The 72,089-nt window shown below is 40.8% G+C and overlaps 1 long non-coding RNA gene across 1 annotated transcript; it reads right to left on the bottom strand.

Moving 5' to 3' along the window:
- Window positions 1–21,297: 21,297 nt before the first annotated feature.
- Window positions 21,298–35,191, bottom strand: LOC135982332 (uncharacterized). Its single transcript, XR_010599615.1, has 3 exons — window positions 35,095–35,191; window positions 31,997–32,074; window positions 21,298–25,577 (listed from the first exon to the last, which is right to left on the bottom strand). It is a non-coding gene; the product is annotated as an uncharacterized LOC135982332 (long non-coding RNA).
- Between the last annotated feature and the right edge of the window lie 36,898 nt (window positions 35,192–72,089).

Below are 72,089 nucleotides of genomic sequence, written 5' to 3'. Positions count from 1 at the left end.
AGACCAAAAAAGAAAAGCAGGCTCCCACCTAAGCAAGAGAAAGGGTATCATCCATGAGAGGTGGGTGCCCACCCCGTGAAAAAAAAAAACTGTGATTGCAGATGTATTGGCCAGAGACAAATGGGCACTTGCGAGAGGTGGGTGCTGACCCTATTACAGGAGAGATGGAAAGTATAGCTAGTAGCTGGAGCACTTATCTGTGGAGACCCAGTTTCAAGTCCCCGTTCTGAATTAAGGAGAACAGGGACTTGAAACTGGATTGTTCATACCCTAGGTGTAAGGCATAACCACCAGGCTATTGCCTGTTCTAACATATGTAACTAATGCTCCCTCCCTCCCTCCAGACCTGAGTCACCTTTTACCAGAATCTGATATATTTCTGCAGAGTTTGTGTTTCAACAAATCATCATTTTTGGATAAAAAACTGCATTACTGGAAAATTCCTTACCTACCATCTGTAATGTTTAACACCTTTGCACCAAATAGGACTGAAGTCTCCTTTACTCACGAGCTCAGCTCCTTCCAGGCACTAGGCCCTTCTCTTGCATTGATGTATGTAGAAATTAGCTGAAATAATAGGGGGATGCTGAACAGTTGCTGCTCCTATTAAATTGTGAGTGTTGTAATAATTGGGCCTACTCATGTATCCTAAATTGTGATCTCAGCTGTGGGGATGTGGATAAAAATTTACAAAATGTGTTCCAAATGATACATAACAATAAATGTTGATTGGGGAAAAGGTGCAAAGAGGGAGATGGACTGAACTAGTCTAAACAACAAGGCCTTCTAAGATAACTCAAGGACCGTGTTAAGATTATGCCTGATAAACAAGACAATTGTGGAACCATCAGTGAACCAAAAGTGGTGTGCCAAAATTAGGCCAATTGATGGACGAGATAATGAGGAGATGGTTTATTCCACCCATCACTGCCTTGGAGATCCTTAAAAGAAAAGACTTTGGAGAGGTGAATTAGTGAAAGAGATGGACGGATGAAAGTGCTGACTGACTGAAATGGGGGAAAGGAGCAAGCTTTACTTTAATGGTTCTTATCCCCAGTGTCTCCTGGGACTCTGGGATCTACCATAACACCATCAGACCTTCTGTTTGTACCACAAGGTGGAATTTTCATTTGAGCCTTGGACAAACTGTTAAGCAGGGCAGAGAAACTCTGATCAAACTCTGTAAAAGTGTGGTGAAATTCTAGCAGATTGGGATGTTCAATCTCTCTCCTCAGCTAAGGGTTTTCGGACCATACTTGATGACTTTCGGGTTGTTTCTCCTTTGCCTCTACAGTGACATATCTGAAGTGACAGAAGTGTTGTTTGATGTTCTTCAAACCAATATGTGTGATATTGGGTTTAGTATTCAGAAGATTCTTCAGACAGTAGAGCAAATTTGCTGAAAGTGAAACTTTCGATGAGTTTTGGGAAGAGGTGCCAGAACTAGATGCACATGCACATTGGGTATAAAAAAAGAAAGAGAAGGCCAAGCAACACCAGTGTCTCTTCTTTGAAGATATATGACATCAAGCCTCCAAAGCACGTGTAACCCCGAGGTTCGTATCATCTGCAAACTCTATAAGTGTACTTTCTATGCAATTATCCTATTAAATTATGAAGATATTGAATAGAACTGGAACCATTACCAATCCCTTAGGGACTCCATTCAATATGTCCTTCCAGTCAAACATTGATAACTACTCTCATAGTATGGATTTCCAATTAATTGTGCACCCACCCAATAGTATGTTCATCTAGGCAGTATTTCCCTACTTTGCCTATGTCATGTGAGACAGTATCAGAAGCCTTACTAAAGTTGAGAGATATCACATCTCCTGCTTCCCCCCATCCACAACACTTGTTACCATATCCAAGGAGGATATTAGGTTGGTTTGATGTGATTTGTTCATCACAAATCCATGCTGACGGTCATTTATCACCTTATTTTCTAGGTGCTTACCAACTGATTGTTTGATTATTTGCGCCATTATCTTTCCAGGTACTGAAGTTAAACTGACCAGTCTATAATTTCCTGGGTTGTCCTTATTCTCCTTTTTATAGATAGGTACTATGTTTGCTCTTTTCCAATACTCTGGAATTTCTCCTGTCCTCCATGAGCTCTCACAGATAATTGCTACTGGCTCAAGGAATGGGCTGAAGAGAGCTCTAAGTATTTCAGGATGTAGTCAGTCAGTCTTGTAGACATGTAACTTGTCTAAGTAATTCTTCACTTATTTTACCTCAGATCGTACCCTATTTACATTTCTGTTCACTATATTAGTCATCCGATTACTGCTAATCTTTCTGAAACAAAAAAGGCAGTCAAAGCTTTGGCCACTACAGCATTTTCTGTTACTGCCTTTCCCCCCTCGTTGAGTAATGAATGGGCTTACCCTGTCCTTGGTCTTCCTCTTGTTTCTAATGTATTTGTAAAATGTTTTCTTGTTAACCTTTATGTCCCTAGCTAGTTAAAACTTGTTTTGTGTATTGACCTTTCTAATTTCATCCCTACGTGCTTGTGTTTTGTTTTGTTTTTTAATAAATTCATCCTGTGTAATTTGACCTAGTTTCGACTTTTTGTATGACTACTTTTTTTTTTTTTTTTTTTTTTTGAGTTTCAGGTCACTGAAAATCTCCTGGCTAAGACCAGGTGATCTCTTACCATACTTTCTATCTTTCCTATTAATTGGGATAGTTTGGTCTCATGCCCTTAATAATGTCTCTTTAAAAAAACTGCCCACTCTCCTGAACTAGTTTTTCATATAGACTTGCTTCCCACGGGACCTTACCTGCCAATTCTATGAATTTGCTAAAGTCTGTCGTCTTGTAGTCCATTGTCTTTATCTTGCTGTTTTTTTTCCCTTCTGCCATTCCTTAGAATCATGAACACCATCATTTCATGATCATTTTCATCCAGGCTGCCTTCCACCTTCAAATTCTCAACCAGTTCCTCCTTATTTGTCAGAATCAAATATTTAACAGCCTCTCCCCCAGTCACTTTCTCCCTTTGCTGTTTTCTCTCCCCTCTTCTGTGTGTTTGTCTTCTTTAGTCTTTTTGAAAATGGGATTGGATTATAACAGCACAGCAATAACAGCTCCAGACCAGCTCAGCTAAATTTTTCTCTTTTCCCAAAAAGGACAGTTACCTGTAATGCCATCTAAAAGACTGTCAAACGAGAGGGGGGAGGTGTCTTCTAAAGACTTTCTACAGCTAAAGGGAAAGTAGATATTTAAAGTTTTAACTAATACTTCACATTTCAAGTGCTTTAACTCTTTTTCCCCCTGGAACTTTAATAAAAGGTTAAAAAAATGGAATGGTGTGTTTGTCATGGTACTAAGCAGTGTAAGGTCTCTATATACCAAATCCAACTGTATTTAACAATGTTTATTGCACAGTTTCAGGATCATGCCAACACCTTTGACTTTTGGGGCCCATTTATTCCATCAAAATGAATGCAGTATTCAGAATCTCTCAGGATTTAGCCCAGAGTAAAAAAACAAACATACACATACTTTCCAGACAATATTATTTGGTTATCTTATAGAGCTGCTGTTTGACTGGGTTTTGACAAGATTAAAAGTTTATCATCAGTCTGCATCCAGTCCTTCATTCTTTTCAATCTTACCATCAGGCTCCCCTGCTCTATCTTGTCAACATTATGTTGACTCTGAGCCTCTCCCTTGTTTTAATTTCATGCCACACTGCCACCTGTTGATTATCGGATCATCTCATGACATCAGCGAAACGCAGTCTATGTGAAAGTCAAAAAACAGGAAAGCTCAACAGTAAGTTATATTTTGCATTGTAACAGAACACATTTGTTGAGAGGCAGGTGGAATTTGTTGAGGGGAAGGAATCACATTTTTGAACCTTTTTTCAATCAGTACAGAACCCTAGCAAATAATAGACCACATCTTACATAGCATGCTGCCTCAGACTTTGTGACACTGGATTGTTCACCTGTTTTCCTAAGAATGGAGCACTGAGCATCAGGTCCTGTACTTGTGAAGTCAGTGCCTGCCATCAACAAGGACTAAAGAGCAAGTAGATGAAACTATATCAGTAGCATTTGCCTCCTGGCTTTGAATCTGAAAATGACCACATTGCTTTACATAATTCACCCTTATTTTTAAATGACTCAGAATGACATAGATTGTTTTGCCCTCCAAGTCACAAGGCCCTTGCCTGCATGTTTTTGTTTTTAAAATACGGTTTCTATGGTATCATTTAAATGTTCCTTTCCCCCATGCTTTTCATTCCAATTTCCTTTATCAACACTGGGGGGAAATATGAAATTCCCCAAAACTTGAGTTTTTCACCATTGACAAGCCCAGATCTGCAAAGGTAATTGGGTGCCTAAACCCCAGGTTTAGTTGCCTAAGTTCCAGTTTTAGAAACCACTGTGTTTCACAAAAATCTCACTTGGCTGCCACTTAATTCTGTAGGTGCCTAAATTCACTCAGCATCTATGTTTTCAGGGTAAAAGTTCTCTAGGCACGTGAGGCTATGTCTATGCTGCAATTAGAAACCTGTGGCTGGTCTGTGCCAGCTGACTCAGGCTCAGCCCAGGGGGTCCTAGAGCTTGAGTTCAAACATCTACACCACAAATAAACAGGTCTTTAGCCCAAGCCACAGGAGCCTGCAAACCAGGGGGCTGAAATGGGAGAACCACAGGTTTTTAATTGCTATGTAGATGTACCCACAGTTTCTGCCTCTGAGCATGCACACTGCTGCTTCACTCTAGGCATCTGGATGCCTATCTCCCACCTAAGCCCCTGTGTGAGCGGCAAACGAGGGGGAAGGTACATGATCCTCTGTCTAACTCACATGTCGGGCCTGAACCAATAAGTGTAGTCAGAGGCCACCTACCTGGTTGAACCTCATTCAGAATTAAGGCGGACATGCCCACCTTTTAGCCTAGTGGTTCAAGCACTCACTTGGCATATGGGAGACCTAGGTTCAATTTTCCCCTCTGCCTGAGGGGGAGAAAGGATTTGAACAGAAGTTTCCCACCTCTCAGGAGAGAGCTCTAACAGAGCTATGGGATATTTAGATGTGGGAGGTCCCTTCACAGCTCCTGTTGAAGTTGTTGCACTTTGGATAAATACATAAATGTCATTAGTCCAAAGATAGGGGGTGTGAGAAGAGTGCTCTAATCCCCACGCTAGAGCATCGACTTGGAAGGTGAAAGATCCAGTGTCCAGTCCCCCTACTCCAATCACTCTTTAGTTATTTATCCACAGTGGAACAGCTTTAACAGGAGAAATTAAGGGAGCCCCACATCAGATTATTCCATAGCCCAGCGTTTAGGGAACTTTTCTAATGTAAGAGATGCTGGTTGTGATGTCCCCATGCCACAAAGCAGGGTTATGTGTTTTCCTTTAACCTTTCCTATTTTTTTCCTTTTTTTTTAAATTGGTTGCTGTTTAATAAATTGTATTTGCTTTGAACTGTATGTAATGATCAGTGGGACAGGGAAGCATCCAGTGTAGAGAGAGCACCCCAGAGTGAGGACACCCTAGCCCCTGCCCTAGTGACCTCAACACCATTGGGGGTTGAGACCCGCCCCCTGGAATCCTGGGCCCAGCCTTGTTGGGGTTACGAGGACTCTGCCACACGGGAGAATGAAAGGGGAGCCTTGAGGTCAGGCAGGTAAAGGAAGTGGGAGTGAGGACTCAGATCCTTTCGCTAGCCCATTTCACTGGGGTAGTGGATAAGCCAGGAAAGATCCCCACAATAGCGGGACCATTCCCCCGCTTACACTAAGAAGGAGACCCTTGTGTAAATCCTTTCTCCTCCTCGGGTGGAGGAGAATTGAACTTGTGCCTCCCACATCCAAGGTGGGTGCCCTAAATACTGGGACAAAATTTAAAAGGTGGGTGGTACTACCACCACCACCACATTTTAAGAATGTGGATTACCTCAGTACAGTTATTAATCTCTATCAGCTAATCATTACCACACAGTGGAAATAAGAAAATGCATCCCAGAAATGTGCATTTGTTGTCACAAAATCCAGGGTTACTTGTCAGAGAAATATATGGATAAACTGTTATAAAATTTTACAGGTCATGCCTATGAGTAATTAATGTAGCATGGCAGAAACCCATTATTGTGCTTGTCCATTTTACAAATTCATGACATCAGCATGTGTCTGGGGATTATCTGTTGCAGTGCACCCCTGTTTAGTATCTTTTTATGACAGTAATAATAGTCTAGATATAATCTAGATAATTTGGCTTTCCTTCGAATTTACTCATGATCAGACTCAGGCCATCACTAAGGGCTTATTCATGGCTCTCAAACACTGAAACACACAGGGGGGCAGTTTAGAATGCAATGCCTCTCTAAGCTCCACAGTGCACAGAAGGAATGCAGCTATTGTTACATCGCTTTAAGGCCATGCAACACGTGAACCTGTCTGGTGGCCAGTAGCAAAAAAGTGGGGGATCTATAGCCAAATTTCCTTCATGCCTCTTCTGGCATAAAGTGCCTGCAAAAATGCTAGCATGGAGCAGTCATTGCTCTCAGGAGATTGCACAGGCTAACTCTGTAAATGGCCGTGGTTCTCAGAATGTCAAGCACAGGGTAAGTTGGAGGGTCTTTTAACCATCTCGCCACCAAAAGAGTCTGGCCCCAGTCTTGCCAAACAACTATTTGAACCAAACTATGGAAGAACCAGATATACCATATGAAAAAAATAGATTTGTTTTTATTTTGTATACTGTAACATGAACACGGGGGGTGGGGAAGAGTGACTATTCCTAGCTTTCATTCCCACAATCCTGTGCATTTCAAGAATAAGGATGAAGTATGGAATGAATGAGAAACTAATGGTGATCTTTCCATATACATTTTTTAAATCTTCATATGAAGTCATACTTACACTTACAACTAGAGAAAAAAAAACTGCTGCAGCTTTGGTAACTAAAAAAAAAAAATCTGATGCTCTGTCAGGTCATGAAATAGCAAAGTGGGGATAAGCCTATGTGGAAATCATAGGAAATTGACTCATACATTTCTAGGGCAGAAAAAGAACATATGTTCATTAAATAACTTATTTACTGTGAGTTATTTTCTAGCGCTATTGAATAGTATTGCCTGTATTTTCAGACTAGTGCACAGGTTATTTAACTATATGACACTTTAAATGAGTTTTGAGGCTATTAAAACAGCACTAAGGAAAAAAGTTAAAATGAAAGTGTGAGATTTACTAGTAGTATATACAGTAATTTAATGAAGAGTAGGAAAGTTGATTATGTTTCACTCACCACCCATCCAACACATTCAAACCATACTACTCCAAGAAATAACTCTGTCCATTTTGCCATGATGGAAAACTGAGCATCTTCTCTTCCGTTGATTCCTTATCTGCACCCAGCAATTCATCCTCTAGATTAACAACATTTGTATTCATATTTTCAGAGCAACTAGCAATTTTTTTCAGTTACTAGTAAGAGCAAATCATGTATTTTTCAGTGTAAATGACTATTTCAGATTGAGGAAAAGAGTAACTCACACTCTGTATCTGAACTTGAAACACAAAATGGCAGTCACCTCATAGCTGTCCTTGCAGCAGAAATGAAGGCAATGCCTTGTCATATAAAGGTGCAGTACACAGAAAACTGAATGACAGTATCTCTGTTCAGTCACCTATACCAACAATTGTTCTACAATTATTCTGTATAATTTTAGTCTCATGGGAGGTCTGTGTTTAATTTTATGGCCAGCTATTCCTATGAGAACATGCAACTGGCACCTGCTCTTCCTCATTTATACCTTTAGATCCACCATATGGCAATGGTATAGAGTCACAGAAAAAGTCATTTTTATTCAAACATTTAACAAGGAGTTTAATTAGAATAAGGAAAAGAGTATTAACCCTAAATCTACTCTGTGCCTTTCTCTGCTTCACTGCAGAAATTCTGCATAGAACATTTACAGCCTCTCTCTTGCCTAGCTTTTTATTACAGATGTAAAGAAACAGTATGCAACTTTTTCATATCCTCCAGAAAACAATTTACATCCTCTTCAGGCTGATAAAAAGAGTAATCATTTTCTTTTCTAGTAATCACATTGCCATTATCTGCAATTTCAGAGCTGTTTCCCCTTTCTGGGTCTTTATCTTTCAACAGTTTATCAATCAACAGGTTTCTTCATTATTTCTCCTTTTATTTCTACCAAGTATGTTATTATTCCCAATGCCTTTCTCCTCACTTCCTACCTCCTGTGTAATTTCATATAAGCCTAGCATTAAATCCTAAGATTTTTTTTTTAATTATTCTTTACTCTGTTCTTTTCCTCCATGCAATACTTTTACTAAATCTGGTCCAGCAAATCAAATGTAGTTCATAACTGACATTTTAGAAATGATGCACTGGCACTTTCAGAGAGATGTTAGGAACCAGGAAATTTGCAGTGTTTCAGGGTACTATATTGATGTTTACTTGATAGTCTTTTCAAGTCTCTTCACAAAGCATTCTGCCAACCCATTTGATGCTGGCAGATAAGCAGCAAACTTAGCACTCAATTCTACTCCCATTGAAGTCAATGACAGCTGGAGCAGAATCAAGTCCTTAGTGTGCTTTACTGAATTGCTTCTGAGAAATTAAGGACCATTATCTGAAATGATCTCTTCAGGTAATCCATATGCAGAAAACATTACAGAATGCCTTGATAGTCATAGCAAGAGTAAAAAGAAGAACAGGAGGACTTGTGGCACCTTAGAGACTAACAAATTTATTAGAGCATAAGCTTTCGTGGACTATAGCCCACTTCTTCGGATGCAAGAGTGTTCATCATGTACACTACTTCTGGCCATCTGAAATGAGTATCAACCTAACCTACTTACATTTGTTTATTTTTTTCTGCAAAAATCAACATATAGTCTTTCCTACGGCTTATGTGAACCATTTTCAGTGATGACACTGTAACCCTCCTGCTGCTGTGCTATTTCAAAACTATTCAAGTGAACATTCTGGGTGTATTATCAGGAGTGTGCTGTATAAGACACAGGAGTTAATTGTCCCACTCTATTCACCACTGGTGAGGTATCAGCTGGAATACGGTGTTCAATTCTGGGTGCAACACTTTAGGAAAGATCTGGACAAATTGGATAGAATCCAGAGGAGACCTACCAAAAATGATAAAATGGTCAGAACATGTGACCTCTGAGGAAAGGTTAAAAATATGGTGCATATTTAGTCTTGAGAGAAGCCAACCGAGGAGGGAAATGACAGCAGTCTTAAATATAATAAGGGCTGTTCCAAAGAGGATGGTGTTCAATTGTTCTTCATGTCTACTGAAGGCAGGACAAGAACTAATGGGCTTAATCTGCAGCAAGGGAGATTTAGGTTAGATATTAAAAAAAAAACCCTTGTAACTATAAGGATAGTTAAGGACTGGAATAGGCTCCCAAGGGAGGTTGTGGAATCCCCATCACTGACATTTTTAAGAATAGGTTAGACAAACACCTGTCAGGGATTGTCCAGGTAAACTTGGTCCTTCCTCAGTACAGCGGGCTGGACAAGATGACATCTCAAGGTTCCTTCCAGCCTTACATTTCTCTGATTACTCGCTAATTTGAATGGAATGGCAAAGATAATACATAAGTGGTCTCTCTTGGAAACATGTAGAGCAGAAACAAAAGGACATTAATAATAGAGTAGCCTAATTGGAAAAAAAGTGAAATTACAAGACAGAGTACAACCAGAATAAAAGGCTTTTGACAGGGTTGAATGGAATTACATGACCCAATTAATGCCCTGGAAATAGGTCTTCATCTTCTGAGATGCACAGAAATATACTGAAGCAGCTCCTCAGCTAGTGTAAATTGATCCAGTTCCAATGACTTCAATAGAACTATGGCAATTTATACCAGCTCTGGATCTGGGCCTGTAGTTCAAACCCCAAGCAACAGTTTGTTTAATGGATGTGGATTTAATACCTTTTGCCTCCAAAGCAAGCAAGAGAGCTCTTTATCACAGTTATGTGCCATAGAAATAGAACCATTTGCTTATCACATATTAAAATAATGAAAAAGGTGCTACTATTGTCAGAGAAAACGTGCCTATATGTAGATTATGCAGCTTATTTGCTTCTAACCAGCAAAAAACTTTCCCAGCACTTTTGGAGTAAATTAAATATTTGAAGGAGTCTCTAACTTTAAAGGAATTATAGTAAATCAGAAATGTTAGGGATAAACCCGTGTTGTATAAATGAGCAAAATCAGAGGAAAAAAGTTTGATGGGGTAACATTAAATAAGGAATTTAGGGTTGCAATTTTCAAATAATTTGAAACAATTTTATCACCAAAATTTGACATCCTCATTAATAAGTCATATTGTGAAATACTAAATTATAAGAAATATACAATATCCTGTTTAGACAAGATAGCTAATGTCAAAATGAATATCTTTCAGGGATTATATTTTTTCCCAAAAACTTTGCCAAAATTCATATCAAATAAAAATTACAAGAAATGCATTACATATTAGTGAATTGTATATGGGATAAAAAACAGCACAGGGTAAAAGCTACATAGACACAACAATAAGGGAGGCGTGATTTTCCAAACAAAAAGGCCTATTGCTAGGTATGTCATCTTGAAACTATTTTTGATTTGTCACAAAGATGACCAAATAAACATCAGATTGAAATGGACCACACAGAATGATGCATCTAAAATGGAGATCAAGCCAGTACAAATTAAAAAGACAGGCCCCACAGTCTATCTAGCCATCCCTGGATCTAAACAACTTTAATAACTGGAAACAGGGGCGGCTCCAGCCACCAGCGCACCAAGCGCATGCCTGGGGCAGCAAGCCGGGGGGGGGGGGCGGCCTGCCAATCGCCATGAGGGCGGCAGTCAGGCTGCCTTCGGCGGCATGCCTGCGGGAGGTCCGCCAGTCCTGCGGCTTCGGCGGACCTACCGCAGGCATGCCGCCGAAGGCTGCCTCACTGCCGTGCTTGGGGCACCAAAATACATAGAGCCGCCCCTGTAAGAGAGAACGCTTTTTGGGGCATAGATCGCTGACTGGAAAGGCAGGTTTGGAACAGCAAGTAAAGGAATTGTTTTCTGCTGTTTGATTCTTACTATGTTCAAGTACACAAGACTTTGGAAAAAACCAAGATTGCATCAAAGAAATATCTGACTCCATCACTAGTTTCTCCTCCTAACTGGAATAATCTAAAATAGTGGTTGTCTACCTTTTTGGGTTCAGGGTCCATTTTTAAAAGTTTATGGCCTGTCACAACCCAGTAAATAGTCTGGGGATGGTTTTGGTCGGATCCTGCCCAGCACTCACCCCACAGTAGCAGCTCCTGTGCTGTGAGGCTGGCTGGGCTTGGATCTCTGCTCCAGGCATTGTAACCTCTGGGGTTGCAGTCAGCGGCAGCTCCAGGCATCAGTGCTCCAAGTGCATGCCTGGGGCAGCAAGCCACAGGGGGCACCCTGCCGGTCCCTGCGAGGGCAGCAGTCAGGCAGCCTTTGGCGGCTTGCCTGTGGGAGGTCCGCGGATTCAGCGGCAATTCGGCGGCGGGTGTGCCGAATCCGCGGGACCGGCAGACCTCCCACAGGCATGCCGCCGAAGGCAGCCTGCCTGCCGTGCTTGGGGCGGCAAAAAAGCTAGAGCCGCCCCTGACTGGAAAAAGCATTCAGTAAGCTCATCTTTCTCTGTCTTCTAGGACTTCAACAGAGGGATATTTAGGTTTTAATGCAGCAGCCAGCACATCTGAGCCAGCACAAGGAAGGAGTGCTGAAATTTGCTGCTGATATAGATCAACTGGAAATTACTATGCTGCAGAGAAGCGGGGACTCAGGGTGGGAATGGTACTCAGATGGTTGTATCTGAGGCACACCACTTCCAAACTTGGTGCTGTACTTAGAAGCACAAGCTAGACTTTAGAAATCTGGAATCCCTTTCAGATTATTTTATTTATAGTTTATTTTATAATCTAAAATACAGAATGTTACCTGTGACCAAACAGAAGCACCTACAGTTACACAGGTTTTTTTTGTATATTAACCAATTTGAATAAGTACCAGAAAGGGAAGAGATTTTGAGGTTTGGGATCAGTGCGGAAGAAGTGAACTACTGGAAGACTTACCAAAAAGACAGAAGAAAAGGAAAGAATCTAACATTTGGATTTGAATATTAAGATTCAGATGTACAAAATGGATGCTGAACTGAATGAGAATGACATCTATTGCATATTCGATTTATAATGTTTTACCCTAGGAGATATCACCACATTGTGAGGTAGGGAAGGGTGAGAGGGATTGTAAACTATTTCTGTTATTTGTTAGTTTTATTATTGTGCATATATATGAAAAGACAAATGAAAGGTTTTGGGGTTTTAATTTTTAAAGAAGTGAAATTCAGACAACAGGGACTGGAATACCAGGAAGCCACCACACCTCCAACCAAATCTCAAAGAAAGTCTAACTAAAAAAATAGCACATTTCCAACCTAACTTTAATGTCCTCATTTCCTTTTCTGTAACTTCAAATGAACAGATTCTGATTTTCAGAGTGAGCCTTTTTTTCATTTAGAGTTCCACTAGAGAGCAAGATACCTGCTGAGTTTCCGTCTTACTAACAATGTAGCTCTGATTCACCTTTGCCTTATTTAATTGCATGATGCTCCAAAGGCAGATTAAATTAACACCCAAACTCTTCTAAGGTTTGAATCAGTGCAGATTCACTACTGTATAGTTCATTAGACAAATCATTTTCTGTATGGGGGAAACTAAATAATGCATCAACCTATGAGCTGAAAATGTGTGAGATTAATGAGCCACAGTGTACATAAGAGCCACAACAGCTCCTTTATGCAATACATAAGCTAGCACAATTTATATATTTATTTAGATTTCACCTTTGCAAGTATTCCAAATGAATTTCTAAAGCCATTTTGAAGGTCAGTTGGATTTAGTATACTGTTTTGTGTTACTGAATTATTTTTTAGAGTTTATACCCGTAGGGAATGATTTTCAAATTAGTTCATGAGCTTTACTGAAATAGATCAGTTAGCAAAAATATTTTTCTCCTCAAATCCTATCAAATATACAGAGAGTGTCCTCTCTTTTGTGAAAGGTTGTGAAAGATCCTGTCTTGTAAATCTTTCAGTACAAAGACCAACCCCTCCCTCAACCACTTACTCTGTATTGTTTTCTATTCCCAGGGGTTGTATTAGGCTCCATACCAAGACATACATACCTTTTGATAGAGAAGTTCTTTAGATGCTTAGATGTATGCCATGTGACTGATGCAGTCAATGATTCTGCATCATCAATGGAGTGTGCAGTGCAAATACACTATATTTTTGGAATTAACCATCCCTATTCCAGTTTCAATACAGCAAGCACATCTTTCTACAATGACTCTTCCTTCCCTTTGACATTGCTATCAAGACAAGACTGCATAATTTTGCAGAAAATACAACGTGCCAAATTATGAAATGCTGAGCATTAGTAAAGCTGTGGGTTTGTCACCGAGGTCATGGATTCTGTGACTTTCCATGACCTTCATGACTTCTGCAGCAGCCAGTGCACCTGGCTCAGGGGCAGCTCAGGCAGCCCCTGCACCAGTCGCACAGGCCGCTGCTGATGCTATCTCAGGCCACCGTGCCCCCGCAGCAGCAGAGTTTGGGTGTGGGAGAGGTCAAAGGGTTGGGGCACCATATGGGGTGAGGTGGGCTCTGAGCGGTGCTTACCTGGGCGGGGGAGGTCTCCGGAAGTGGTGAGATCCCCCTTACTTAGCTGCTAGGCGGCAGCGTGGCCAGTCAGCTCTGCACCCTGCCTCCACCCAGAGAGCTGGCTTTGCAGCTCCCATTGGCCAGGAACCATAGGCAATGGGAGCTGCAGGGGCGGAAACTGCAGGTGAAAGCAGACACGCATCTGCCTAGCAGCTGAGCGAGGGGGATGTTGCTGCTTCCGGAGAGCCCCCACAGGTAAGCACCGCCCAGAGCCCGCCTCACCCCATCCCGTTCCCCAACTCCCTGCCCCCTCCCACACCCAAACTCTGCTACTGCTGTGGGGAGGGGGGGGGGGGGAGGCGCAGAGAAAGTTGGGAGCTTGCCGGCCCTGCAAACACCCCTCCCCCCCCAGCACCCAGGGGTATATAGTAAAAGTTATGGACAGGTCATGGGCCGTGAATTTTTGTTTACTGCCAGTGACCTGTCTATGACTTTTACTATATACCCCCGACTAAAATGTAGCCTTAGGTATTAGCAATTCCCACTGACATAAGTATCAACAAGAGTTGCTGGCACTCAACACCTCTCAGGATTTGCCCTATTATGTATTGCAAAATTTAATGTATTGGAAATGTAGTTTTACCTCACTGTAAAACAGGGGATACGGGGGGAAGGACCATACAAGTGGAAGGAAAGAACATAGGCTTTAGAAAATCCCAAAGTCATTTTAATGACAATGATTTTAAATAATTAAACATAAGAAAAATGGATTTACTTACCTGGAACATCCAAGAGAGACTTCCTGGACAGTGTGATTCCTTCTAGCGACCTCACCAAGAACATTTTATTTCCTGCTCAAATAATCTTCATATTTGTGCACACTGTATCAGAAGAACGAAGTTAACAGCAGCAATCATTGTCCCAGAACATGAGGTGATTGATTTAGGTATCCTGGCTCCATAGAATTAAGGGCCTTAAAAATAAGAACAGACTCCTTGAACATGGCATGGTAAACTGATAAGGCATTTAAAAATCTCACAGGTACACTTAAAAAAAAATACCTCACTGTATGGAAGGAGGTGAATCTTACAAAGAGGCCATCTGACTACAACAGCCAACACATCTGAAAAAGAATATTGTTTTGAGTGGTTTTTTTTAAATTGGGAAGACAGATCCATTTGTCCAGGGAAGGAAGAAGTCCCATACCCTAGGGGCTGACACAAAAGCTCAGTCACTTTTCTATCTAAATCACATCACAAAAATATCTAAGTAGTGTGTAGTGTCAGAGCACAGATAACCATGAGGACAAGGCACACAGAGGTGGTCTTGAATCTTGGTAGTTCCTTCACCATTAAAGGTCTGAAAACTAACAGGCAACAGAGGGTCCTGTGGCACCTTTAAGACTAACAGAAGTATTGGGAGCATAAGCTTTCGTGGGTAAGAACCTCACTTCTTCAGATGCAAGTAATGGAAATCTCCAGAGGCAGGTATAAATCAGTATGGAGATAACGAGGTTAGTTCAATCAGGGAGGGTGAGGTGCTCTGCTAGCAGTTGAGGTGTGAACACCAAGGGAGGAGAAACTGCTTCTGTAGTTGGATAGCCATTCACAGTCTTTGTTTAATCCTGATCTGATGGTGTCAAATTTGCAAATGAACTGGAGCTCAGCAGTTTCTCTTTGGAGTCTGGTCCTGAAGTTTTTTTGCTGTAAGATGGCTACCTTTACATCTGCTATTGTGTGGCCAGGGAGGTTGAAGTGTTCTCCTACAGGTTTTAGTATATTGCCATTCCTGATATCTGACTTGTGTCCATTTATCCTCTTGCGTAGTGACTGTCCAGTTTGGCCAATGTACATAGCAGAGGGGCATTGCTGGCATATGATGGCATATATAACATTGGTGGATGTGCAGGTGAATGAGCCGGTGATGTTGCTTTTTACAGATTCAGACTAACACAGCTACCCCTCTGATACAAAACTAACAGGGTTAGCTTTAAAAAAAATCAATCCAAGAAAAATAAGATCCTACTATATCATTTCATGTTCAAAGATGACACAATAGACAAGTTCAGGATATGGTTTAAGGAGGAGAAAGTGTTAATCTATAACAACTATCTGAAAGATTTTTCAGAAATTGTCCATGAACTAATACAATTAGGCTTCATTTATCTAAATGAGATGGGGACATGAACTTAACTTTGATGGGGTTTTGGATAAGTGGAGGACTTTTCAATGTCTTGCTACCCAGTGATGGTATGGCAGAGCCAGGTTCTGTACAGCTAGAAGGAAATTTTGCAGAAGCCCCAGGCTGAATAAGAAAGATGCCCTCTGAAGTTGCAGGTTGATCTTATAGGTTTTTTTGTGCAAGCATAAGAAAATGCCCATCATTCCTCTGGCCAAATTCCCTGGATGCTGTTGAAATGATTAATCAGCAAAAATCCAGAGCCCTCTACATGTAGCAACCAATGGCCTCTTTTTAAGGTCTTGAGCCTAAAACTAGGGACAGCTATACTAGATTGCCTCAGTTCTAGGATCTCAGAAGTTGTAAATTCACTCATAAAAATTTCAAGACATTCCTTGGCACAGCAAGCCCTTGCATCTATAGAGGGCTCTGGGAGCACCACTGGCCTGCTCTGGGACCTTTTACAGGGTTATCACATCACCACCAAGCTTCTCACTTGCAAATTTCACCTCATGTAACTCCTTGCTTTGCTCCCTTATTCCAAGGATTCTTCTAAGGTCAATGTTGAACTACCCAATCACCACAGCTCTGCTCCAGATTTGATGACATTCTTCTTTACAGGTAAACCCATGATAAGCTAATTTAGAGTTCTTTGTTGGAACCTTCAGCCAGGACCTAGAACAACCCCTACTACTAAGTAAAACAACTCCCTCTTCCATCGGTCTTTGAGCAACAGCTAGAATTTGAACAAACATTCCGTGGAAGCTCCTAGGTACCAAAAGGGCCTTTACAGGGTCATTTTAATTACAGTTAACTAACTTTATGCCAGAAAAATAATTCATATATTTTTTCCTTCGTGTGGCTTTTTCATGAGATCATTTCAATTGTCTGTAGATTAATCTTTAGAGCTGGTGGGAACAGTTTGTTATAAATTATTTCTTATGGATTTAGTCCTTCTTCTGATTAGCGAACATCAGAGTGTACACTTGCAAATGTAAGACCTGCCTGCCCAGGATTTGGAAACTTTTCAATTTCATGAGCAGGTATTACTGCACAGAAAGTGAGATGTGAGTATGTAGTCATACAAAAGTGCAAATACACAAAGTAAGGCCACATTTACCATCACTGAAAATCAGGCCCCCCAAAAATTCAAAAATTTTGTAAAATAAGTTTTTATTAGTTTCTCTTCTTTTTTCTGGGGAGGGAGGGGAAGGGAGGAGAGAGGCTTGTTCCCATCTACACTTGCAGGGAAACCATGTTTGAAAACCAAATTTAAATATGGTTCAAACACAGTTCCCACTAAACCAGGTATTCGTGTGGTTTAAAGGATTAGGATGGATCAAACCAAAACTATGATAGGACACTTGTTAAAAAACAAACCAAAAAACACAACAAAAACATATTTTAACTCACACCCTGAGGGCTACACCAGAGTCTCTTTCTTAATATTTCTCACAGCTACCATAACACCAATGCAGCTCAATCAGTGGTGGCAATACAGAGCACTAATGTAGAAAAGACACTGGTATTTTAACAATTGTGCAGTCCAAGGGGAGATTTAAATGACAGAGTATCAGCCACCATTGTTCCACTTGTGAGGCTGCCAGAGACAAAAATTTGTAAGAAAAGGAGTCCAGTACAGGTACAGCCCTACGCTACATAGGCTGGAAAAAGTTGGTTTTAAAACAGACAAAAAGACTGTCCTAATGTATTTTTGGTCCATCCACAGAGGATTTTTAAACTGTATTAAAACTATTCAGACATAGTTTTCAAACACAGTCATCCCTACATGCAGAGACAAGTTATTCCCAATTACTTTTTCTGGTAGAGTATGGATGGATACAAAAGAACACAAATTATAAGAAAATTAGTGAGATCAATTATATTATTTTTTCCTCCTTTACAGATAAGAAACAGACCTGTTACTAGCCATATTCTAATTATGGTCTTAAAGAGAATTACTAATACATCATGAAGTGAATATTAAATTGCTTCCTGCCCTGCCCTAATGCTACGTTGGTCAGGAAGGTTGATTGGGGTTATGATCTATGCTGTGAAACCTTCACTTTACCAGCAATTTCATTACTTTTCAAAAAAAGTTTGATTATAGAATAAGAAAAAAATAATCTTCTAATATTTTATGTAATTTTGTTTCTAAATTAATTTTCCATCTCATCTGCTAAGGAAATGAGATGTGAAAACAATTCCCTATTTCTGTGTGAGCACATTAAGTGAAGAGTGCACATTTGGATTTGGGCTAACTTATATCAATGCAGTGAAGTTACATTTATCTGGTTTTCCCATCAGATGAAAATAACGTGCAAAAATGATGATTTTTACTTTTCCAGTAATAAACAAGTATTATACAGAGAGAAATGTAATTATGTATTTTATTATAAGGTGTCTCAAATTAATGCAGAGTTAATCTTAAATTGTGAGTGGCTCAAGAGGTTAAGGTGCATGTTACTGTCATTTTTAAAATATTGTCTGATTTTGACCTCATATCAGTTTCACATTGGTGTAACTGCACTGACTCTCCTGAAGTTCCACTTACACACCTGAAACCAATACAGGGCACCAACTAATTAATATAACTATATGATCTCATCTTTATGAGGGTATAATCTTTATTACCCTCATATTTCCTCTCCCTTCCCTTATTGTATCTTGTTTCAAATTAGACTAATAAACTCCTCAGGCAGAGAATAAATAAATAAATTATTGGAGATGTCCTATCTCCTAGAATTGGAAGGGACCTTGGAAGGTCATCAAGTCCAGCCCCCTGCCCTCACTAGCAGGACCAAGTACTGATTTTGCCCCAGATCCCTAAGTGGCCCCCTCAAGGATTGAACTCACAACCCTGGGTTTAGCAGGCCAATGCTCAAACAACTGAGCTATCCCTCCCCCTATGTATCTACCTATGACTTTGAACAGTGCCTGCTATAATGGAGACCCAGTCCCATTGGGTCCTCTGGATGCTGCTTTAAAAATAATCTGAAATAATATTCAGAGATGTCTACACTGGTTAGTAACAACTCCTGTACCATACCGAGGCCTTGCCAGGCTCATGTCTTGCCTGCAGATTGCTTAATTGTACTCTGACATCTTATTGGAATACTTTCTTGCCATTTTTCACTGACACTTTGGGGGTTCACCTAGGCCAATAATGGGTTCTGTCACCACCTCCCCGTAGCCCTGGGTGCCTCTCTGCTGTGCAGCTTTGACTCAGAGCCCCGATACCAGCATCATGCTCACAGCACAATGGTCTCACCATGGCTTCTACCAGCCCAGTTACTCTTTGCAGGGTTACCCCAACAATCCTTCCAGTTCCGAGTGTCCTTCAAAACAGTCTTCTTTGCAGTGTCCAGTCCCCCTCACTGGACATTCACAGATGTAACACCAAGTTCACTGCATCTAAAGAGCTAGTATTCACAACAGTTTGTTAGTTAAGTTGGGATTGCACACCATCTTAATAGAGCAGTAAAACAAAGAATAAGTTTATTAAAAAAGAACACAGATTTAAATGATTTCAAGAAAGAGTAAAAGAGATATGAAGGGATTACCACAAAACAAAAGCAACACACTTTCCAGCAAGATGTAGCTTTGCCTAACATTGTATCCTACTGACACAAAGTTGTCAGCATTCCCCAGTTAGTTTAATAGGAGAGCCGGTATTTTGCTATCCCAAGAGATGGATGCCTGTAGCAAGGCGGTCTGGTTCCCTGCCACCCCAGAGAGAGATGAGCCTCTCTGGACACCAAAGTGGGCGGAGCCAGCTAACCCACCCCTCAGAGGTCAAGGTGCAGGACAGAAAGTATAAAAGCCCGACCCCAGAGTTCACTTGGAACACAGCCACCGGAGAGGCCAGACGCCTGTGGTGTAGCTCCCAGTTGGGAGACCACGGAAATCGGCAGCCGTGTACATACCCGAGGTTTGTACATACCCGAGGACTGGCCAGACCAGTCAATGCCTGACGCTAGCCCGAGTCCAGAGACGCTGCCAAGCTTGCCACTCGCCAGTTACCCCGAGAAGCTGCCAAGCCAACCGTGCGCCAGTTACCCTGAGGATCCCATGGTGTGTGACTCCTTGGAGGACCCAGGTACCTCTAGAGGGGGAGGTAGGAAGTAGCCCGGGGGGCAGCCGACCCTAGTCTGGCTGCAACACCGCTAGAGCCAATGTCAGTGTGTTGCGGCCAGGATCCCCACTGACACAGCAGTGGGTCTTCTGCCGTTGGTAGGGCCCCGGGCTGGGACGCAGTGGAGTGGGTGGGCCTGCATCCCCCCTGCCTCCCACCTTGCGGCTGGCAGTCTCCCCCTCTCCCCGGCTGCTCAGAGCCAGGGGTTTGCTGTTCAACTGTTTGCTCAGCCCCTGCTTGAGGGCCTGAGCTGCTGACTGTTTGCCGCACCGCCAGGCTAGTTCCCTGACACACTTGACCGAAGTAGCAAGACGGTCTGGTTCCCCGCCACCCTGGAGGAGGACGGGCCCCGGACGAACCTCCCTACAATGCCCCAAAGTATTTCAACAGTTCCTTATATCCCCAAAGTTTATCTTTGCCTTCAAAGTTAGGAAGCCTTTCTGGGGACTCAGGTTTCTGTGCTCACCAGAAAGACAAAGCCATGTTAATTTTGAAGTCTCCTGTGATTCACAATGCAAATGATCTTGACATCTCCCATGCAAATGAATAGCCCATTTTCTCAGTTTCTGGTCACACCTGGCTTGATCTGCAACTGAGCCAAAGGGGTGTTTGCGTTTGCCTGGGCAAACCCTGTTTTGCCTCCTTGGTCTATTTACAGACTCTAACACAGTATCAGAGAGAATCCATGATTTCTAACACAGTTTTATTACATACATTTCACAGTGATATTAATGACCAATGTGTTGTTATTTTTCAAATGATATATTACAAGACATCTTTCAAATAAATAGCAGGACGAGGTATATTTGAGCTAGTTAGGCCAGCTGAGATTTACTAGTACATACCATGCAGCCCTTTGCCATGTGGCTTTAGGCAGGGCCGGTGCAAGGAAGTTTCGTGCCCTAGGCGAAACTTCCACCTTCCGCACCCTCCTCCCCCAGCCCTGCAGCAGCTCCCCACCCTGCCCCTCTGCCCTGAGGCACCCCCTTCTCGGCAGCTTCCCGCCCACAGGGAGCCGTGAGGCAGCTCCCCACCCCAGCTCACCTCTGCTCCGCCTCCTTCCCGAGCACGCCGCCCCCGCTCTAGTTCTCCTCCCCTCTCAGGCTTGCGGTGCCAAACAGCTGATTGGCGCCGTAAGCCTGGGAGGCGGGAGAAGTGGAGCAGCAACGGCGTGCTCGGGGAGGGAGCGTAGCAGAGGTGAGCTGGGGTGGGGAGCCCTGCAGCAGCTCCCCCCCCATCCTGAGGCACCCCCGTGGCAGCTCTCCACCCCAGTTCACCTCTGCTCCGCCTCCTCCGCGAACACGCCGCCCCCACTCTAATTCTCCTCCCCTCCCAGGCTTGTGGCGCCAAACAGCTGATTGGTGCTGCAAGCCTGGGAGGCGGGAGAAGTGGAGCGGCGACCGTGCGCTCGGGGAGGGGGCGTAGGAATGCTGTAAAAAAAAAAAACGGGGGCACTGCTTTTTGGCACCCCCAAATCTTGGCACCCTAGGTAACCGCCTAGTTTGCCTAAATGGTAGCACCGGCCCTGGCTTTAGGATGTTTTTAGGTCACACAGGCATGTAAACAGTTTTTTACCAGTCAAAAATTAGGAACAATCTAATCAAAACCTAAGTGCAATCTAAACATTTTTCACTGTTGTCACATACCCAGACTGTATCCAGGCACTCCATCTCAATCAGTACATAACACAGTTTAGTATCAGTCAGAATCCTAGAGTTGTATACAGCCTGTTGTGGCTGACCATCAATCCATGCTTACTGACACCTGCACTTACATGCGAACATCCTCAATGGCAGCCAGGGCCGGCTCCAGGCACCAGCCCACCAAGCAGGTGCTTGGGGCGGGGCGGCGCTTGAGTTTTTATTTTTTTATTTTTATTTTTTTGGTTCGTAGGGGCAGCACTGGAGGGGTTTTTTTTGTTTCCGCGGCGTTGGGGGGGTGGGGCTTTAGGCGGCGCGGCACTCGGGGGGTGGGGCTTCGGGCAGCGCAGCGCTCGGGGGGGGCAGAGGTTGGCGCGGTGCTCGGATGGGGAGGCGGGGATTGGCACGGCACAGCGCTTGGAGGGGGAGCGGGGGCTGGTGTGGCACGGCGTGGCGCTTGGGGGGTGGGGGCTGGCGCGACGTGGCGCTCGGGGGAGCAGGGGCTTCGGGTGGCACGGCACTTGGAGGGGGCGGGGCTTCGGACGGCACTGGGGGGCGAGGGCTTGCGTGGCGCTCGGGGGCGGGGCTTCAGGCGCGTGGTGCTTTCGGCTACGCGGCGCTCGCGGGGCGGGGTATGGCGGTACAGCACTCGCAGGGGGGTACAGCGGGGCGGCAAAAAAGTTAGAGACGGCCCTGATGGCAGCACAGAAGGAAAGTATTGGTGTGATTCACAATTTTCACTCTGATGAATGTTTGTTTTTTGTGTGGTGCTGCAATATCAGATGCTTTTACTTTTCAGGAGCTGGGTCAAAGAAAGTAATATTTCTTTCAGGTATACCCGCCTAGATGTAGGCTAACTGGAAAACAAGAAGGTCATTTTGTGAAAAATGTGATGGCTCCACATTTGATTGTTTCACATTGGAATGAACTTGAGCTCTTTTAAAAAAAAATGAAAAATGAGAGCAACAAAAATCTACCCTGGAGTAGCCCAGTGGTTAGGGCATTCACCTAGCACAGGGGAGATCCACATTCAAGTCCTTGCACTATCTGATTTGGGGCAGAGACCTGAACCTAAATCTCCTATATGAATGCCCTAGCCACCAGACTCTTGCCTATTCTGGGATGTTGCTCTCTCTCATTTTGACCATCCTGGACCATTGACATCAGTACATTTCTGCCAAAAGTTCTAGTTTTGACAAACGGTCACTTGTTGATGGGGAAAAAAATTGCTAAAAGAATTCCCAACCATCTCTACTGGATTGTGAATCTTATGTAAAAATATTTTTATTTCTTAGATGAATTCAGGAGGCTGCATTTCGCCGATAGCTTTTGCTTCCTCTGGCTCTGGGCCTACTCCCTGTTCACTAATACAGTTTCCAAAGAAGACAAATTGATTCTGATAAAAGAAGCACTTATGTATTGGCATTAGGCCTACACAATTTATTGTTTCAGTACACTGAGCTGTTTTTAGTTGTGTTCTTCTGTCTGGTCATACACCACTATATGTGAGTGACTATGACCTTCCAGGTGCTGCAGTTGCTGTTATTTTCCTCTGGAAGAGCTAAAAGACTCTAGTAATATCTGTTGAAATATTATCATTCAAATGGTTAAATTAAAATTATCTAACTTGGTGCTTCATGAGCTGCAAAAAACCTGTGGCAGCAAAAAGGGTACCTGTTAATCCTGAAAGGATATAAGACTTCTCAAAGTGTATTTTGTTGCAAGTCAATACTTGAGGAAACTGTTCTATTTTTCTTAGACATTGTGAGCCTGATTTTCAACAGAGCTGAGTATCCAAATATTCCACTGAAGTCTGAAAATCTGTCCTCACTCTTCAGCTTCTATTATCTTCTGTATCTTCCGTATCTTCTGTAACCCCACATTCAGTCTAACTTGTCTGTAAGGAAATGTCTAACTTGTCTTAGGAAATGCTGTAATTGAAATTCTTCTTGACAGGTCTACATTGTAAGAAATTGAACTCTCTTTTGATTTAAGCTTGAGTGGGAAATATCATACTAACTAGTCCTATCTGTATTTTCCCCAAAACATGAGAAGAGACTTTCCAGTCTTGTATCATGCCAAATGCCACTGCTTCATCACTCATAACAGGTTGTTAATTTGTGGACCACTGAAATCTTACAGCACAACTTTGAATTGGTATCTTTATACTTACTTTTGGCTAGAAACTTCCCATGGAGTTAATTTTTCCTCCTGAACAGTCTAAGAATGATTTAGTAAGAGAGAAGGATTAATCAAATCCAATTATATTACGCTAGTCAGAAGTTCCTATATCAATTTAAAATCGGACTTCAATGTCATTGATTTAAAGAGTCATTTCTGATGACCCATTAGAACCACATGCCCAGGAAGTGATCCAAGATAGCGAGGCACTATCATTTTCTTGTGCTTTAACTTCTCTCACTCTCTTTCTACAACAACAAAATGGCCTGTCTTCTGCCATTTGCAGCATCTGATCATTTGAGGCACTTCTCCACCATGCTGCCTCTGTTTGGGATCTTGCATTTGAACACGGAATGTTCTACTATGCTGCAATCTGTCTTATTAACCCTGAAAGGAATAAAGTATGTGTGTCACTAGATGGTTCCTTAATAAATTTACTTTACATTTAATAAGTTCAGAATTATGTGCACTCTTTACAGATCTTTCTAAAGTCAGATTAAATTTTAACTGAAAATTTGGGAGAGTTCTTTATTTAGAAGCCCAATGAAAAGTCGATATGTTCCCATTGACTCTTGCCAAACTCACAATTGTTTGCTGTTTCATAGCAATTCCTTGTAAATGCTTTTATGGTTTTCCAAGGTTTTTGGTACCTCTGATAGGAAACATACTCTCATGAATTAGGTTTCATTTTAGGTAAAAATAATCATCAGAATTCTCTATCGCGATTTATAACAGTTTTCCTCAACATCAATGTGAAATAAGACAAATTTAAATATTTCTCTGGTTCTCTATATTGGACATATATAATGGAGCTTATGTGTACTTTTTCTACGTCAACAAATTCAGCTTCATAAAGCCCTTGTAACATGTAAGAAGCATTACCTTCAATGAACCTTCTCCTGTCTCTGTCCAGATAAAGCTGTAGCTCTAGTGAAGTGAGAGTCCAGCTCCTGAGGGAGTAGACTTCTAATGGGAACCTTGTAGATATACCTCCTAAACCATTCAGAGATAGTGGACCTGGAAACTGGCAGCCTCGTTTCACTTCTATAGAAACCAAAGCCTATCAGAAGATCTAGTGGGCTGTGTTCTTTAAGCCTCTTCATACATCCATGGAATACCAAGTATGTTCAGAACCTGATTTTGTGGTAGGAAAATAGCTGGAGCGAGGGACCTCTTGACTCAAATGAAAATCGGAGGGGAACAATGGAATTGCTCTAAAAGAAATTTAACCCCAATGGATTACCAGATAAGTGGGGTTGCATGATAAGGCTACTAAAGTAACCTTTAAACGAAGGTAATGTCTACAAAACAAAGGCTTTAAGATTCAAATTCTGAGGAGATAGGCATTTGCACAAAACCATAGTAAAAAGCAGGTAGTCTACCTAATAGGATTCTAAAGGGAAACTACATTAAGTAATCTACAATAAGAAGCTAATGTCTCAAGGTATCAATTTCTATCTGGTCTTATTAGACCCTAATACTGTGGAACCGAACACACAATGAGAAGCCACTTGCCTATGGTGATGGAGTCCCAACACTTCACTGAAGAACCACCAAAAGAGGTGGAAGAAAGTGTGTTTTGCATCAGAAATGTCTTGCTCTTCTGAACAGTCCTTGTAGGAAGTGTTCTCTGATGGATAGGCTATGAAAGGGATATCTTAGAAGGTTTTCTCCTAGTATTTCAGTCCAGGGAGGAGCCTTCAAGATGATGGATTCGCTTGGAGGACACCTTGTCGGAACTGGACCTGTGAACATTTATTAAAAACAGAAGGACCCCTTTATTTTTAGGCATACCTCTGAGCTCCTGATTGAGTGCATCTCCAAACAGATTACCCTCTTTGAAGAGAAGCGAGATCATCCTAGACTTTGCTGAAACTCAAAGGACACAGCTATAGTACTGTAATCTATGGCATTAGTTGCTCAACACTACCCTGGATAGAGTCATGCTGGAAGTTGGCTGACAGATCAATAAACCATCTATTCCATAACAATTTTTTGGCCTTCTTCATTCTGCATGCAAAATCTGAGTATAATTGACATACGTGCTAGGGCATTCGAAGTCCTGCAAAAACACTGGGTTTATAAAGAGTGCACTGACAAAGAGGAATAATTTTAGAATTTTTTTAAGTGTCTTGAGGGGGATACACTGCTTTCCAGAGTTCAAGACTGAGGCCACCAAATTCTCTCTCTTGGGAAGCTTAACCTTGCAAATTTTCCACTGTTTTAAGTATTGTATGGGGCATAAGTGGGCTATGAATATTTTGGTTGGAAATAATACCAAAAACAGGATAGCAAGGAATTTACTGTAGTGGAACTAGAAGAATGCTCCCCTAAGGCTTCAGGATTGAATCAGAGAATTAAGAGGCTAAAGAAAAAATGCTGGGAGGACTTTGACTAACAAACAAGTTAGCAAATCCAAGTTCTCTTTTAAAAAAAAAATTCTAGCAGCTCTCTTCAATTCAGGGATGTCTGAAAGAAAGCATGTCCTATTCAACAGTGGAATCGGAGGTTGATCCAGAGCTGTAAGGCATAGAATCATAGAAATGGGCTTAAATTGCAGCAAAGGAAGTATAGGTTAGACATCAGGAAAAACTTCCTAATCGTAACTGTAGTTACGCACTGGAACAAATAACCTGGGGATGTTGTGGAATCTCAGACATTGGAGATTTTTAAGAAAAGATTAGACGAGCACCTGTCAAGTATGGTCTAGATCAGTGGTTCCCAAACTTGTTCCGCTGCTTGTGCAGGGAAAGCCCCTGACAGGCTGGGCCGGTTTGTGTATTTGCCGCATCCGCCAGTTCGGCTGATCGCGGCTCCCAGTGGCCGCAGTTCGCTGCTCCAGGCCAATGGGAACTGCTGGAAGCGGCAGCCAGTACATCCCTTGGCCCGCGCTGCTTCCAGCAGCTCCCATTGGCCTGGAGCAGCAAACCGCGGCCACTGGGAGCCGCGATCAGCTGAATCTGCGGACGCGACAGGTACACAAACCGGCCCAGCCCGCCAGGGGCTTTCCCTGCACAAGCGGCGGAACAAACCACTGGTTTAGATAATATGTAGTCCTGTCTCAGTGCAGAGAACTGGACTAGATGACCTATTAAGATTCCTTCCAGTCCTACTTTTTTAGGATTCTAAATGCAGAGTAGGAAAGGCCTTCGAGGTCAACAAGTCCAGCCCCCCCTGCACTGAAGTAGGAATAAGTAAACCTGGACCATCCCTGACAGGTGTTTTTCCAACCTGTTCTTAAAACCTCCAAAGATGAGAAATCCAAAACCTCCCTTGCAAGCCTATTCCAGTACTTAATTACCCTTATAGGTAGAAAGTATTTCCTAATATCTAACCTGAATCTGTCTTGCTGCAGATTAAGCCTATTACTTCTTGTCCTACCTTCAGTGGACATGAAAAACAATTGGCCACCATCCTCTTTAGAACAGCCCTCAACATATTTGAAGGCTGTAATTAGGTCCCCTGCCTCAGTGTTTTGATCTCAAGATTACACATGCCCCCAGGTTTTTTAAACCATTCCTCTCAGGTAGATTTTCTAAATCTTTTATCATTTTTGTTGATCTCCTCTAGAGACTCTGTCCAATTTTATCCACATCTTTCCTAAAGTGTTGCACCCAGAACTCTTGCTCAGGCTTCACCAGTGCCGAGCAGAGCAGGACAATTACTTCCCATGTTTTACATGTGACACTCCTGTTAATGCACTCCAGAATGATATTAGCCTTTTATACAACTGCATCACATTGTTGACTCCTATTCAATTTGTGACCTGCTATAACCTCCAGATCCTTTTCAGCAGAACTACCACCTAGCCAGTTAATCCCCATTTTGTAGTTGTGCATTTGATTTTTTTCTCCCTAAGTGAAATACTCTGCACTTGTTTTTATTGCTTTCAGAGAAATAATTTTGCAACAGTTTCCTTTAGCTGATGTCATCCCCATCTGATTCAATGGCATCTGTGGAAGGGAAGGAGTTCGACTGATTCTTGGGAGAATTCACCATTCACTTGGATAAACTCTCTAAAAACTTTTAAAGAACATGTTCCAAATCCAGCCCTTAGAATTTGTGGAACAGGTCATCCCCAAGTCAGAAAGAGACATAGCTTGAAAGGACTCTGTTTTTGCTTTAATGTAAGGCCTTGTTCAAGATAGCATTGAAGCCTGTGCCCAGAAACACAGTGAGCAAGCCTGGAGTAGAATTGGGCTTCTTAACTATTTTCTTCCCACTAGTCTCCTTTTCTCTCTGCAGTACCAAATTATGCCTCCCAGACACACACAGGTCCATACCGGAAATATACAGGGGGCAATGCTGGTTCTCCTTACTGTCATATCCCAAGACTCTTTCTAAACCCAAAGCGACCTATCTTTTCAATTGCACATGAGAAACGGCCACAATCTCAGTCCTCATGCTCACTCCATGCAAGGGCCTGGGTATTTAGTGCCAAAATCTGCAAAGAGACCATTAGAAAACAGCTTCTCCCCACTCTAGCATTTAGGGCTAGACCCAAAGTTCTGTGAAGTCAATGGAAAGACTTCATTGATTTCAATGGGCTTTGGATCAAGGCCCTTAGTTTGCTGTCACATTTGCAATGAAATCAATAGGCCAAATTCCTAGGTGATATATAAGGTGGTATAAGATAAATACCAGAAAGTGGATGTAAAATAATCTAAATTGGTGTTAGTTACAAACCAAGGGAATGGAAATGAAGGATAAAAAGCAAGGAAAGCACTAACAGTAGAGTGTAACAATGAGTAAGGCCTAGTTGGCCATGTCACTTCTGAATATGGTCCATATTGCAATGTCACAGATGATGGATTCTGTGCACTCAGATAGGTTCAGATCTATTTCTTTTACAGCACTTAAACGGAATGACGAATGAGTGGATTAAGTTACTCATTTATATGCCATAACAACATTTTTCACATCTGTTTACAAGAATGAGCCCAATGCATCTTATCCCTTTGATTTACACTAGTTTAAAAAAAAATCAAGCCATGTGGATTACCAGTACAAGCTGTATAACTCAAGGATGTGTGTAAAACAATTAAAATCCAATTAAGGAATCCACATTACATTTTTTTGAAAATTATAGGTTTAACATCTTTTGTTAACTGTGCATTACAATTATTTAGAAATAAATGTATGCCATTTAGCCTTGATATGTAATTAAGTTAAAGAAGTAACTTTTCATTTCTCCAACAGAAATCCTTTTCTGGTTATTTTGTAAAGTTTAATCAGGTAGAGGAGCCACAAAGACAATTTCTCCCCTTTCTTGACAAGCAGCAATCTATATTGTTTTAGTTTGACAGGCAGTGGTTTATATCTACATAATTTAAAACCAATTACTTATCTTTTCTTTCACATTATAAAAGCATGCATTTCATTACATAATCTCTCCCAAGAAGAGTTCCATCAAACTAAATTACAGGATGGAAGTGGATTCAAGGAGCAGGATATGTAGGCATAAGTTTTAAAACAAATACCAGACAATTTGTACTTACATTGAAATAGTAGACTTAGCTAAGTTGAACAGTAAATTTAAATCATTTTACTGACTTCCGGGTCCATCTTTTTGGTAGCTGCAGAGCTCAGGGAGGTGGGAGGGTTTGTTGCTGTCAATATATTGGTAAAATAATTTTTTTTCCTACTTCCAGTGGGCTTTGTTAAAAATTTTAGCCAAAAATCTGCTTTGATCACTATGAGTAAAATTCACTTTTGTAAAAAGGGACAGTACAAGTCCCGTGGACTACTTTGAGCCTCAAAATAGACCTGGTGCTGTCTCTCTGGACAGAGGTGAATTTCCACATACTGTAGGAGCACAATCCAGTTCTCATTGAAATCAACGGGATTTTTGCCACTGACTTCAATGGGAGTAGGATCAGACTCCAATGAATGTGTTAATGCCTTTTAATACAATTGGCTTGTTGGTGTGATGTATACAAAGTTACTGAGTAACAACGGTGTACTTAAATTGTAGCCTAAATTACCAACTAGAAATACAGTAAAAGCTTTGTTATCTGGCATGTTGGGGGAATGAGGGGTGCCGGTTAGTCAAAAATTCCAGTTAACTAAGGGTTAAACTTACCAATGGAGAGAGGGAGTTTGGGTGCAGGAGGGGACTCAGGGTTGGGGCATGGGAGGGGGTGCGGGACAGAGGCTCTGAGAGGGAGTTTGGGTGCAGGAGGGAGCTTGGGGCAGGGGATGGTGCATGGGAAGGAACTTGGGGTGCCAGATCCAGGCGGCGCTCACTTTGGGTGGCTCCCCGGAAGTGGCGACATGTCTCTGCTGCTCCTAGGTGAAGGTGCAACTAGGCGGCTCTGTGTGCTGCCTACACCCACAGGCATCGCCCCCGCCACTCACATTGGCTGTGGTTCCCGACCAATGGGAGCTACGGAGCCAGCACTCAGGGCGGGGCGAGGGCAGCGCATGGAGCCCCAGTGGCCATTCCTCCACCTAGGAGCAGCAGGGACATGTTGCTGCTCCTAGGTGGAGGGAGCCACACAGAGCCAGGTAGGGAGACTGGCAACCCTATTGAAGATTTGTATTGGGAGATATCAGAAATGCCAGTTTCTAGAGCTTTCCGGTTGGTAAAGTGCCAGATAACACAGCTTTTACTGTAGTCTGAAATGTTAAAAAAAAAAAAAAAAAAAAAAAAAAAAGTGGGTTTCATCTGTTAACTATGAGGTCAACAATTCTCTGAAGTTGACCTGCAAGTCTGTTTGCGTAAATGAAAAGATAATTATTGCTCAGAAAGCCCATGTTAGAATTAGACAGCCTCAGCATAAAACTGAATGCTAGATGATGGAATGAAAAGGAAGTACAGCCTGAGCCTCAGGATATCCAGTTCTTGTGGCTGATTAATCGAATATATTTTGTTCCACCAATGCATCCTTTTCCCCGAAGAAAAAAATATGTTTCAAAACTTTTCTCTCCCCTAAAGCAACAAGAATTTTCAGGACAGAAATTACCATCAAAGGCAATTGCTGCTTATACTTATTTGTTTTAATTGTTTAGAAACTTGCATTGCATGAAAATGAGATTGCTATCAAAATGTAGCCATTTACAAGGTTTTGTATGTATACTGCAGTAAAGGATTGTAAGTTCAGCAGAGTGTGAGTATATTAAAAGAATGCAAGGTGATCAGCTAATATCATAAAGTTCTTTCTTGCAGAGCCAAACTTCACATTTTGGAGTGGGTCTGCAAAACACATTTTTTTTAACGTCTTTCCCATAAAACGCCAAATCAACTCCTGTCCACCAAGATCAAACCACTATGCATGGGATATGAATGGTATTTGATGAGGGTCAGCAAGATAAGTTTAGTCAGACTGCCACAGAAATTAACTTACTATTTTTACACCAGAGAGAACTCTGAGCTAGAACGTAGCTTTTCTGCTACAAGACAATAAAGCTTCTGCTCAGGTCTGTGCATTTTTTCCACACAATTTTTAGGAAATTATTTCATTGGAGAATTCAATTGAGCCAAAGCTCCAGCCCTCCTTACCTTGAAGAGCAGAATATGCATTCTTGTGAATTTTAGACAATTTCCTTCTCTTTCCACCATCAGCAGCAGCTGGGTGGCAAGTTTCACAGGCCCCAAGGGCCAGCCTTGAATAGATGGAGGAATAGTGAATAACACTGTGACAAAATCAGTGCGACACACTTTCATGAAAACCCTCTTTGGGCCATCAACATTGTTTAGATCAGAGTCTAGCAACACTGAGCTCATCAGCATGAGCCTCCACCCTTTGAACGAGAGGAGTATCTTGTGTAGTTCACAGTGTAATAGATTTTTATCCCAAGTCAGACCAGGTGAGTTCTACTTCCATCCCTGGTGATTATTTTAATGGCACTCTCCACAGTGAAAAAGGCTCCAACTGTTCCTTTTATTTTTATTTTTCCTAAATGAAACAGGAGATATCACTGACATTTATGGTGTCTCCAAAATCAGAGAGGGCTTTTACCTGCAGGGTATGAGAGAGACTCAAGGTTGGATATATTTAAGTAGATTATGTGTAGCTCCATGGTCCAATGTAAAGTTTTACTGAGCTTAAGGAGAATGGTGCCATCTGCCACAACCTAACAACTGAAAAAAATGCATGCAGCTAGATGGACAAATAACTTTTAATAAATCTAATGTATGGTGTCATTTATTTAATTTACTTACTTATTTGGTGGGAGTATAGGACAGATTTGTTCAATCTTCCCCAGCACAATACTCCTATGTCCAGTTCTGGTGTCCACACTTCAAAATAAATGATGCAGAAAAAATTGAAAAGAGGGTTCAAAAAAGAGCTACAAGAATTACTGGAGGTCTGGAAAGTATGCCTCATAGAGACTAAAGACGCTATACATTTAGTTTATTCAAGAGAATGTTAAGAGGAGTAATTGTACCTAGGTGGGGAAGAGATTGCTGATAGTAGATAGCTTTTAGGTCTAGCAGAAAAAGGCATAACAAGATCCAATGATCTAGAAGCTGAAGCTAGACAAATTCCGATGTTTAATAATATGAAACAACTGGAACAACAAATGGAACTGTGGAACAATTTATCTAGGGATGTGATGGATTTGCCATCACCTGAAGTGTTTAAATAAAGACTGGATATCTTCCTAAAGCATATGCTGTAGCTCAAACAAAAGTTAGAGACTGCAGAAATTACTGAGTGAAGTTCTTTGGCCTAACCTATGCAGGACATTAGACTAGATTATTACAACAGTTTCTTTTTGCCTTTAAATCTATGAATCTAAGTTTGTTGTCCCCATTATTGTTCTCTAAACCTTCTAGAGCATGTCTATGCTGAAGCTGGGAGTGAGTCTCACAGTCTAGGTAGATACCGGGTAGACTACTGCTAGCACATTAAAAATAGCAATATTGACATTCTGGCTGCAGGAAAGCTTGAGCTCCTAAGCCTACCTGACCCCATAGATTGAGAACCTGGGCTCCAGCCCAAGCTGGAACATCCACATTGCTACTTTTAGTGCACTAGCTGAAGTGCTGTTAGTTCTAACCTGAGTCCTGCTAGCGCAAGTCTGTCTACCCAGTCTGGGAGGCTCAAGCCATAGTGCTCAAGGGAACATAGTAATTCAAACTAATGCACAGGAGGAAGACGTATCCACATGTAGACTGGAACCCAATGGGCCAGATGCCATTCTATGCAAGATGAGGTACTCAGCTGGTGTAAATGATTCCATGGAGCTATACTGATTTACACCAGCTGACGATCTGGCCATTACACTCTTGTATTTAAATAGAAAGTGGCCCAATGTCTCAATGGTGTGGACTTAAATACTGTTGACCAGAACTTGAAGTAAATAAAAAGTATTTTGTATCAGATGAAATTTAAAGGGAAAAGCCTTAGGAAGCTCTCAGTTGTGCTCCTCTCCCAGGTTTTTGGCAGATGCCTTACTACAATAACTGCAGACAAGAAATTACCACAGCAGTACCACAAGATATTGATTAAGGCTATGTTTACACTTACCATTTAAAGCGCAAAAAGTCCCTTTTTTGCACTAAAACCACGTGAGCGTTTACACTTGTTAATGACGTTTTGTGGTGAAATTCAAAAGTTTTACCGCAAAAAGAAAACTACCTTCACGAGAGGTGTACAGCTCTTACCGCTGTTCTTTTTGCATTGCTGTGAAAGTGAAGACACGTTCTAGCAATGTAAACACCTTTTGGCCTCCGGAGGATATCCCACAGTTCCAAAAGCGACTACGTGACCACCAGCTCACTCTGGCCAGCATCTCCACTGCTCTGACGCACGGACATCCACCCCTCCCTCTGTAAGCCCTGGGAAGTTTGAAGCTCCCTTTCCCTTTGTTTGTAGAAGTGGCGGGGAAAGCAGGAGGTTTTAAAAAAAAATGCCATGGAAGAAACAAGGAAGTAATGGGGCTCCCGAGACATGAAGCAGGGCAGCACGGGGCACTGAGCAGGGACCCAGAATGCCTTCCGCTCACCCCCCTCTTCCCGCAAGACCTAGAGAGAGAGCTGCACTGTGGGATAGCTGCCCTACAGCACTGGTCTCATCAGCAATGGAAGTGTTGCTAGTGTAAACACTCTCTGATGCCTGAGGAATTGAGTACACAAACCATTGCCTTACTTGCACCGGTTCCCTATCACCGGTTAAACTTACAGTGCAAAAACTCTGTAAGTGTAGACATACCCTAAATCAGACAGTCAGATTTTATTCCTACTCTCTCACTTTGTCACATGGGGCTCAAATGATTCATAAAAATAATACAAAAACAGCTAACTATGGGAGAGGAGAAGAGAGCAGAGAATATGAAATATGATTGATGATAGAGACAGACTGGATAAGTGACTGCACTCAGAATGCAGCAATGAAAAATATACCTTCAGCAGATTCAAGTGCTGTGGTCTCCAGCAGTGCAATTGTTTGTCAATACTGCATGATCATTGTTATATATCAGGGACACTAGTGTCTGATAGGTGACCATCAAGAGAGACTCCAGAGAAACATAAGAATGCATCAGAGACCACATATTATATTGTAAAAGGATGGAATCCTGCACCATTTTCTTTTTACTCTTTTCTCCCTCTCTAGCTTTTTATCCCGTCATATACAGAGGCCTCTGTAATCCAGCATTATTCATACTTGACATTCTAAATTCTAGCTGTTAAGGCTCTTTGGCAGTTAGCATAAAGTGATGCTATGCTTCTAATTTCTCTTTTTTCTATTATATTCATAAACACCAAATTCACAGACATAAGTGTCTACAACTTTGGAGTACTTAGGGAGTCAACAATAGATCTATAAATGGAATGACTGACTGCGTTTGTTAAATATTACCTAATAATTGTCAATTCTATTTGTTTTTGTTTAGTTATTGTTTTTCTTAACTTCAGAGAGAAAATATCAGTAAGTAAAATTTAACAAAATAAAAACAGTTGTTTTTATTGACACAAATCTGGTATTATTTCCCTAGATTAATGGCTTTATTTTTTGGTTGGCAGGTCATTAAATAGTCAGAAATGATCTCTCCACCTGTTCATTTTAAACCTTATCTATTGCTAGGTAAAAAGATGTTTTTCCCCAAGAATCAGGCAGGCACAGACAATATTGAAGGGGTTTGTTTACAGTACCGGGAAGACTGACAAGCAGCTTCGAAAATATGGTGCCATAGTGGCAAGTTATATACATTCTCTTATCTATTTATTTACATTTATCTGTACATACAGAGACAGACATTGGTACAAGTCAAGAGAGAACTCTGAACAAAGATAAAAATAGGAACAGTACATACGTATAAAGGTCATCCTGATTGCATCAAGTATCTACAGCTACCTTGCGGGGGAAAGAGGTGAGGATGGGGCGGGGAGGGATGAGTGCTTACAGATATCCGGTGGGCTGTGAAGGGAGGGTTTGTTCTGTTCTAAAAGCTGAGTTACTGGGCGGGCATTTGACCTTATGAGTTTATCAACTGTTTACAGTTGTCAGTGTGCTTGGGCTACTGAACCATTCCTGCTTGATCTGCGGTTTCTGTCTTAGCTGTTAGCTAAATTTTAACTCTTGCCTGACACTATCAATATTGTCCTTGTGAAGAGGCAACAAATAATGGAGGCACAAAGATATGCCAACTGGAGCTGGCTGCAAATTTTGCATCAAAGCTACTTTTTTCTAATCAATACCTGTTCGTCAAACTAGAAACTTTTTGGAGGGAAATGTATCAGTTCTGACAAAACATTCATTGGAAAGGGTTCTGAAGTTCAGGATGAAATGTATGGTCAAAATCAGAGTGAGTAAGAGAGAGGGACCCTGCCACCCTCCCAACACACACTGGAATAGCCAACTGCCCAGTGGTTGGGAGAGTCACCTGCAAGGTGGGAGACCTAGGTTCAGTCTTTTCTCTGACTCCTATGTTAATTGCATTCAAACCCTGAACTGGATACAGAATTATAAATTTCTTTCTGGGCTTTTCTACAGTGCCTTCATCGTAGTACCTTACTGCTTTACAGCATTACTGAATTTATGGTCACAATGCCCTTATGAAGTAAAATGGTATTATATCTCCATTTTACACACTGAAAGCTGACACACAAAGACATTAAGGCCAAAATTGCCAAAAGTGTTAACTAATGTTGGGTGTTCAATTACAGAAGTCTCGGGCCTGATTTTTCAGCATACTTAGCATTTCATAGAACTTTACATATGCAGTGCAGAGCTCCCATTGACCAGTTGCAGTTATCAGTGCTCAGCACTGCTGCAAATCAGCCCCCTGGTGTCTCAAGTCGTGCACTCAGAAAATGGAGGAATACACAATTACTGATCACCTATGAAAAGATTAGTTTATGTCATTATGTGACTTTCCCAGCAACACATAAGGACTCTGCAGTAGAGGCAGGGATAGAACCCAATTCTCTAGCACAGCATTCGACTGCCATAATCACAAAACCATCCAGGGGGACTGCCCTATTATACATTCTCCTTGAACACAAGTTTAGGCCAACAAGCTTTTAGAGTTTCCTATCCTACCACAGATATCATAAAATAGCAATAATAAAAATATATTAAAAACACCTCTGTGTTGATGACCCTTGAAATGGACTAAATCATATTCATTCAGTCAATCATTTGATCTGAGTAAGTGCTGGAATCAACAATGAAGTAGCTATGTGCACAGCAAGGCAGCTTTTGTAAAAGATACATTTCTACAACAGCAACCTTTCAAAAACCTCTCAATTAGATTGAAGTCATGTGGCACTGCAGGTGCTCAGCAAGTATAGAAATATGACCCCATGTGTATATAGGAATTGCTCTCCTCCCACGGAAAAGTAGCCACCTCAGAGGTGGAAGACAGAAGCCATACTAGCTCTTAGAAGGGGAAGGGGAATATAGTTTATCCATTGAAAATTTTAGGGACATTTTAGGTCATATAGGGAGAATATACTGTTCAGAATTGGAACCTGACTCTTAAAAAAAATCCCATGGTATTTTTATAAGTGACAAATGGTTAGGGCTTTCCCTTTATGTTCATACAAAAACAAACAAATAAAATACTAAAAAAATCTACTTTATACAAATCCTATTTTATCAGACATCACTAGGACATATTTTCCTAACTCTTCATGTGCTCTTATAGGTAAGCAATTTTCAGACTACAGATTCTGCAAAACCCTTTGGGTCCTATTTATGTCCATATGAATTGAATAATATAATCCTATGTTATAGTCTGTAAAATATCTGTATGTTTGAGCTAAACATTCCAAATATCTGTGGTAACAAAAATACATATTTAAAATATTACAAATAATGATCAACATTTTTAAATGGAGGATTACAATGCATTTTTGCCATTATATATAATCTGATACATTAGAGAGGGTCATTTGAACCTGAACTAGACAAAACACTGCAGAATATAGATAGAGTAAAAATTCCTATTCTGGAAGTGTTATAAGAGTATAACAGTAATGGCAATTTTATTTATATATTTCCTATCTTCTGTTGTATCCTAAGCAGTTTACAGCAAATATGAATTAATGGTCAGATTGCACTCCCTGAACACAAGATGCAAAGGAATCCTGGTGCTTACCAGCAATGTTGGATACTCTAAAGGGAGCTAGGTGGGACTGGAGTGGGACAGTACCCATAGGCCTTCCCAAAACTAGCTAGTGGTCCAAGGGAATGCAGACTGCTCTCTCTGAAAACTAGTCATCTGGCATGTAATCTCCTGGTTCTGTTGGGGTTTCCCCCCCCACCCCCCCATTGACTGTGTTCCTTGATAAAATATTTCTGGGAAGAACCACCAATGTTTCCCCTTCATACCTCTAATCTGGTTTTGAAAGATATAACAGAATGCTATATAGACACATGAAGATTTAAGCAAAAAAAAAAAAAAAAAAAAAATCAGTAAAAGGCCATTAAACAAAATTAAGGCATGCACGCAACAGCCAAATCAAGACCTCATCAGTCCAGTCTACACTGTGATGTTAATTACTTAGGCAACTGTGTTTACCTGCTGCAGAACATTCCTTAGCTTAAAAAAAATTCAGAAATCTCTGTCTAAGTTTGATAAATGTTTTATTTACATGGTAAGGTGAGAGAGAGGCAGGAGCTGACACATCAACGTGTAAACAAAACATTTATCAAACTCACAGAGGGGTTTGAATAGCATTTGTTTCCAAGAAATTGTGAGCAGCAGGTAAATAGTGTTTATCGAACCTCTGCCTTATGTGCATTATACATGATGCTGAGCAACATTATCTTTCCAGATCCACACACCAGCTCTGGACTCTTAATATTTTGCTCCTTGCATGTACACTGCTGTCACTGGGCCTGATTCTCCTTCACACTACGGATGGCCCCTTTACACCACTCAGGTAGCTTAAAGGTGCCTTAAAATGGATATAAATGGAATTTACACCCACTTTAAGGCCTTTTTATACTGACAGAATAATGCAAAGGGGCCTTATTGTAAATGAGAATAAGGCCCACTGACATCAGTTAAGTCAGTGGAAGTTCCTGGGATAGAATCCTGGCACATTTAAAATCAATAGTAGGACTTTAATGGGGCTAGGATTTAACTTAGTATATTTAGGGCCTGATCCTATTTCCATTAAAACCAAATGAACATTTGAGAGCAGGATTGGACCCTAAGGGAAAATAGAACATTGGAGTCAAGATCAGTTATGTATATCCAAGAGGATAATTTTCCTATATTGTGCCAAATTTTCAGTTACATTTTTCTGAATATGTCAGTGTTTGTGTCCCATCCTGCCTGACCTGCTGGCAAAGAGATGAGATACAAAAGGAGCATCGTCAGTGCTGTTTAGGACTTGCTGAGAAGCTAAAAGCAAGGGAATCCATGAAGAAAGGAGTGCCTCCAGCCCAGGGCCGGCTCCAAGGTTTTGGCCGCTCCAAGCAGCCAAAAAAAAAAAAAAAAGCCACGATCACGATCGCAATCTGCGGCAGCAATTCAGCGGGAGGTCCTTCGCTCCAAGGCGGAGTGAGGGACCATCCGCCAAATTGCCGCCGAATACCTGGACCTGCCGCCCCTCTTCGGAGTGGCTGCCCCAAGCACCTGCTTGCCAAGCTGGTGCCTGGCCCTGGCCCTGCTCCAGCCCCAAGATGTTTAACTGGGATGGTCTGGAAGGCTGACTGAAATATCAAGGAGTCAATCCTTGCCCTAAGTACTTTATATTGACAATAAATGGGATGGGGGGAGCATTGGAGATGTAGACTATTTACCTTCTAGATGCAAATCTTGCAGATTTTTTCTGCATAACATCTTTAATATATGATCTTTCCTATCTATCCACACAGTAAGGGCTCTTTTCATCTCATTTCTCAATTACTGCAACGTCCTTTTCTCTGACCTTGACAAATGAAGTCTTGCTCCACATGTATCCAGTTAGAATGCTGTGGCAAGCAATATTCCACTTTCTCCTAGCCCAATGCTTTGACCATGTCCCCCCCTTGCCTTTGCATCCCTCCACTGCCTCCCTCATCTGTATTGCAACAAACATAAGCTGCTGGTCTTCCCTTTCAAAGCTCATCATGCCGATCTCCACCCTGCCTACCATCCCTCTTACAGGATGGAAATGTTGATTCCCATCTCCAATAAGCCCATAATGTCAGCCCCCATTTCTCACTTGTTAAGTTTTCAAACAAACACAATCATGTTTTCTTATATGATGCCCTTCATGCTTGGGAGGAACTCCCCATAAACATGTGCAAAGCCACCTCATCACCCTCTTTCAAATCCTCCCTAAAAACTCTCTTTTTCTATGTTACCCACAAAAACTTGATTAGTCGAATGGTGCATGGAAAACACTGCTTACCATGCTAACCAATATTGCCTCATTGTTTCTTTGTCTCTCCCTGTCTACAGCCATCTGTTGTCTCTTGTCTTATGCGGAGATTATGAGCTCTTTGGAGCAGGGACTGTCTTTTTGTTCTGTTTATACAGTGCCTAACAATTTTCAAATCAGGTTAGGTGCCTAAATGGCTTTTTCTGTGCATTATTCAGTGTCTAAATGGAAATTTTAAGAGGTTTTCCATGGAATTTAGACACCTAAATGTGAATTTTGAATTGAGCAGGGAGGCACCTAGCAAGATTTATGTACTTGAAAATTTGATGTGCTCAGGTAAGCGAGCTCATTTTACCAAATCCTTCCCAATTTAAGAGGAGGAGGGGTTTAAAACAAACACTACCAAGCCCAACAATACAAGATTTTGGTCTGCTTTTCCACTTTAGCTTTGGAATTCCCTTAGATCTGCCTAAAGTCCAGAAACATTCATTGTGCCTACATCACATCCCTCCAGACCATGTCCATTACCCCTATTCAGCTGTAAAAGCAGTAGCTAATGACAGAATTCTGTTGGTCGGAAGTTGTGAAAAGTCCTCTCAACAAAACAATATATATATATACACACACACACACACACACACACCCCTCTACCCGGATATAACGCTGTTCTCGGGAGCCAAAAAAATCTTACCGCATTATAGGTGAAACTGCATTATATCAAACTTGCTTTGATCCTCCAGAGTGCGCAGCCCCCCCACCCCCAGAGCGCTGCTTTACCGCATTATATCCGAATTGGTGTTATATCGGAGTAAAGGGGTGTGTGTGTATATAACAGTTTCTCCCCCACGGCAAGCAAAAGAGATGGGGTGCAAGCCTGATGGAAGAGAGTGGGACAAGGAGGAAAATTTTTTCTTGCAGCTTTGGAGCCCCTTTCCTTTTTCTTATTCCTTTGTGGTCCCATTTCTACCTTAAAGCATGTTGTCACAGTATCCTTTCCTTCTGAACCTATTTGACTCCACTCTATCATATACAACAGCCTCCTTGAGCTCCCAGTTGCCTAGCCTTTCATGCAATAAATCAGCCAGAATGGGCAGACACAAAGTTCATACATCAGCGGAGTGTCAGAGAAGAAAAGCTGTCAGAGAACTAAAGTAGTGCAAAAGCCACCATAAAACAAGATGGCGTTGCCATTTGATAAGCAAACTTTTAAGAACCGGTCAATCTGCAAAATGTTTCAGTTCATATCTGGCTACGATCTAGATCTCTTTAATACTCTCCTTCATTCATTTGTAGGTAGAGATAGACTTGAAAAGATTGATGGTAGAGAGCCATATTTTGGAACTTAAGAACAACTCAGTGCAATAAAAATCTGGTATTAAAAATTATTGCGAAGTGCTCAGACAAACAATATTCCACTTTATGGTGCACATGAGGATCTCTTGTTAAGATTATCTCGCATGTAATGAAAGCTGAATCAACTAACATTCTAATTATATAACTAATGCTTCATTAGCAGCAGATTTATACAAATTTTAATGTCTAGGTTTTGCTAATTTTGATAGGTTTTATTCATTTTAATTTTGCTAAAATGCAATTACGATTGGACTGACATATCAAAATGAATTGCAAATCATTACAGCTTCCCCATCCAATGAGTATTTCAGTTCCTCTTTGAAGCACTATTCGTTTTCTAAGAGTTTCATCTCAATGCTCCCTGAACACAATGGAATCTTGATTAGCTCCTGAGAGTCACTTTTGTTCCTGGTAGATTATTCCACTATGATAACAGGAATGTTATCTCCTTAAGAATGCATTGCACTGTCAACCCTAATAGCTTTCTAGTCTGCTTTGTCATTTTTGCACATGAATACACAGATTGCATTCTGAAACACTTCAAAATGCAAGAAAATGGCTGTGTTACTGATATGTCATACATACAATAGTACCTTGCAGCTTTTGTCTTCCCTCGTCCTCACACAGCTCTCATCTTGTGTGATCTATCTCAAAGTTTGTGGTGCATATTGGTGACTCCCAGCTCAGACTCAAGCTGCTCCTACTTTTACCCTATAATATGTTTTGCTATGGTCTTAGCAGTAATTTTTCCTCCATGGTTTTGTAAAACATATACTATTTTGTTTGGTGTAAATATGAGCTCCTATCCTTACAGGATCTTGCTCCAGGTTCATATGACTGTAACTGAAGGCAGGCTAACAATGTACCCAGATGCTCTGGCTTGGCCTCAGGCTTTGTATCAGCTGAGGGGAGAAGGAGAGGCAGGGAGAGAATGTGTGTCCTTTTCTTTGTATCTGTAGCAGGAAATGATGCAGGAGGGAGCTGTTTAAGGTTCTAGACAGAGCTTTACCGTGAAGCAGAGAGTGAACAGATCAACTTTAGGGAGACTATTCTAATAATGTTCCTTGCTCAATGTTAGAGGAAAGCAACTTTCCATGGTGCTTGTCACATGACAGAAGTAGCATGGTTTTGATTCCCTCCACAATCTGACATGTCCAGAGCCTTATTGCAAACTAATAGTCTTTAGTGTAATGATGCATGAGGTCTAACCAGTGTATCTTCTACATTCACACCTAACCCAGACCACTTGAACTTATTTGGTGCCCCCAGACATGCAGAATATCTTGCAAAAGGTGAAAAGGGTAGACAGCATTAAGGATGGTGTGAAAGAAGGAGGAGGCACATTGTGGTGGGTGGGGTCACCCGAGTCCTTGCCAGATCATCACTTGGGCTGCTTACAGAGTCCTTCCCCTTCTTGTGGCATACAAGAGATTCTCCAAACAAAACAAACAAAGTTTCCTTCCCCTCTTTCTCCCCCAGGAGAGAGAGAATCAAAAATCAAATTTTAAGCAGTCATTTGGTCACCCCTTTCATGTTCAGCTTATCTGCAGGTTCTAGCATCCTTGATCGGAATCAGCCCCTCCTTTTGGTAACCCCCGCTTTATACCTGATCCATACAGTCTTAGGGTTGGCAAGGTCTGTGACTGTCTTCCTCCTTGCTGACCTCTTCCTGTAGCCAGCTGTCTCTCAAGCACAGCAGTCTTCCTCTAGTGACCACCTCTTCCTGTGGCAGGCTTTCCCTTTTAAGCTTCCTCCCTTCTGGCAGAGCAAACTTTACCGATGTTTGGTTAGTGCTGGCTGAGCCCATAGGAACGCTTTAGCCTCCGCACTACTAGAGTGAAGGTGTGCCCCCTCACATGTTTTAACAAATGCACAAGGATGCCAATACCAAGGATCTTGAAGAATGCCAGTCTCTGTTGGCAATACAGATAACAAAGGCATACAATTACGAAGGTAACACCTCCTCCCCGTTTTCACCCCCCACCCCTGCCTCTGAAATGTGAAAAGAGTGGAAGCTACAGAGTGATTGTAATATTCCAAAGACTCCTCCAGCTAAAGAGGGTGGATATTTCTACTGTGGAAATAAAGGAGAAAAACAATTAGGGAGAGAGGGCAGCCGCAGCAGGCTTCTCAAACTGTCTTTATATATCATGAGGAAACAATGATCAATGCAAACAGCTGGGACCGTTTGTTGTGCATTTCACCATCACCTTTGTTCTCACTTTACTCACCTTTACTACAGGAAGAACGCCTATTACTTTTGCAGTATTTTCTAAGGACCAGAGAACTCGTTGGAGAAAATGCAGTGGAGCCATATTCCATTGGAGTTGAACGGCTTCCTGATATTGGTTAAATTTTGCCTCAATTTCATATAGAAAAAAAAAAGGAAAAAATGGTTTCCAGTTTTGAAAACATTCCATTTTGAATTGTTTTTTTACCAATTAAATCACTTTCTCAGTTCAACATGGTATGGACCAATACTGACTATTCAGAATGTGTGCTTTGGCAGTTTTGAGCATAATACTTTTCATTTTATTCTAAAGTTCATTGAGATTGTTTGCCTCCTTAGTCTATGCAAATAACTCAAACCCATTTGGGACAGAAGTTATATACTTTTCATTTATTCTTAATCAAAGATATCACCCTTGTAGTGTAGGACTTGAATGTGAAAGTTGGAGCTGTAAGCGCTCACAAAATAATGGGAAAAAATGGTCTGGGTACACAAAATGAGAGAGGAAGACATTTAGAAGAATTCTGCTACTCTAATCTCTGGTCATTACAAACACCATCTTCACCCAATATTGTACACATTGAGGATACCTGAATGTATGACAAAGAACCATATTGACTATGTAATGATACAGCAATGCTGGAAATCGAGTGTCCAATGGACAAAGATTTTCCTGAGTGCAGACTGTGGGTCAAACCATCAGCTGTTAGCTTCAAATATAAAATTCAAACTTAAAAAGATATGATATTTGACAGGTCCACTGCTTTTGGACTTGTCCACAATCACCTCCAATAGTTACAGCTAAATCATTAAGAGAAGTATTTTTGTATTTAATTCAGAATAGACTGTAGCAAAGTCTACCAATGACACTTTGGACCCATAGTGAGAGACCTCTTATAGGCAAGGACTAATCTAAAACCCAATGAAAGTTTATTGAAAACTTCCTATTGACTTCAGTGGGCTTTGGATCTGGGTCTATTTGGGGAAAATGGATGATGGAGACCCTGGTCTGTGTGCAGTCAGACAGGGATCTAGGGCCAGATTAACAAAGATATTTCAATAGGAGTTAGCTGCCTAACCTCTTTAGGAGTGTTTGTAAATTGCACTAGGCATTTATTTGCATCTTTAGGTGCCTAAATACCTTTGAAAATGTGGGGTCATATTTTTCAAAATCAAGGCTGCGAATTCAGCTAAAAATAGTTAAGCTGTATATTAAGTGTGTTTGCTATAGTGTCAGAAAATTAAGCTGGACCTGTTAAACTTCTCTCTTGCAAAAGCTCTAACAGGGCTTCATCCATAACTCCTGAAGCGCAAGGTCACTGCTTTGTCCTTATAGGTTCCCCAGACTTTTACTCTCCTTACAAATTGCGGTTCCTTATATCAATAAGTCACTAGCCACTTTTTTTAAATATAGTGTTTGAATTTTTGCAACATGTTTGTGATTTTCATTTGCATAGAAAAGAGAGTAGAGAAAAATTCTCTCTGGAAGTCATCACCTGAATTTGCTTGTGCTGGTACAATAAAAAGAGCAGTGCAACAGCAACCACTTTTTCATTTTTTGTGACAATATTTGTCCTGTTGAAGGTAATAGGACCTTTCTTTCCTCTTTAAAAGAAAAAAGTCTTAACAAAAGGATTGTTCAGTAACTCGGAGACAAGTTCAACAGTAGTGAGGACATGGGGACTACATGACTGAGAAAGAAAGGTCATTGTTCATGCTTCATTCATTCACAGTACCCATACGGACCCCTAGAGCACACTTCAAGAGCATCCCATCAGGGGAAGAGAACGTCTCACCAGAAGGCAAACCTTGATCAGGGTCATAACAATAATCATCATAATAGCAGCACTAAGACTAATAAAAGATTATTGAAATTCTGAATCCCTGAAACAGCATGGAGTTTCAGTCTGTAAAGTCTTCATGGGCTAAACACACAAACCTTTGATGTTATTAATCATTAGTCTCTATAAAGTGCTGAGACAGTAAATGGCAATTTAGCTTTTTTTTTTTTTTTTTTTTGAGGTTCATACACTACCCAAATAGACAAGAAGCAAATAATTTTAGATAGCTGGAAAGAGAACTGAGAGGGATATGCAATTAGAATCCAAGTGCTGCTGTAATCCAAAGTTTTTGTTTTAAGGAGAAAAGGTTTCAAAGCTCTTATCAATTTAAGATGTCTATTTGCTGATACACTGGACAAGCTGAGCAACTAAGTTCATTTTCATATTGAAGTGGAACATCTCTAGGGAACAGGTAAGCACATTTCTGACACTATCAGGACAGCCAGAAGACAAATTTTCAGCCAATACACATTTCATGTCAGTTTAGACAGATCTGTGAGAAAATGACCTAAATAGCTGCCAGTCCTTTTAAAGGAAAAGGTATGTGGAAAGAATAATCCTGACACCGCAAAGGCTAGGGAGAAAAGTGACAGTCAATAAAATGCTCTTAGATTGGTAGTTGGAAATTTTCCATTTTATCATTCCGTTTGGTGTCAAAAAAATCCCAAACAAGACAAAGTTGACAATATAATTTATACATAGCAGCCAGATATCATATATAGAGTGACATCCCATACATTTACCATATTATGGTCTTTCTCAGGAAGTACATCTGTGGCTTTTCAACTCCTATCACTAGTAGTAACAGGAATCCTAACAATGAGATAATCTCTCTTTTTCAAAACAATGAAAAGCCTCTCTCATCAAGGAAATACTAACATATTTTCTCTTTCTCCAAGGATTGTGAGACTGAATGATATCCCTTCCTACCTGAAGAACTAACCACTCCTCTCATGATTAACCTGCCATCCTACAGCTGAAGTGAACTTTGCTTGGGGAGGATATGGGTGAAGCAAATGGCTACAGCAACTATACCAAACTGTTGCTGCACTGATGGAATATTCTTTGGTGTTCTTGAAAGCATTTGTGTAGATAAAGGCATTGCTGTAACTAAAAAGAGCTGAAAACATAAATATTTGCTCTCAGAGGAATCACAAAGATACTTCAAGAAGGTAAATCAATGTCTGCAAGCTGGATTGAAACATGTCTCCCTTCTCAAATTACAAAAACGTGACTGCCTGTCTCCACAGCCTATGTATGAAACTAGCAAAACTGCAGCGATGCGTGTGAACCTACAGCCATGACCCTAAAACAGAATTGGAACAGAATTTCATGACAGCAGTGGGGAAGGCTGAAATGAGAACACTGAGTTTGGAGTCTGCTTGCATAACTTGAACTTGGCCATCTATTCAAGGAGTATGAAAATTATTGTATCTATTGTGTCGGCCAGCTGGCAGCAAGACACTAGAGCAGATTTGAGTAACTAATCAGCAGACTCCACATTCTGAGATGGAATCACTATGTATGTGTCATTGCAAACTACCACAGCTTAAACTTGAACTGTGATATCTGTGGTTCAGATTTAGCTAATTAGCCGAGTCCACATCTGGTGTCTGTACTCACTATGAAGTGCATCAGTACCTGGCTAGAACACTTCTGCTCCACAGGTAGCTATTCTATCAAGTCACTCAAACTAAAAACTATGGCTCAACAAATAAAAATAATTATAAACACATCAACCAGAAGTTGTTTTTTGCATATTGTAAGGATCTGCACAGCTGATGATAACCTGGAAACCAGAGAAGAAGAAAGGATGTTGCTGCCTCTCTTGTGAACTATCTGCACATGGAGAATGAACAATAGTAAAACTGATACTAGCCAGCAACAGATCCCAAGGTAAAGGATGTAGAGAGAAACTAGGTAAATTATTAATGAATGGTATTATGCTGAAAACCCTGGAGGCTGGTGGTTTTGTTTATTCACAAAACAGGTACCAGTTTATCCACTCCACTCTATCAATGACAGTCAGATTTCACTACAAGGCTTGTTCAGTACTTAGCCTCTCTGGTGAGACTACCAGCAAGGTCAATCTTGCAGACAAAGGTATAACATGATTCAATGGCTGGAAGTGGAAGCTACACAAATTTAAATTAGAAACAATACACACATTTTTAATAGTGGGGCTAATTAACCACTGGAACAGTTTATCAAGGGTTGTGTTGGATTCTCCATCATTGGAAATTTTTAACTCAAGATTGCATGTTTTTCTTAAAGACATGCTATAGTTCCAACAGGAATTAATTCAGGGAAGTTCTGTGGCCTGAGTTACACAGGAGATCAGACACAATGCTGACACTGGCCCCTTCTGGTCTTATAATCTATGAATATATGAATAATTTTCAGTGAATAATACATACAATGAATTTAGACTACTTCTGCTTGCACAATGTCAACAACCGGATTTCAATTACTTCTCATGTTTTCAGTTATTCAAATTTACTCAACAAATTTTTGTGAGTTAGGTTTTATTCTGCTTGATCAAACAATTTGTGTTTGAAATGAGTTGGGTTCGTTAGTTGCGATTAATAGCAACAAGTTAAATGATGTTGTTACTGTTCCTTGATTGGATGAGCATAGCTTTAATCAAGAGGAGAGCTTGTGATATCACGTGGTTCAGAATCCCTCAGTTTAGAATTAGGAAGAAGATAAACATGATTAGGGTGTTTTTAAAATATAAAACCTTTTCTTTGCCACCCGGGTTTTACTCAAGGAATCATACACATAAAAAGTAGACGGCTATAAGATTTATTGATTGAATGGAAATCTTAAATGTAATTTTCTCTCATTACATCCACAGAAGGTAAATGTTTCAAGGGCATAGTCCCATGCGAGAAAGGGACAGATCTTTGTCTAGTTTATTTAATTGCTTATGTGGCAAGATTCCAGCGAGGTGTTTTAGGAAGCTGCTTTCTCTATTGTGTCAAGCAGTACGTTATCTCATTCCAGCCATAATATACCAGGCAAATGGTATTTACTGCTTGTCATTTTCTATCACCCTCACAGACATTAACCAAAATGGTTGTGTGGGCATGTGTAGTCTGATCATTGTCTGGCTCCTCTTAATTGATTCCATGCTAGGATTTGGGACTGGGTTTTTGGAATCTTGTTCCCCTGCTGTGTCAAGCAATATCCCATTCCATATAAAAATATACCACTTTTGGCGAGACTACTTCTCCGTGACTATAATTTTGTGATATGCACGTTGGTAAGTAGATGGAGACAGCAGGCTCATTTAATGTAGGCCACTGAGCAGCCATTTATTTTGGTATCAACGTTCAGTCAATACCAACTACAAACCTTAAGTACAATCAGATCAGTGGCAAAGATGAAAAGTATTTTATGACATTATCAGTGACTAGGATGCAGTACATCTGAAAAGTAGATCTCTATGGAAGCTCCTAACTGATAGATTCTCAGTACATTTGAAAAAATCATTTTACTAGATCTGTAGCTTTACTTCTCCAGAAAGGAAGAATACCAAGTGTGAGCTTTGCTTTCTTTTCCCTAAGACGACAATAACAATGCTTAAATAAGATTTTCCAAAACAGGTATTTGCCTCCTTAAAATCCCAAAACACCTGAGGAATGTCTGACTGGATTATCTGGTAGGAAAAAGGACAGTGTTCCCCAGACTTTTGAAAGATGATCCCTCTTCTGCCCCTCTAGAAAAGTGAAACCAACTGTGTGCAACCTCCTACCAATAATGAGTTGTTAAAAATCACAGATAAGAGAATCCACAGTTTTGAGAAACACTGAATTAGGAGATGCCTGCTCCATTGAAGGTGTGTTTGGACAATAAAATTTACTTCTTTTGCAGATGAGCAGTAGGAGATCCCTGAAAGAATACATATGGATGATTGTTGTCTCGTGGTTACAGTAAAAGATCTAGACACTAGGAATTCTGGTTTATAATTCTGCCTCAGCCACCAATTCATTGTGCGACTTTGAGAATCTTTTGTGCCTTAGTTTCCCAGCAGTCAAATGTATATAGCAACCAGAACTGGTGAGAAAAATTTCAACTGAACAGTTCTCCACTGGAAAATTCAGTTTCTTTGAAATCTAAACATTTCGTTTGATGATGTTGATGTTATTAAATTTTCATTGGAAAAGTATTGAAATGAAGCATTGCAACTTTCTCATTTTGATAATGTAGAAATATTTTGGTAAAAATGTTTCACTTTGACTATAATTTTGTTTAGACTTTTATGTTATATTATAAAAAACTTCTTGATGTTTCTAAAGCTTTGTTTGTTTTATTTTGTGCTGGAATATTTTTTTTTTAAGTTTTGATTTTAATTTTGATTCAGAATTTTCTTAAAAATGCTGGAATTTCCAGTTGGATGGAAATTCTGTTTTTCAACCATCTCTAATAGCAACAGTGACAGATACGCATGTGGCTTATTTATTATTTGTAGTAGAGCTTTGAGATCTGCAGATGAGAGTGGCTATAGAAAGGCAAAGGTTTTTTTTTTTTTTTTTTTTTAAATCTTGTGGCAGCATTTAGAGCAGTTGAAGACATTTCACCTATACCTACAACTACATCTCAGCAAAGCTAGTATGCATATAGGACTCCATGGTATGAAATTAATTTTTCGATAAGCAGTTTCTACTCAGCCTCCCGTCCATGTCACTTTCCTTGATGTATAGCTGTCTCCACAGTGAAGTAGTGGGTTTACTTTTAACAGCCTCTTGCAGTGCTTAGTGCCATTAGTTACAGCAAAAATTCCCCTTCTGGCAGTCACAGCTTTTTGTCTTATTGAATCCTTCACTTAATCACAAGCACGTTCCGTGTGGTTTAGAAAAGAGAGAACTTTTTGAAACCTGACCAGGAAGAAAATGATTGTCACTATGAATTTCTACTCTTTTTCCTTCATTAGTCATTATTACCATCCTCAGGGATAAAGCTGGGGGGTGGGGGTGGGGGGGCGGGAGGGTGAACTGCATGGTCCTAAATGAGCTCTGCTTTAATAACAAAATAAATTATTGTTTTAAATGATGGTCCCCAAATATCTTCTTCATTTGTGTTTAATAGGACATAAATCCATATTAATTAATAATGGATTATTAAAAACTATCTGCTGAGGTTGGAGGATGAAGAAGGAGATATATAGTATATCAGCTCCAGGATGGTTAATTTTTCAATTGCCAGGTGTTAGTAATCAATTCGTATTTAATATATCATAACTGTCTTGTTAAATCTCAAGTGTTGGGTTTTGCTAAATTGTAAGTATATGTCATTTAATTGATACAGGGATTAATCATTCCCACTAATATCTTATGTAACCTGGTCATCAATAGCGGTAGTGATGTTGCTTGGACCATCTCCTTTGGGAGCCTATCCAACTGCCCAGAAGCACTTATTGTAAAATGTTTGGTGACAGTGTTTTTGCTTTTGTTTATTGTTTAACTTAGGTTTTGCTTCCTTTGCTTTAGGCCATTGCTCCTTGTTCTACCAACTTCTGAAAGTGTAAATAATTCCCTTCCCTCATTTATATTGTTACCAGGAAGATACTTATATATTCTGATCTTGAGAACTCATTTCTAGACTATATAAATTTTATTCCCTCAGTCTCTCCACATGTGTCTCATCTGCTAATCCGTTTATCATTTTTGTGGACTTTCTTTGTTATTGTTGCTAGTGTTTTCCTATATCCTTACCAATCTGTCAGCCCAAAACTGCATGTAATATTCCAAGTGTATTTATACCAGGAATATATATAATCCTCAATAATATGTATTTAATAATCAACTGACATTTATTTAACATGGGACCCTATCTTCCTCTCCAATGGAGAAACGCATGTGATGGTGGAGAAACTGTGTCCAAACAACTTATAAATTACACTTAAGGAATTCCAGCAAGAATCATCTCTCAAGTGGGAAGGATTTGAGGCACCTCAAAATAAGCAGGGACCAATTCATTTATTCCCCCCTCCTCTGTGGGAGGTGGAGAGTAGTATCAAGCGCTAATTGTCTTTTTAAATGCAAAGTAAGTGCATATTTGAACACTAATCTAAAGTATTATCTACTTATCTTAGTTCTCCTCTCTTTCCTAAACATCACACTATGGAACAAATTGCATGTTTCAAAAGGAGTAACCTGTACTGTTAGCCTGGTTCAGAGAAGTAATGGTAGAAACAAATATTGTTTTACCAGTCTGGAGTATATCATTTAGGATGTCATGCCTGCCTTGGTAATCTTCCTAAGATTTTACTGAGAGGTATCTCAGAATGCACTTGAAGAATTAGAGTTAATGTCAAAGGAATGTATGGTTTTTATTGGGAGGATTGCTGTAAAAAATTAAAGTACTAATTTATTGGCCTCTGTTACACCTGGTTCTGAAGAAGAAGAGAAAAAAAAAGATGTGTGTTCGGTATTAAGGAGTTTGAGGATCACCCAAGAGCTTTATGAAGTGTACAGAAACACTCTATACTCAAGTTAGGTTGACGTAAGACAGCTTACATTGACCTAAGTAAGTGTCTACACTACAGTGGTGCTTCCACCAAAGTAAATCGCCCATTACATGGACTTAACTCCACCTCCACGAGAGGGGTAGCACTTAGAGTGATGCAGTGTCTGCGTAGACACTGCAATATTTGCATCACCGATTGGCTGTCAGCCCCAGGTGGGCCTCACAGCCCAGAGTTCCGTCACTGGGGCTGATATCCTGGAGTCCCATTTCCGCTTCCCAGTGAGAGATTGTGGGGGTAGGGGGAAAAGAGCCTCCAGACCTGTTCCTGAGGTGGCCAGGCTTGGGTTCTCCTTCTCCCCCCACCCTCCTCTGTCTTTCACTGGGAGGTGGCAGCAGGGCTTTAGGATGTCAGTGCCCCACAATGGACCACACTGTCAGTTACATTGGTGTAAGTGCTCCTAGTGAGGATGCGCATCACCAACAGAAGGAGTTAAAGGGGACATGAAAAACCGCAGTCATTACTGAGATGGCTGTATCTTGACTAACTTAGGTCGACTTCATTTTAAAGTCGAGACAAGGCCTAGAAACATAAGCGACTGTTTCATTGCCTTCTGACTGGGGATAGCTGAGTTTAGGAAGAGGGTCAAGACGCCAGATCTAAAGAGTACATTTCAACATACACTGCCTCCTGACTGACTCAATCAATGTATGTATCTACACGATGATATTTACCCACCAATGCTGCTACTATTTCAGCTTCAGCAATGGCCAGAGTTCTCTGTAGCTTCTAGCATTTGAAGCATCCATGTGTCCTAATCCCACTCAGATCAGGTATATATGACAGAATGCTTTCTACTCTAGGCATTACTACCCCCAGTTCAGCTGAAACAGGCCGGTCTTGAGACATATTTCAGTCTTCTCCCATGGGAAGGGATGAAGAGAATAAAACATCATGCCAGTGACATGAGGAATAGCACTGACAAAGGGAATGGCTTCCCTTTCTTTCTGGTTGGCTGGTAACAACTAGTCAGACAAGATAGAGCGAAAACAAGAAGTGAGGAAAGAGGAAGGGTGAGAGCAGAACATGATTCATATATTAGCATTTATCTAAGAGGTTTTCAGCAAGCCATCATTTGTTTTGTGAATTGTTATTTCAGTTTGATTGGTAGGTTTCATGCTGCTCAGAATAATTTAAAACCAAAGTTTAGTGTGAATAAAAGGTTTTATACATTTACTTCCTCTGGCTACCCAGGCAAATGAGATGTTTCACATAACAAGATTACTGAATTTACATAGAACTGATAGCTTCAGTACACAATACTGAATAATATTAACCCATTTTCAAATGGAATCTGGTAGCAATATGCTCTGCTGTACTAGCTGAATACATTACAAGAGTTAAAGATGTCGACAGTTCTGGCTTAGCATGTTGCTGTCCTACAAAGATTTGTACGTTCCACAAGAAGGGGAAAATACACCTTTTAATTTATTTTTTCTTTCCTGGAAAAAAAATTCTGACAGAAATTTATCTATTCTAGAAAATACGTTTTCCCGCCCTCCCCCTCCCCCCCAAAAAACCTTCTTAGTACACATATTGCCTTCAATGGGCTAGTGGGATGAAATGAGCTTGTTAAACATATTTAAAAAAAAAAATCCTAGACCTCTAAGTTAGCTCTCTCCTCTGGCTTCCATCATGCATCCTGTGTTAGCTAGGTTTGTCCTTTGTGTTGTAAACTCTCTGGGGCATAGACTATCTTTATGTTTGGTATAGCACCAAGCTCCTTTCCTGCACTCAAATAATAACCAAGGTATAGTGTGACAGAGTGGGATATTTCTGTTTTGAGTTGTCATTTCCATTTTGTATTGTAACCTCCCACTTTGTACTACGTGCTGAACAGATGTATAACCTTGCTCAAGGCAAGGTTAGTATAATACATTCTATTCAGCGAGCCTGCCCAGGAAAAAATTGCTTGACACCTAATTGAAGGAGTGTCACAGAGAAGCCATCACAGAGCAATCTGGAACTATCAGCTTTGATGGTCTCTCAATTGCTGGCTCATCCCGATGCAACAATGGATTTTCTATACATGGACACTAGCATGGCTGGTGGATCTGCAGCTTCTCAGCCTGGGCACATAACAAATAAGAGAGATTGTATTTAAGAAGGGGTGTTTCTCTGTGAAGTGGAGTTTTCCATTGCCACATGCAACAAGAGCTTTCTAGAGAGAGAGAGAGAGAGAGAGGCAGAGACGGAGACAGAGACAGAAGAAAAAATAAGGTTGGATCCCACCCAGGCTAAAACGCTTGCAAAACCTTGGATTTACTGAAGAGAGGAGCTCAGACTACAAGCGGTGCATTTCAGGATTTTTGTTATTTTGTAGAGGTCTGTAACTTTTAATTGCTTTTTTAAGAATAAAGTGACTGTGGTTAAGAAATTCCTTTGTCAGCCTATGTGCCTTGTTTTCTTGCTACATTGCCCCCAAAGAGGTTATATATTAGAAGCCAGAGTGTCCTCAGTTAGGTGGAACTATGAAGGAGCATATGTAAGGTAAATAGGTGGCTCAGAAAGTCTGAGGCAAAAGTTTCAGGAATTACAGCAGGTGGACTGCAGAGACCCCCATCCCAAAGAAGGGCTCAAACAAGAAATCTGAGCCTGGGAGAGCACTCTAGATACCCAGAGCTAGAAACAGTGACTAGACTCTATCCAGACCCAGTGAGTTTGGAAGCAGGCCCAGTATTTGGGTCCCCTTATGACAGTCTGGTGACCGTCCAGAGGAGACTAGGCCAGGTTGTGACATATATTGTGTTGCACTGTTTTGCAGTGTGATTCAAAATACTATAGTAAGATTATATAGTGTTTTGGGCCATTAATGTGGAGTACCATATCTTTATAAGGTGATTTAATACTTATAGGTATGAAACTTTCCCTGTATGGTAATTTCTAGGGATTTCCTCCGTTTTTAAGAGGTAAGAAAATCTAGAAGGGATTTGTGAAAGGAGGTAAGAAACATTTCTGCTGAAACACCTTTTCTACATTCCATGATCACATGGTCAGAAACCACCACTACCGGACAAAGGTACATAAGCAGCATCAGAACAGCTTCAAAAACAGGCAACTACTAAAGAAGCAAATCCACTCAGTCAGTTGCTATAATGGATGGAGGTGTTGTGCACCAGCATGTTCATAATATTCCAGTAGAGATCAGCAGTATAAATGTATGCAAGTGAATACATTAGGATTCAGCATATCTACAGCTATTATACGACAATGATTGTTAGAGGAGTTTGGAGCTCCTGAAGGATGTACAGCTTGGGAAGTGAATTTTTGATATTCTAATATTACCAATTCTGAGATAGAATTAGTTTACCATATGTATGTGGTGTGTGTGCAGAGGAGGGGGTGGACTGAGATATCTTAAAATTACAACATTTCTTTTAACAGATAGACACAAGGCTTTCGGCAACAGCTTGTTAGAGTCAGTCACTTCAGGCTAGAATACAGTAAAGTGGGTGTGAATCTGACATCTGATGAATGGGTAGCTCAATGATTATGTTTGTCCTGTGCAGTTAAACAAGCAAACAGAATGCATAGGTGCATATGATCATGTGGGAGTCACCACAGCAGTGCCTCTGACCAGCTGTTTAGGAATTTAGCTCTGCACCCTTTTCTGGTGGTGTCTCGCCCACTGTCACCTCTGCTCCTGGACAAGTGTCACCCCAAGGACCACAGCATCCTCTTCAGGACACAGCCTCTGGCTGTGTCACACTCAGTTCTCCCCCATTCGGAGGGAACTGCTGTCAACTGTCCAGCCACTTCCTTTACTGTCACCAGAGCCAGTTATATGGCTACTCAGTGGTGAGGAGGGGTGGACCTGGGCCTGCCCACTACTCCGGGTCCCAGCCCAGGGACCCTGTCAATGGCAGCCACGTGCTGGGTCTCCTCCAACCTCTCCGTACCTTTCCCTGGGCCACTTCCCTGCGGCCCCCAGCACCTTCTTCGCCCTTACCTCCAGCCTGCCAGTCTTAGCAGCTAACCAGGAGATCTCTCTAATTTCCCTGGTCCCTGCTGGCAGCATTGCTCTGTGCACAGTGCTGGCACTCCTTCCTCCTGCTAGGAGCCTGGTCTTCTCCCCTCAAGCTCCAGTCAGCTACTTAACTCTGCTCTGCCCTGCATCCCTTCTTATATGACCCTGCCGGGCTATGATTGGCTACTCCTCTCAGCCCCTTTCTAATTGGCTGACTCCAGTGCAGTCTCCCAAGGACAGCCTTTAACCCCTTTTCCACCAGTGAGGAGCAGCTACCCCATCACAGTGCATTAAAAATAATAAGGAATACTATAAAGAACTCCCATGTCCTTTTCTAATTCTGGTCCCCTTAATTTCAAAAACTGCACAGGATAAATTGAAACAAACATGAGAAGGGCAGTGGTATGAAAGTTACACTAAACCTATCATCATATTCAACAGATAATGCACAAGGATATTTGGGGGCCTAGGAAGGATTAGAGTGACAGGGGATTTTATTGGGATATTCAAAATTGTGAAGGACCTGAGGAAATTCATCATTCCCTCATTTTGAACATTTCTGAAAAAAGTCACTGACCTGAAACTAAAGTGGAGGAAAGTTAGAAGAATCTATAAAATATTTTTTTTTAACCAGGCATATTGTTAACTTATAGAATTTACTGCTACAGGCATTGTCATTGAGACACATATTTCAGTTGGACTGTTAAGAGTTGGATAATGCTATGAGTATTAAATACATTTGCGACTGTGACCACTAACAATGATAAGGGGTAACAAGACCACATATTTCAAGAATTTCCAAGGCTGATCAAAATCTCCCTGTTTCAGTTTGCATTGGTTTCATGAACCTGAACCACCATACGGGATCCCAGATATTCAGTTTTACTAGGCGTCTGGAGCTTGTAAACTCCAGTTAAAAAAGTCAGTTTCATACAGAAACCAGTTAATTTAGCCCCTCCTATCCCTGACACACACAAAATCCTTTCTCCCTAACAAGTCCCGGCATTGCCAATTGCTATGATGGTTTTAGTGGTAAGTACAGCTGTCCACTAGTAACTAAGAATGGGCCCAACCCACAAAGTCTGGATCCCAATCTGAACTCCCCCGAGTTCAGGGATATTTTTATCCAAGATTTTGGTCCGGCTATCACATTTATCACTGACTGAACATGAAGTTCAGCTTGAGATACAAAAATAAGATTCTCTAAAGATGAGCATGTTCAGATCTGTGTTTAGTATCTGGGCCAAGCTTTCCAAGTAACTCAGGATGTCCCCACCCTTTTGGGTTGGAGCCCATATTTGTGACAGATCAGCACCAGCTCCTTTCCCCATGTTCTGCTTCTTTAGTGTGGGGCAGGGCAACAGTCTTCATCCTACCAGTTTTTGTCCAGTCTCTCTCTTCTCCCTTTTCTGGGTCGGGTGTCTTTACTCCTTTTTCTCTCTCTTTTTAACATATTTTGGCAACTTTGTTCTTTCCCACCTCCCTGTTACCTTTTTAACTAAATAGGAATTGCTAGACTGGATCAGGCCTCTGAATATCTTATCCAATATCCCTTGCTCAATAGTCACCAGCACCAGAAGCTTCAGAAGAAGGTGTGAGATAATCTGCTTCTCATATTAGATTCCTCCAGAACCCCCTAGAACAGTGGTGCCCAAACTTTTCCTTTTGTGCCACCTCCTTGCCAGTAATGATATCTGTCTGTGCCCCCCCCCCTCCAATTACTGCACAGTTGGCTCAGCAGAGGAGTCTGGGCTGAAGGCGGAGCAGGGGTTGGACCTTGGGATGGGGAGGAGCTGGGGCTAGAGCCAGAATGGGAATGAGGGCAGAGCTGGAACTAGAGCCCGAGAGGCAATGAGGGCAGAGCTGCAGCTAGGGCTGGGGCTGGGCTGGGCGGTGCTCCCTCCTTGCCCCGTGTGGGAACTATTCCATGCCCTGCTGCATGCCTCCCATCCCCCGAATATTCCTCTGCATCCCCCTGGGGGGGCACGTCCCTCAGTTTGGGGACCACTTCCCTATAATTAGAGACTGAAGCATGCTGTTTAATCTCTCTTCCAAAATTTGCTAGCTATAACTATTGACAACTCAGGATATTTTTACCACCATAGAAAAGTCCATTCCCTTCAGGTATCTTACAAAGATTTTATCCTCTCGGACTTCCTGTGGCAATGGGTTCCATAGTTTAATCACTTTTGTGAAAAAGCATTTCCTTTTGAGTCTACCCCCTTTCAATTTAAATTGACTATCTCTGTGCAGGGACAGGGAGAGGGACAGAGTCTCCCTATCTACCTTTTCCCCAATTCTCTTAATCCTTCTCTCCTTCTTTGCCTGTCTGTGAAGCCCTTATTTCTCATGCTCTTACTCTCCTCCCTTTCTCCCCAGCTCTCCTCTCAACCTCTCTATTCCAGTTCCTTTCCCCACCATCCTTCTCACTCCAAGCTCCTCCACTCTCTTCTGTAAGGCAGTACTCCCTGTTTGTTCTCTGTTTGCTTTTCACTGCTCCCCTTGCATATAGTTGGCAACATGGGAAAGCTTGTAAGGCATAGCTCTCCTAAATCTTCCAATGAGCAGTTCTATGTGAATTTCAGGTTTCTTTCATTTTGTTTTTAGGGAGTGAGAAAAAAGCAGAATGAAATCCAAACAAACTAACAATAATGAATCCTTGTAATAAACTGCATAAGCATCTCTTAATCGTGCAATTCTTCTTAAACTGGGCTTTTAGAAATATTTAAAGGGACAGTGACAAGATTAAAATCTTGGGTCTAAACCTCATGTTCTTGGTCAAAATGGTTGCAATTCCTCCTGCCTTCAACTATGTGTAATCCTATGAGGCTTTGGCCAGCATCCATTCACCCTTTAAGAAAACCTAAATCTGAAGCCTAAAACTATTTGATAGAGTTCATTTCATCAATTTTACCAAAAAGACCACACAGTAAATGAATGCAGACCTGTACGGGCAAGGCCCATTTTCTATGAGGAAAATACTGAGTACCAAAAATATCCGAATAGATTGGGTCCCCTGTTTAAGGTGTGTTCATCTCGGTGTGTGGGCCCTCTCTTTCTCTATGTCTCTAGTAAGAAATGAGTTAATGTATGGGCCATATATCATTACTTAATATTGTAATACAAAAATGACAGGTAACATTTCACAAAGATCTTGAAAAGTACTGTTCTTTTTCCCTCATAGCCACTTTAATTGGACCGAGCAAATGCATCCAGTGACCCAGGCACAGAGCATCTGCTCATTACTGTGCAGAATGTCAGCAGCTCCTTCATTGTCATTATTGCTCTCCACCTTTGATAAATTCCAAACTAAAACTAGGTGTTCGCGTACCCTGTGCAAAGAAATGCTGCTAACAACAAACCCTCATACAACGCAAATCTCCAGCTGACAGTGAGCAGAGAGCAACAGACTTGAGGAGATGAAAGCCAAAGGGAAATGTATTAGCTCAGCTGGCAATGTGGATGAGAGCCACAACCTGATCTGTGGTCATCTCAGCTTTGTTCTCAAACTCCAAATTATCCCAGATTTCAGTGGGCACAGAAAGCTCAATTGTGTGTTTCTCTGGATAGAGTATCTTTTATATGGCAACAGGCACAGAAGCTTTTCCATTATCTCGGAGCCTGCATGCTCCTCAAGTTTTTTTCACTAAGAACGCTAGCCTTTATTGAATGAGGGCAGTGAAACTAACATGCCCATATTGTCCAGCTCTTATTTACTAAATGGGACATACTTCAAAACCTACTGTCGGGTTGGCACTTGAAACCCAGACCTTTGAGATAAAAAAAGTCAAGCTTTAATAACAGTCCTCACTGACTCTTGCATAAAAAAGCCACACCACAGAAAATGAACCTCTGTGTACATTGACTTGTGTTCGTTACATTCTAAATTACAGGCTTCCTGCTTCCAAGTTCTTATTTTAACTGAGGTCGCCTGAGGCTTTCAAAATGCCCTTGGATTATTATTCATCAATATAAAAAAAATGTTACCCACTTTTATGAAAAGGTATCCCACAGGGGAATTTTTACCTTTGAGGATCATTCATAACATATCCAGCAATCTTGTTTTATAACTCTAGTCGGGCCATTTCTTTTACAACAGCTAATCTAAGATCTTTTCGCTTTAAAAAGAGACAAAGACTTGGAACAACAATACCATAAAACTTTGCTCTTATAGAATGCCCTTTAATCTAAGGATCTCAAAGTGCTTTAAAATAATTACGCATCACAACTGCTCTGGAGTAGGTCAGCATTGACTGTACTGCCACACTTGTTTCCAGACTCATCCTCAATGTGTCATCAGCTTGGGAAGGTGCCAGGGCAGGAGCTGGAGATTGGGAAGTGTTGAGCAGTGGGAAATGTGTTGATTTGATGATGTTTTAGTACCTATGAGTTCACCCCAACTCTTTCCTGGCCCAGATCCTATTTTCCTGTTCCCAATAAAGTCCCCGTTTGTTATATTATTATTTCTGCGTGAGTCATTCCTTTGATGGGGTTTGTGTTGATGTAATGTATAGGGTTCTGTACTTCTTGCCAGCAGGGGTAGCATTATTCATTTTCCCAAGGGACAGCACCCTCTGTGTCCTGGGCATAGGAAGGAGTCACCTAGGCTGGAGGCACCAGGCATTGTACAAAAGAACCCAGGACCCAGCCCATGCGAGGAGAAGGGAGAAGCCACTCCAAGTAGCAAACACCAGGTTGAAGATTTGAGTCACACCTTGGGGGAGAGGCACATATATACTGTGGGAGACTTGATTTCAAAGTCCATCGTCACATCAAGTGGCAGGGAGGAGAACTGAACCCCAGTCTCCCACATCCTAGGTGTGTGCCCTAACCACTGGGCTACAAGTTATAAGGAGAACTGTCATCACCTTCTTCTCCTGCTGCTGTTTTGTGTGGGTTTAAGTGTGCTCAGAACACAGCTACTGGATCAGGTCCCACAGGCAAGATAGGTGGAGGAATGCCTGGTTTCTGAACCCCACTGGGGCTTAAATGCGAGTTAGGTATCAAACTGCTGGGTGGTGCCTGGTCTGAAGTAGCTTTGTGCATGCCCCACCACTGAAATTTAGGCATCTTGGGGACTTTCACAGCAGAAACGCAGGTGTTTATAGGATTAGATGGAAGCTGAGCAGAGCTTTTGTGAATGCCAGTGAAGTTCCTATGTTGGACTTAGGTGACAAGAGTGGCAGTTAGATGCCTAATCCACCCCCCCCCCCGAATTTACCCTTATTACCTCACAGCAAGTATTCAGCAGCATTGCAGGATTGGATCTATGTGATTTGCCTAAGCTCCTGCTGGGCATCAGAGATAGAGCTGCAAAAAGAATTCAGGCACCCTGTCTCCCAGTTACAAGCTCTAACACTAGACTTTCTCACTTCAACCCAACCTACTGTGTGAAGTGATTCTGCTGTCCTGATTCCAAAATTCACTCACTCTACAAGCTACATAACCAGATGATTTTGTTGTCACTTTGGTAGGAGAGTCTGCGCTCCCTGTGGGTGAAAAGGTCAGCAGCTAACTCCATTAGTTATACCAGCTGGCTCCAGAAGTCTCATTTACATGAGCCACAGATTGGCTTTTCCTTATCTGTAGCAAATAATTTTTCTCCTTATGCTGGCCACCAAATGGCAGCTGAGATGCTTGTTGGAAAGAGTCAGAGCCATTACCACCAAGGCATAGGCTTGTTACAAAAGCTGAAATTACAGTCTGCACGGAAAAAACATCTGGTCACAACCCAGGAGGGATGCATCCCTGCTGGCCGTGAAAAAGTAAACCTGGAATAAGTATAAGTTAATTGCCTGTGGTAATATGGTATTATTGTAATCATTTATGTTCAAGCCTACGAGTGGGGTATTCATTAGACATTTGAGGAGATTATTTAACACATACATTACCAGACTGACTGGCTACAAAATACAGCAAAATATGCACCGCTGTTATTTTATTTCATTCAGTGTATCTGTGAATAAGATGATTGCAGACATCTATTAATACAACACAGAGATAAAAGGATTCAGTGACATGCTGTGTGTGTGTGTGTGTGTGTATGTAGAAAGCCACATGTGCGTGTGCGCGCGCGCACACACACACACACACAGAGCAAATGTGAATGTGCTACATCCCTACCCCATTCTAGCATTCAAGACACATTGTGGTTTAGTACCCAAACTCACCCCTCCCTCTTCCTGGGTTTTGCCATTATTAACAAAGTAACTCAACAAAACAAATTCTACTGCAAGCCTTCACCTCAGACTGTTTTTTCCTTGGATCTCACGCTCACACTTCAAGAAAGCTGCTCCCACTTCATCTCACTTACATCCGGGGGAGTCACAGAGGCTGCAGTGAATCAGCAGTCAATCATATATCAGTCACTAGGTCATGGGAAGGTTCAAAGCCACACTAACAGGGTGGAACAACAGCAGAATCCTGCCAGCGTGTTGGTAGGTTTATATAATATCCTTATAGGTTGGGTTAAACCTCATTGAAAGTGGCTCTTCATTCAGGATACATGTAGGAAACAATAGGGACCTCAAGCCAAAAAACACAGACACATGACACAGCCCAAAACAAACACACGTGAGTCTGCTCAGGATTTAAAATTATGAGGACAGAGGATTTTCACTGAGTAGTGTTTGGTGGAGGTGATTGTGTCTGTGGGGTGGAGAAGAAGAAACACCACTGAATCAGAGAATGTAGCGTGAAAGCACTAGACACAGCTTCAGAACGTATCCTTGAGAAAAACCTAGAACGTGTGCTTTTTGGCCTGAGTGCAGGCTGAAGGCTGTGTGAAAAACTAAATTACCTCTTGCTTGATTCCTCCTGTGTTCAGGGAAACAGGACTTTTCTACTTTATTTGCAAATAAACAGGATTGCATCAAAGATACCTGCCTCCATCATCAATTTGTCTTCTTAATGAAAACAATCCATAGGGCCCTGAACTTTGGCCAACCACTTGGATCAAAAGGGTTTTTAGATAGATTAGATTAGATTAGATTAGATTAGATTTTTTCAGGTCTCAAGAGACGATTGCTGTGAGTTAAAAAAAATTCAGTTATAGTAGTACAAACAAAAGTAAGCTGAGCAACTTACCCAAAATGAGGATGGGGAGAAAAAAAAAATCAACTGAGCCACAAATTCCAGTGGGTGATAAACAGATGACAACACACAGTGCACCCCTCTCAGAATCCGGAAGGGCAGGGGAAAGATATGGATTGTGCAGCATGACTTGAAAGTCAACAAATTTGGGCTATTTGGGACTAAGTTGGAGAGGAGTAACAGCATCCTGATCCTTAATGGAGACTGCCCAGCCACCAATAAAGCCACAGAGCTCCAGCAGCTGCTAAACAGCAGCTGTGAAACTGATAAGAATGTCAATATCAATCGACAGCTGCCAGTCCTGGGGAGCATATTTACTTTCAGAAACCCCAGTATCAGTGTTTCTGAAGGGAAATTTTTCAGGATTTCCGGTTTGTGAGAAATGTTGATAGTTAAATTTGGGTACATTCCAAATCCATTTCAGCCAGCTCTACCCAGCAGCAACCTTTCTTTGAAGAGTGCTCTAGCTTGAATGCCTCCATTAATCTCAGCTGTGGCAGGATTGCAGATGAGAAGTGGTCTCTGAATTACATAGGTCTCAAGCCATTTAGAGCTTTATAGACTGAAAAAGAATCACTGATAATTGTTTTTGGTAGTGAGTGGGTTATGAAATGTTCATAGGCAGAATTCAGTCAAGTTAGAAACAGACCACAAACCACTGAAAGCTATACTACAGAAACCATTGTGCAAAGCAACACTTAGACTTCAGAAATGATCACGAAATTGCAAATTGCTTGTTAAAAAATGTGAGATACAGGTCCACTAAGGAGGTATTTTTATATTAAATACGCTTTCAAGAACACTGATAAATAGTGAAAAGCAAATGGTGGCAGGAAGGAGTTTGAATAAAATATGATTCAAGTACTACCTATTTATGAAACAAAATTTGATATGCAGAAACAAGACATGCATGGCCAACTGAAAAAGTCAAAGCACCAGTTAGCATCAAAACTGACTGGGATTATAGAAATACAATTGTTCCATATAATGGTATTCTGTAGAACAAACGTGTCATAACACACTATGAGTCAGAAATGCGAGGCATAAGCCATATTGACTATTTTCATACAGATAAATGCAAGAAGTGTACATATTGCCCTATCCTGGTAAGGCATAAATGCTGCCATTGAAAATAAGGTAGTCAAATATGAAATCTGCAATAAATATAAGACACAATACCAAAGAATCACCAAAACCACATAAGATTCTGACTAGTCTTGTTCCAAGTTTGTTACACAGCTATTTGAGTTATATGGGAATTCCTGCCTCTTATTAGTAGACTTCTACTGTGATTTTAAACTAAGATGTTGCAGAACATCTCAAGTAGCATCACAGAATAGTGTAAAGCAAGGTTTGCTCACTGAAGGATTAACAACAGATATTTGGTCATAATTCAGTGGCTCCTTCAGACAATTCTGTTACATATATTACTTCAAATTAGGGCTGTCAAGTGATTTAAAAAATTGATCACGATTAATCACACTGTTAAACCATAATAAAATACCATTTATTTAAATATTTGTGGATGTTTTCCATGTTTTCAAATATATTGATTTCAATTACAACATAGAATACAAAGTGTACAGTGCATATTTTATATTTATTTTTATTACAAATATTTGCACTATAAAAAACAAAAGAAATAGTATTTTTCAATTCACCTCATACAAGTACTATAGTGCAATCTCGATCATGAAAGTTGAACTTACAAAGGTAGACTTATGTACAAAAAATAACTGCATTCAAAAATAAAACAATGTAAAACTTTAGAGCTTACAAGTCCACTCAGTCCTACTTCTTGTTTAGCCAAATGTTTGTTTACATTTACAGGAGATAATGCTGCCCACTTTGTTATACCAATAGAATAAAAACCAGCAGGATCTTATTAAGAGGAATAAGGCAAAGATGCCACATTTATTGTAAATATACTGATAAAGCAAAAGATAAAAGTAAACAACGTTGTTTGACTACTTATTTCTTATACATACACACATACACATATATATATATAGAGAGAGAGAGAGAGAGAGAGAGAGAGAGAGAGAGAGAGAGAGAGATTCATTCACACAATCATTCATTCAAGTTCTGTATAGGTGTTATAGTTACCAGCCTAGAAGTTGCTCATGCCAAGTTACTGGCCAGGTATCTTGGTCATGAGGATGGAGCCGAGTCTGTGTCAGGTGCACCTGATGCTCCTGGAGGCTGGCAGCAGAACCAGAGACTCAAAGTCATCAGTCTTTAGAGTCCATTCTTATAGGAATTAGTTCCTATGTTAGTCTATGGGAGCTGTTTCATCCTGCTGTTGCTGACTCAATCAGCAGATGGCACATTCCTGTCCAAAGTGGCACATTCCTGGTGGCTCCACACTGTCCAAAGTTTGTGTTTCTCATCCTTCCAGGTGATGGGGTGGGTCCCAGTTTACCCTCCGGGGGTTTCTGGTCATCCACTTGACACATTCTTCGGCCGATGGATACTCCTTTTCTAGGCTGGCACCTCCCTAACCATCCATGTATATCAAGCATTCATCAGCATACATTCCATCCCTTAACCATATTTTAATTTACTGTCTCCACCACTTTCAGAGTGTGTGCTAATTCATTTGAGACTCCCGGCCCTTTAATCACAGAGGGTGGGGGTCTGTCCTAGGAACCATTGAATGAAGTGAAAGTCACTTAACAGCTTATAGTGTTTGTTTACATTGTATAACAAAGTCAGTTAACTTGTTTGTAAGTTTTACATAGTAGTCACAGGATAGATATAATCAATGGTTTCTACAGACAGTAGCTTACAAGTTTTAACAGAAGACCTAAGAGATTTTTGTACTTGGTGAAACTGTTGGATTTTAAAGTGTGAGGGCCAAATTATGAGGGGGTCACTGTCTCTTGGGGGAATCATTGTTAGTACCTTCTTTAATATCCCTACATAATCCCCTTTTGACACTACGATATTTATATAATCGTTAGTGTCACTTTCTTTTTAACCTGTTTGAGAGAAGGTACTGTGAGGCAACATGTGTTTGTGATTCCAATTTAGCATACATTCTGTTTATCTGAAAACACATGCCATACATACCAATTATACAAATACAATTTAATATCAAGACTACTATCAAGGGGTGTAGCATTACTGATAGGATGCCAGTGGTAGTCGGGGACCATCCAGAGAATCATTTACATTCATCTACTGGGGGGGTTGCTAACACTCCCATCCTCCCAAAATACTTCCTCCCATGAGTGGATACAGACACATTGTCCATTGTACAATACTTTGGTGTCATTATCCAATTCATCCCACATACATGATTCCAATGAAACATCTTTACTACAAGGCTCTGGGGCAACCGGTAAGGTGAGTCATACCCACTTTTGAGGAATCCATTCGGTACAACCTCTAGTGTCCAATAGTTTTCCTCCCTCCCCAGCCCACTGGCTCGAGGTCCGAGGCAGCCAGAATGATCCCATGTGTAATATGGGGAGTGGGCTAAAAGTGGGCTAACCTTCCATACCTTTGCCTCCAGAGACTGTTGATGTGCTATTTTTACAATTATTTCCCCAATTAACAAGCCTGGTTTCACAGTGCTGGAAACATACTGCATCCAGTCATATTGGTAAGTATCAAACAGAGATCATTTCCTTTGTTTTAACAAATGCATTAAAACCTTAATATTACCCAAAGTTACCCAAAACATTTTGTGTTCCAAAGTAGATAGGGCAAGTATCTGAATTTCAGTGCATCCCATAGCTATAGCCGTTTGCATACAGATCAGTGCTGCTCCTACAACACTCCGCCCCTTGATCTATGATCATTACAGTACAGTAGTTGTCATTGTAGGGCACAGGTGATCTGTTGTAAACAAACCAAACAATTATAAGCAGGTGAGTATAACTAAAATCATTACAATTGACCAAACACCAGATATAATATAAACAGAAATGCAAACAATTAATTATAATAATTGGGAATACAATAAAACCTAAAACCATTACAATAATTAGGTACATTGACAAATAAAATGAGGTCCAAGTTTGATGCTGCAATAGTCATCAAACAATAAAAGTTACTGAGGTTAGGACCTTTTTAATGCAGAATCCCCTATTTCTAACAGTTGTTCTTAAGAGGTTTCTGGGGACCTGAAAGATGGGGCCCTGCAATCATGGGCTAAGGTTTTACAGGTTATGGGGGCCCAAGAACTACCCTTCAGGGCTTGGGGAAGTAGAATACAGAGTGCATAGAGGAAAGTGTGGAATTAACAGTACAAGCAAATGTAACTAACAATACAAATGTATCAATAACAAAAATTAACAACAAAATGACTATTAGAGAACCTAACAAAAAATAAACCTGATGCACTGGGGACCAAAGTCTTTTGGACACAAGTGGTGATTGATAAGTTGGATGGATATGGGGGAAGTAGAAGAAAAGACATTTGTCTTGTCTAGTGTAGTATCCCCTTTTTCTCTGGACCCAATGCTAGCACAGGACACCACTAGAGACAGACACAGAACATGCAACACTGAACACAGAATTTGTCGCGACACTATAACCATGGTCTTTTATAACTCTTCAGCTGGTACCAGCTCTCCTGATGTTCTGGTTCAGAGCCTGAAAGATAGAAGCTTGGAAACAAATTAGCACAGTGCTTTCACCCTGGCAGAACCTGCTTGGTCTCTGCCACAGTGTGTTTGATACTTGGGGCTGCACAAATGCTAATTAAGTGGTGCATTTCTTGTGAGTGTAAATCCTCCCTTTCTCTCAGTAAAAGGGCGTTAACACTCCATCTAGAAAAAAATTTCTGTTTTAAAATCTCCAGCCATTTTGCCATGGCCTGGAGATACTTGTCCTGAAGACTGCGGTCTGTATGGGACATGGAGTTTGTGTGAAACCCCTAATGCTTTAAGCAGTAAATATGTCTCCCACAAAGGATCCTCCCTTGTCTGAGTCGATAATCTCGGGAGTCCCATATCTGCAAACACTTCAGAGAATAGTTTCTTAGCGGCTGTGCGGGCGCTATTGTTCCTAGTAGGGAAAGCTTCCACCCAACCTGAAAAGGAATCTGTGATTACAAGTAGATATCGAAATCCTTCTTTACTCCTTGGCAATTTATCAATGAAGTCAATTTGGATTCTATGCCAGGGTCCCAGCACTAGTGGATTCAAGAAATCCCTACTTAGAGTTATTAGAATCTCACAACTTGCCTTACTATGCTTAATTAGTATCACCAATTTAGAGACTCAAGAACAAAAGGACAAAAATCGTAATTGTCAATCTGTATCAAGCTTCTTGAGCTAAAGACTCAACCCTGTAATTATTGCAAAATAAATATACAACAAGAAATGAGAACACAAGAAATACAAGGATGCCCATAAGCTACCCCATTGCAAGCAGGAGAGAATATTAGATTACATATAAGATTGGAAGAATTAGATTTGTATTGGTCAATGTTGGTAATCGTCAACTTCGCCATACATACACACACAAACAGATGAAAAAATATTTCCAACAATAGTCAAAATGTACAGATAGGTCAAGTCAGAGAAATGCTGCCTGAGAACTTATTAGAGTTTGATTTAAACTTATTTGCTTTGTATACATCAACATCACATGTCAAAAATGTGTTTTAACGGTTATAAAGTTTTAATATTCTGTATCTCAATGTCTGTCATTAAATATTGTCTGCCCCCCACATAATTTCCCACAACTGAGAACATTTAAATAAATAAAAACAGGAAAAAATGCATACATTCCATAATTTTGCACAACTGTGAAATTTAAATTGATAATTCTAGAAAAAAATCTTTAAAATAAACATTGATATCTGTCAAAATTATTAAATAAATAAAAAGTATATTCTGACAAGCCTAATTATAAACAAAAAATGACAGGCAACCTGCCAAGGTAATATTTATAGCATTCTCACCAAGACTAGACATCATGACCACCTCTGAGGGTCAGTCCTAAAGGTGAAATTGGAAAATCTAAATAAAAGCAAAGAAGATACTGATTCTCCATTCTTAAAGACATCAGTGTGCTATTGGCAGTGCACACCCAGTTATTGACAATTAAAACCACCAGGAACGGCAAACAGAATCTGCCTGGCAAATGCACCTCAGTTACCAAATAGACCACAAGAAGTGGCCACATGATGAGAAAACTATGGAGGTTCAGAGAGAGTAATTACTGATAGATATTCAATAAGAGGCAGAATAATCCACTCATCTGTCAGGGGATGTCAACCCTGCCCTCCACCTATGGTCTCTTTTTAGTTGGTATTATGTTCTATTTGAATTTGATTTTCAACAAAAGGGATGATGTCAGAATAGGCACTGGAACCAGTAGCTGCTGACACTGTCATGTGACAGGTGTATTCATTTTTTGAAACCTTGGTCCATGTCAGGTGAAATGAGTCAGTAAATGAACACCATTCTGTACTAAGCACCACAGACTTATTACACGGTCCCCATTTTAGTACACAGGTTGTCTCATGGACATCTCACCATTAGTGATGGTCAGAAAAATTTAGAACATAAGTAAATTTCCATGAAAAACCCAAATATAATTCCACAAAAAAATGTTGTGAATTTGTCCCCATTGGTTGACTAGCTTTGATCTTCTCCCATTCAGAATTTCACAGACTATCTTCCCTTTTAGTTTGTGACTGTAGAACTGTAGGTCTGGCTTGACATAAGTAATTGGACATGGGGGAGTCCTCATGTTTTTTTGGAGAGAGGTTGTCTGAAATAGCTAAATTAAAGGGTAACACCCTGGGAACCATTTACAAAGAACAAAATAACAATGGACAATATAAACCAGAAACATAAGATGAGGTGAAGAGTAAGTCATGCATGGACAGCGTATGGACAAAGCATGCTGTAAAGGGTTAGTTCCTACAAAGTAATCAAGCCAATCCCAGAACATGTATTGCAATGTAATATGTAAATCACTTACATGCAAACACAGTAATCCAGAAATCCAGGATTATTGCTGTAGCCACCTGAGCAGTACCAGTGGATAGTTGCTCTTTTAAATGTAAAGTGCTGTAATACTCTAAAAATTTTATTCTATGGTTCCATGTATATTATTTCACAATGATTCAACAAAGATTTTTTTCCTAATGGCCAAAGCTATAGACAAAGCCAAGAATCTGAAAAAAACAAAAACAACAACAAAAAAATTCCTGTTCTTTCTGGCTCACAAATCCTCACCTACAAGACAAATTCTGCAACTGAAACAGAATTCTACTGACAAGCAAGCCAGAAGAAAATCAATCTTGTTCTCCCATAGATATATTGTCTTTTCAGGGCTCACAAGAGTAAATACACATTTTTGTAAGCAAAATAAATAGAGGAGGATTGAAACTAAACCCCCAAATGTTTGAACTTTAAAGATCCAACTTCGAATCTTGCAGAATCCAAATACAAACTAGGACTCTGAGTACACAAGAAAGAGATCAACTGAAAGAGATACCAATTTCACAGTCACTTACCTGATCAGGATCCCACTTTAAGAAGACAAAAGCAAGAAGTGAGGCCAAAATATTTAAACTTAGCTGCCTAATATTAAGCACCAAAAATCCACATTTAGACAATTAAATAAAAGTAGCCTGATTTTTAGAGGTACTGAATAGCTAAAAGTCCCCTTAAATTCAGTGACAGCTGAGAGCGCTCAGCACAGTTGAAATTCAAACCAGCTTTATTTAGGCGCCTAAATACAGTATAGAGGTAAGTGCCTAACTTGCGCAGCTACATTTGAAAATTTTGGCTTGAGCGTGCAACCAGACCTGCACCTATGAATGCTTCTTCCACTTCAAAGCATCATAAAGCCACTTAGACTGAGTGTGCCTGAGGTCAGCTATCCAAGTGAAGCATTAACAAATGGCAAGATGGGTAATAAGATTAGATACAGCTTTCTCTGAGCAGAGTCCAAATGACTTTTTCATTGACTGTCTATGAAAGTTGTCAGCAGTGTTGCATGAAGCAACATAAAAGTCCTGCAGCTTTTCTGCAAATCAATACAGAATATTTTAAGGCTTTTAGAATCTCGTAGAAGTTCAGCTGAATTCTTGGAATGCTGCCATATGCACCATTCTATGAAGTATTTCCTCAAAGGATGTTTCTGAAATCCAAGAGATTCTCAGGAAACCAATAGTATGATTTAAAGGTAACACACTGAGAAGATGTTGAACATGAAAAACAAGTTTAATTATAGTATTTAGGTGACGTTTAATGCATAGAGAATGACTGGTAGTCAAAGCAAAGTTTAAGGATTTTAACTTCGTCTGTAAAAGGACCAATATGTGCCTGCAATATTATTAAGAACATTTGAAGTCTGCCAAACAGAGAATAAAGTGAAACCCACTGCATGCTAATTAACAAAAGGCACCTTGTGTGAGGGATTGTATTATATGCTAGAAATGCTCATTATAAAAGGTATGGATTGTGCCAAAACAATAAAAACATTGTTATACTGTGCTTGGGCTTGGGATAAAAAACAAATCTGCCAGAGAGAGAGAGAGAGAGAGTCCCAGATCTCCAAGGGGATTGGTCTTTCTCCAAAAGAGAGAAAGTCCTTTTACTAAAAAGTCATTTTCAGTGATCAAAAGTTTCCCCAATGCTGGAAAGGAACAGGTGATGGAAAAAAACTCTGCATGTTTCTTTTCTTTTGTGACAGACATTTTATCCAGACTCTCTGTAACCTGCCAACTTAATTCTTTCATAACCTAGGCCAAAATATAGAATGGCTGTGGGCAGAAACCTGAGAACCTGTTTAGCAAGTGATATCCCACACAAAACACACCAGTAGGGCACCCATACCATGTTCCACATTGATCAAAGCAATGATCCAAGGATAGCCAGTATCTGTCCATTAAAATGTTCGGTGTCAGACAAATGAACTTTTATACTATTCTTGTAAATTTTCTTAAGCCATGTAAAACTCTGAAGCATATAGTATGTTTGGCCACTTCTACATGCTTAACATTAAGCAGGAGCCTAGCTGTTGTTAGTGAGACTTCCTCCAGCCACGCGGAATCCCTTACAGTCACATATATTGCTTGTCCTTAAATATGGATCAGCCTGGATTAGAGAGTCAAAACACTAGATTCAGACCTTCTGTAGCACAGTGTTACAGGAGATAAATACCCTGTATAACAACTATACTGGAATATACTACAGTAAACAGTCCTGCGCTGGCAGGGAGTGAGGTAGATGACCTAATAGTTCATTTCCATCTCTGTCATCTATGATTCATTATATTCCTGTTATTTAATTATTGCAGCCAACATTGTAGGACTGACTTCACTTCCTTCCCCACCCCACCCCACCCCCCAAGCCAAAAGCAAACATTTGCTGCTTGTTATGCCAACTCCTGAGGGGGGGTGGTTCTTTAAAGAGAAGCTTGATTTGATCCACAGTTTGCTTTAATATTTTACTTATGTAGTAATCTTTGAAACCACTAGAAACCATAAGGAGTAGGACTGA

Source organism: Chrysemys picta, chromosome 3, assembly GCF_011386835.1.
Source record: "Chrysemys picta bellii isolate R12L10 chromosome 3, ASM1138683v2, whole genome shotgun sequence".
NCBI classification, from domain to species: Eukaryota; Metazoa; Chordata; order Testudines; family Emydidae; genus Chrysemys; species Chrysemys picta.
Note: the sequence above shows the minus strand (reverse complement) of the source record. Positions and strands in the feature narration are given on the sequence as shown.